General features: G+C 48.7%; 1 protein-coding gene across 1 annotated transcript; it reads left to right on the top strand.

Moving 5' to 3' along the window:
• Positions 1-30,561: 30,561 nt before the first annotated feature.
• LOC136302790 (zinc metalloproteinase-disintegrin-like NaMP) lies at positions 30,562-52,187 on the top strand. Its single transcript, XM_066206331.1, has 24 exons — positions 30,562-30,658; positions 33,321-33,421; positions 34,026-34,102; positions 35,899-35,977; positions 37,032-37,108; positions 37,535-37,730; positions 38,208-38,270; positions 38,899-38,970; positions 39,607-39,776; positions 40,363-40,447; positions 41,732-41,862; positions 42,537-42,714; positions 43,114-43,203; positions 44,184-44,379; positions 45,659-45,761; positions 46,231-46,387; positions 47,003-47,083; positions 47,561-47,639; positions 48,158-48,248; positions 48,574-48,673; positions 49,865-49,927; positions 50,180-50,257; positions 51,186-51,248; positions 51,330-52,187. Exons 1-24 carry the CDS (start codon positions 30,610-30,612, stop codon positions 51,360-51,362), a joined length of 2,412 nt encoding a protein of 803 aa, XP_066062428.1. The 5' UTR covers positions 30,562-30,609; the 3' UTR covers positions 51,363-52,187.
• Positions 52,188-70,704: the final 18,517 nt, after the last annotated feature.

Genomic DNA, 70,704 nt, shown 5'->3' with positions numbered 1-70,704 from the left:
CGTGGCCCATTCCCTTGGAACACATTTAATTACTCAGATTTTTTTAGTCAGTACCTGTGAAAACATCCTGCAGCTCAGCGAGGAAAGGCTGCAGGAGATGGAAATAAAAAAAGAGAGTGAGAGAATATCTCTCCCAGGCTTTGCTGTGATTTGATTTTAGGAATCAGCTGGGTTTCTTTAGAAATGGAGGGAAAAAAAAGGAGACAAAGAATCTATTTCAGCCCTTAGCTGTGATCCTGTGAGACGGATCAGGGTTGGAATTAATCCCAATAAACACCAGGCACAGCTCCCTGTGCACAGGTAAGGATGGGAAGAATCATCCCCAGTTCTCCAGGACACCAAATCCTCCCTCCAGAACCCCAGCAGAGATTCAAACAACACCTAAAAATGGAATTTAATGCCTGAAACTCCTGGAGCCACTGGGTGTCTGACACCAGCCGAGCCCAAGGCACCACAAACGAGCAAAAGACCCCAAAAAGGAGCAGAGATTTTCCCCAAATCCAGAGATTTGACCCCCCCACCGTTCCCAGAGGCTGTTCTGGTGCTGCCCGGGGTCAGAGGCAGATGAGTGCTTTGTTCTCCGGTGCTTTGGGGGTATTTTTAGACCCCCGGGCTCCTTTGAGTTGGAATTAAATGTCACTGGTAATGAGCTAAGAGGGAACGTCAGCTGTGGGGCAGCACATGAGCAACGCACACGTCGGGCCCTGGATGAACGGAAAGATTTCTCCTTTCTCAGGACCTGTTTTCTTGAAGGTTTTGGTGTTTTATTTGTTTTTTGAAATTTTTTATTTGTTTGGTTGGTTGGGGTTTTTTTTAGGTTTTCTTTGTGCTCCTGTTGCAGCAGAGGAGCTTCGAAACAGAAATGAATTTCGGGATTTTTCTTCTCCGCTCTCATTCCACTCCCCCAAGGAAGAAATAGATGTAAAAACCATCACAATAACTCCACACCAAAACCTCTTTTTATTAAAAAAAAAAAAAAAAAAACCAACAAAAAACCTCCAGTAAACGTTTTAAAAGCCCCAGAGCCGAACAGCTCCAAAATCCAATTTACAACTTCCCTTCCTCCCGGCCAAAGGAAGCGGGGAATCCTTTCAAAGCTCCATTTCACAGAAGATTTCAGCTCATCCCAGGACGAAGGACAGGAGGTGATTTGGACTGGAAATCTTCTCAGTTTTACGTCGTAGTTGCGTGGAGAAGTGATTTGTAAGAGGTGAAAAAACGGAGGAAGAGGATGTTAAAAATAGACATATTCATCCCCTGATCTGACCACATCCTTCCATAAGTCATTAATGCTGCTGGAAGAACTGCCAGGGAAGGAATTGCCGGAATATTTAAATATTGAAATTATAAAATAGTTCAAAATGTTCCGTTAATTAAAATGAAATATTTTAATATGTCAATATTTCAATACCGAAATTGATCAATTGTTTAGAATTGATTTATAACATTTAGAATTTCTTTATGACCCTTAAGTAATTGACATTACCAAGCTCTGGATAACAAACCCACGCTGGAAGCGCTGAGGATCTCAGAGGTGATTTAAATATTTTATCTCAAAGAATTTTAAACACAAAAAACGTCAATTTTAAACTGAAAAGAACTCAAAATTTTTCGAGATTTAAATTTTTAACTCAAAATAACAAATGATGAAGGTTTTTAAAGGCTCTGGCTGGGATTGGGAGCAGCCTCGGAGGGAAGGAGGATGCAGAGCAGGGCAGAGAACCCCAGAGAGGAGTTTGGACATTTATTCACATTTTTTGTGGACAAATCCATTCCCACATTTCCACGTGACCCATTCCACTGGAACACATTTAATTACTCAGATTTAAAAAATATTTTTATATATTTTTTATATTTTATTTATTGTTATATATATTCATATACAATTAATATATCTACTTATTAATTGTTATATATATTTATATAATTTAAAAATACATATTTTATTTATGGTTTTATATATCCATCTATAATTTATATAATATATTTTTATTTATTTTTATATATAATTTAGAAATACATATTTTATTTATAGTTTTATAGATTTATGCATAATTTATATAACATATTTTTATTTATTGTTATATGTATTTCGGTACAATTTTTTAATATCATTTTTTAAAGTCTAATCATTTTAGAAATGATCTTATTTTTAAAATAAGATCAGATACAGCAAGTACCTGTGAAAACACCCTGCACCTCAGCGAGGCTGCAGGAGATTTAACACAAACAGGAGAAGGAGGGAACATCTCCCAAACTTCATCCCAGCTCCACATCTCTGCCCTCAGCCAAAACCACTGAGATGGGATGAAGCTTTACAGCCACACCAACAAATGTTGGACAAATTTTAATGTGTTTTTTACTGTGTGTTTTATTGTGTTTTTTAACTCTTCGTTTTTTAATTTTGCTCCCCATCTCTCTTTGGGATCTGTGAGGAATCCCAGCGAGCAGAGCCCGCTCAGCTCGGGCTGTCTGGAGCTCTTTTCCTTGAAGATCTTCACCCAAAATTCCGTGTCAGGGAAGTTTCAGCCCTTCCTGAAGAGTCCCGAGCTGCCCTGAGGGTGGTTTCAGGGTGTCAGGAAAATTAATGTGTCCAATTATTAATTAATTTTTGTGTCCAAAAAGGATTCAGAGGAGTCCTTTGGCTTTATTCCAACAAAGGGAGAGGCCACGGGGCGTTTCCCTCTCAAATGTTGGAGGATTCAGCCTCCTGTTTATCCCAATTTCCCATCTCCCTCTCTCTTTCCCCACTGGCTGAGGCACTTGAGAGTTACAGACCGCCCCGAGTGCCCGAACCCTAAAATTCCCCTTTAACGCGCAACCCCCCCTTTAATTTTCAATTCTCAGGGAATTTCTGGGTTTTCCCCGTTGTTCCTTTCACCTTCCAATATCCAATTCCATTTATCAGCCCACCCACAGTTCCTTTGTAGAGGCAAATATCTCCTTTTCCATCCAGCCTTCGGTGGGATCCTTCCCGTCGTTTTTTTTTAATCTCTCAGTGCTGGTTTTACCCACCAGCAGACCCAGAATTTGTTTGTAAAGACAAAACTGCCATTCCTCTGGAGGGGAATTAATATTTTGGCCGTTTGGAGAGCAGGACATGCCCAGGGGGTTGAGGGGAAGTTGTTTAATTCCAGCCCACTTGGGCCGGTGTTTAATTGGGCCGGTGTTTAATTGGGGTGTTAACGCGGTGCTAAATGGTTGGGCCTAAACACATCCCAGAGGAGCACCAGGATCCCACAGGGATCTTTTCCCTGGATCCCGGAGCACCCAAATGGATCCCACAGGGATCTTTTCCCTGGATCCCACAGGGATCTTTTCCCTGGATCCCAGAGCATCCAAATGGATCCCACCAGGATCTTCTCCCTGGATCCCACAGGGATCCTTTCCCTGGATCCCAGAGCACCCGAATGGATCCCACAGGGATCTTTCCCCTGGGTTCCAGACACCCAAATGGATCCCACAGGGATCTTTTCCCTGGGTTCCAGACACCCAAATGGATCCCACTGGGATCTTTCCCCTGGGTTCCAGACACCCGAATGGATCCCACAGGGATCTTTCCCCTGGGTTCCAGACACCCGAATGGATCCCACAGGGATCTTTTCCCTGGGTTCCAGACACCCAAAAGGATCCCACAGGGATCTTTTCCCTGGATCCCACAGGGATCTTTTCCCTGGATCCCGGAGCACCCAAATGTGTTTGTTGGAGCTCCAGTTGCCCAGCAGAGCCCCCTGGGGAAGGGGAGGGCAGAGGACAGGCCTGGCACTCCCCGCTGCCCTTCTCAACCCAACTTCCAGCTTTTCTCTCCCCCACAGGGATCAAAAATAATCTCATCCTTTGGATATTGAGACCCTTTGAAAGGAGTAAAAGATTCATCGATTCCTTTTCCATGGATTTCGGCCTTCCGGGCCCGTGGGCCTTTGAAGGAGGGTCTGGTTTCAGAATTAGAGCTGGTTTTAATTCCATTGTGGGACCACACCTGGTGACACCTTCCTTTGAGGCTCTGCGCCCTGGAAGAGGCAGGATTAGCACTTCCCTATGGAATCTCCTGTGTCCAGCCCTGCAGGGTGAGATTCCACAGGCAAATCTGTGCTTTAAACGGGAAAAAGAAGCACGGGAATATTTATAAAACCTGCATTAGGTGGCTCGGATTCACAAAGATTGAAGAGAGACATTGAAACCTTGTGAGCACAAAGCTGTTGAGTAGAATCAGAGATTTAGAGAATCAGAGATTTAGAGAATCAGAGAATCCCAGAATCTGAGTTTTAGAGAATCAGAGAATCAGAGAATCAGAGAATCAGTGATTTAGAGAATCCCAGAATCAGAGTTTTAGAGAATCAAAGAATCAGAGGATCGCAGAATCTGAGTTTTAGAGAATCAGAGAATCAAAGAATCAGTGATTTAGAGAATCGTAGAATCACAGAATAACAGAATCAGAGTTTTAGAGAATCAGAGAATTAGAGAATCGGAGATTTAGAGAATCAGAGAGTCGCAGAATCCAAGAATCAGAAAATCCCCAAATCAGAGAATCAGAGAATCCCAGAATCCCGGAAAGGTTTGGGCTGGAAGGGACTTTAAAAACCATCCCATCCCTCCCCTGCCATGGTCAGGGACACTCTCCGCTGTCCCAGCCTGGCCTTGGACACTTCCAGCACTATAATAAACCTTATCCCACCGTTTCCAAACGAACTGGGGTTTGGGATGTGCCGCTGCTTTTGCAGAGCACGGTTTGCACAACTTCCAAACCCTCCTCAGCTTCAGGAAAGGAAACCATTCCTGAACACCCTCATTTTCCCTGAGAGAAGGTGGATTCGTGCAATCAGTACCAGCAGCCAGCCCTTGGCAACCGGGAGCGGCTTCAGATGATGTTAAAAAGCTCATTAATCTCATTCCTGGCAGGGCACAGAGCAATCCTGACTAAACACCCGTTTACTGTAAAGCCGGGCCTGCCCTAGGCCTAATCTAAAACCGATGGGCAGGATTATTTTTAGTTTGACCTTGGTATTTGGCTAAAAGGAATGCAAATGCCATGGCCGAAGGAGAAAGGGGAATAAAAAAGGGAGGCAGGAATTACAGCTGGGTGGAAAATGAAAGGCCAGCACTGACCCCTGCAATTAGGCACAGGCAGGTCATTGATCTTTAGCTGCTGATGGCACAAGAGGGACATTTTTGGCTGTCCCGAAGTGAAGTTTTAACTCAGGTAGTGCTCCAGCAGCCCAGATGGGTCACAGAAAACAAGGAAAAAAAAAAAATTCAAATATTAACTTGGAATTCCACCTGACCAACCCTTCAGTTTGTCCTTTTTAATGTGAGATTAGAGCCCTGCACGGGTCCCTGCCCGCCTGGATTCCTCTGGTAGTCTCAGCCTAGAAAACTCCGTGGAATCTGATAACCTTTAAGTTATAAAATTGAAAAATAAAAAAAGCTTTGATCTCTCACTAACATCCTGAGCTCACCACCCCCAGATTTCACCCAAACCAAGCATTTTTTCCCTTCATTTTAAAATGGCTCTCTCTTTTAAAATTGTTTTTTATTTATCTTTCCAGGGGAACTTAATAAAAACCAGGTTTTGTTGACGGAACGGAGCAGCTGGGGTGTGTAAACAAAGGAGATTCTTGTGTGAAAGTCAATTCTGTCTGGCTTCTAGGAATTCCACGGGGATAAAATTAGAAAGACCTGGACCCAACCTTGGGTTTGGAGGGGGGAAAAAAAAAAATCCTGCAGCCAGTGTTGGGAACCGCCAGCTCAGGATGGGAATTCCTGGATTCCTCAAGGATTATTTGCTCCCGGGGATAAAGAGGAAGAATTTAAATGATTTTACAGCCATACCTGAGCCTCCATAATTCACCCTGAGGACTCTGAACATCCCAATTAAACGAACTCCCTCCTTGTTAATTGCTCTAATTCTGATCCCTAATTAAAAGCATTTCGCTTTTCTGTGGCATCAGCTCTGCTGAGCACGAGGCAAAGCTCTTCTGCTGCTGCTGTACCTGAGCTCCGAGCACCTCCCACTTTTCCCAACCTTTTCCTTCGGTCTCTGCCCCTTCCCTTGGTTTCAATTTTACGGCTTTTGCCTTGGAAGAGCCCACGCGGCCTGGGATTGAGCTGAGATCCCTTTGGATTTGGTGATTCCGCTGGAGAAATGCTGATTTCCGGGAGCTGATGATGGGATATGGGAAAGAAATTCCTCCCTGGGAGGGTGGGGAGGGGCTGGGATGGAATTCCCAGAGGAGCTGTGGCTGCCCCTGGATCTCTGGAAGTGCCCAAGGCCAGGTTGGACACGGTTTGGAGCACCCTGGGATAAGGGAAGGTGTCCCTGGGTGGAGCTGGATGAATTTAAGGTCCTTTCCCACCCAAATCTGGGATTCCATGACCTCTCTGCACATCCTGGGATAGTGGGAGGTGCTCCTGAGCGGAGCTGAATGAATTTAAGATCCTTTCCCACCCAAATCTGGGATTCCATGACCTCTCTGCCCACCCTGAAACGTGAATTTATCCAGAAGATCTCTCCATTTCGCCCTCAACGTTCCATTCCTTATTCCTCCCAGGAATTCCTCTTCCAGGCTGGGAGCAGCACGGACACAACCTCCTGTTGTGTTTTAACAGAGCCCCTTCCAGAGATTCCCAATTAATTTGATTGGGGTTTAATCTCCAGATCCAGCTCTGGGTTGTCTCCTCCTTCCTCAATCCTCCCGCTTGGAATTTCCTCCAAGTCCCTCCAAATTTCAGCAGAGGTTTGGTTCTGGATCTGGAGATGTTGAGTTTGGCTGTTTCTTTGGCAAGGAGGAGGGGAAGGATTCCCAGACATGGATTTCTGCATCCCTCAGGCCCCAGCTGCCCCTCTGCTCCCTGATCCATCCCCTATCCACAGGCAGGAATTCCCAGACGTGGATTTCTGCATCCTTCAGGCCCCAGCTCCCTCTCTCCTCACTGATCCATCCCCTGTCCACAGGCAGGAATTCCCAGACGTGGATTTCTGCATCCCTCAGGCCCCTCTCTCCTCACTGATCCATCCCCTGTCCACAGGCAGGACGTTCCCTGCGAACAGGAATTAATTTAAATTATCATTTAAACCCGGTTTGTGTGGGAGCCACTCCCAGCCTCAGCAGGGACTCAGACGGACACTGGGGACGTCTCTAAACTCTTAATTCGACCAGGCATCGCCCCTCTGAGCCCTGAACTCGAGTCCTTCTCCATCCCAGTTCTCTCCCCTTTCATGGAAGTGATGCCACCTCACCACTGGGGCTGCCCAGGTTACATTTAGTGCCGGGCCATCCCCTCCACTGGCTGTTTGATCTCCATCCTCTCCTGTGCAGGAGGCCAGAGCTCTGCCCCGGCTCATTTCATAATTCTGAGTCCCAACTCCTTTCCTCTGGGGAAAAAATGCTTTTTTTTGCAATACCTATGTTGTAACTTTCTGGAGCCACATGCTTCCAATTTTCAGCGTGATTTTTCCAAAGCTCCTTGCACGTAACAACAAAAGTTCCTCATTTCTTTCCCTTTTTATCCTCCGTTTCATGCATCCTCTCTTTTGAGGCTTTGGGTCACCTTTTTATCTCACACCTCGGCCTGCAGTAGAAAAGCTTTTAGCTGTGGCCACGCACCGAAACCCCACAGAGAGAAATCCAACAATTAATTGGGGGGATTTAGGCAGAGCTCCTTCCTCTCCTCGCTGACTTCCCATTTTCCACCTCCTCCTCCTCCTCCCAACCCCAAGCCCTAAAGCAGAGGAGAGACTTCCGAAGAGCTTCACCAGCTTTAAATCAAAGAAAACAAAAAAGGGAGAAAACCAACCCCAATTTAGCCGCTGTCGCCGATTTTCTGAGTGACTTTGGCCCCGTTTTATTCCCTCTCTCCCAACAGATGATGGAGGAGGGGGGAGCAGAAGCTTCTCTGCCTCCCTCTCATCCCTGGAACCTCTGAGATTCCCAGGAGCAGAGCCCCTTTCAGCACGGGGATGGATCCCCCACTTCTGGAAGCACAAATCCCCCCATTTCCAGCCACTTCCCTTCCCCGTGTGGCTGCAGCTCAAATCTCTCCTTCAGCCGTGACCAGCTCAGGGCCAGTTCCTCGAGCTCTTGGGGACATTTTGCCATCGACCAAAAGTTGGCTTTGAAGCCCTTTGTCGTCCCCAGTTCTTCCATGGGGGTGTTCCATTAAAAAAAAACCTGGACACTGCGCTGCCCAAAATCCAAACCTGGGCCAGCCATGGTTTCACTGGGACAGCCTCAAACCCGATGCGAGGAGGGTTGAGCCTGGTTTTGTGCTCTAGAACTGCAATGAAAGTGTTATTTTTTAGGCCTGGACACACCTTGTTGTTCCTTAAACCGGGAAAAAAAGAGCCCGGTGTGGCTCCCCCAGCTGATGTCTTCTGGGATTCTGGCTCTGTAGAGTCAGGATAAAAATTCACCTTGGTCTTTTTGGTGCTTCCAGGACGTTCCCAGTCCCTCACGCAGCAGTGCAAGTGTTTGCTTTAGCTTCGGGAGGGGAGAGAGAATAAAATAAAATAAAATAAAATAAAATAAAATAAAATAAAATAAAATAAAATAAAATAAAATAAAATAAAATAAAATAAAATAAAATAAAATAAAATAAAATAAAATAAAATAAAATAATAATTAAAAAAAAGAATTTAAAAAAAAGGAGGGCAAACAAACCCCAGCAGGATGAAGCAAATGAATTACAGCAGATTCGAGCTGGCTTCAAATAACAAACATGACCCAGCTGGTAGGAAGAAGATTCCCTCTCCAATCTGTTTGTCCCTGAAAATCACGACAAGATGGAGATTCCTGGGCCTGGGATTTAACATAAAACCTGAGTCCAGCTAGTCCAGAGTTTAGGACGGGATTTAATTTAGGATGGGATTTCAGCACCGCTGGTTTGGGATGGGCTGGTGGGCAGGGACAGGGTCTGAGGGAACGGCTGGAGCTGGGACAGGGAGGGTCAGGCTGGATTTTGGGAAAGGTTGGGATTAGGGAAAGGCTGGATTTTGGGAACGGTTGGGATTAGGGAAAGGCTGGATTTTGGGAGAAGCTGGATTTTGGGAAAGGTTGGATTTTGGGAAAGGTTGGATTTTGGGAAAGGTTGGATTTTGGGAAAGGCTCTTCCCCCATTGGGTGCTGGCACTGCCCAGGCTGCCCAGGGAATTGGCACATTCCCAAATCTGTCCAGGAGAGCTTGGACAGCACTCCAGGGATGCCCAGGGTGGGATTTTGGGGTGTCTGTGCAGCATCAATGATCCCAGGGATCGCCCCCAGCTCAGGATTCTGCCATGAACGACACTGTATCCCATGAAATCCCGGCCCTGCTGCTCCCATATCCATCCTGCCCCTCACCCCCGAGCTGAGGGCAGAGCAGGAGGATCCTTCTGCTCCCGTCCAGGGGGATTGAATCCTTGGAATCCTCGGCCATGTGGGCTTTGCTGGATTAGAGCACGGACGCAGCCAGACCGGGCTTTTGGAGCACCATGACCTTTAGGGATGAAAAATAATAAGAGGAAAAAAAAAAAAAACCAAAAAACCCCCGCGAACCCTGACAAATTCATAACTCCAGCACAGGGGAAAGGAATGTATTCCTTGCACATACGAAAAAACATTGCCCAGGACACGTCTATTTTCTTTTCCATCTCGTGGCTGTTCTGAATTACGTACAGAATATTCCCTCCTTGTTTGTTCTGGTGAATTTTTGTGCGTGTGGGGGTACTTTGGCTGTCCCGAACGAGTTCATTATCGCCGATCAAATGGATGAAACATCCTTTGTTTCGTCTCCCCAGCATCCCGGGGATGTGCTCTGCTCCTGGGATGCTTTTTGCCCTTCTCCAGCATCATCCGTGAGAGGCACAATCCCATTTTCCATCCCCTTCAGGAAACACGGGCTTGGAATTAAATCCCACTGGCGTTACTCAGGGGGATGGGAGGTTCGAAATATTCCCTTAGGAAAGGGAAGGGTGAGATTTGCCAACTTCCATCTCCAGCCACCTCTTTAATGGTGACAACCAACAGGAACGGGTCGTGGTTATCCCCGCTGGATGGACTGTCCCTCGGTGTTATTGCTTTGGGATGCAGAAAAAAGGGAGCTGGGGAAGGTCCCTCCAGCCCGGCGCAAAAAGCAAATGTGTGCCCAAATGTGTGCCTGAGCGTGATCCCAAAGCGATGTCAGATGTCAGCAAGCAGCTCAAAAACTCACGGAATTCAGCAAATACCAAAAAAAAAAAGAAAAAAAAAAAAGAAAAAAAAAAGAAATAATGATGGATTTCTTTTAATATGGAAAAGTCGTGCCCAGCGTTTCCAGCGAAGCTGGAGATGAAGAAATCCCATGCTTCTGTGAAATATTATTTTTAAAAACGACAATAAAAGGGTTTATTTTTAGCCTGTTGAAAGCTTTCCCTGCTTTGTACTTTCCTCGTCCAGCAACAGCCACAAATCAAACTGAAGCTTTGTTTAGAGAGGAAAAAATAAAATAAAATAAAATAAAAGCAAGGCACGGGAGGAGGTTCCCAGATCCCGGGCTGCTTTCCCTGCCTCTGGCACAGGGACAGTGGGAGCTGTCAGATGGGGTTTAAGGTCCCTTCCCACCCAAACCATGCTGGGATTCCCTGTTCCATCATGTGATTGTGTAAAATATCCCAGGACGACCTTTAGTCCCTGAATTCTTCCAGGCGATCTCCAGGGTAAATCTGAATCCCTTCAATATGAAGCTCCACTGATGGGTTTAAGTCGTTTCCTCCTCCTTTTTCACCTCTGAGCATCCCATGAAGACGCCGAACACGAGGGTGATTTTCCTCTTGGCTGAGAACAAAGCATTTGGCTCCCTCCTGTGGGCTCGGGGGTTGTGAATTCCCAAAGCACCGACGAGACGCGGCAGGAACAGGAGTTAACCCTGAACCCACCACCGCTGGCAGAGCCCGGGGCTGGCTGGGATTTCCTGAGCTCCGGGGTTAGCGGGAATGCCGCAGGAACGAGCTCGTGGCACCGTGAGGACGAGGGGGATGTGCAGGAACGGAGCAAAGCACCGAAGTTTCATGGGATGGCACCAGCACTAAAGCCGGGCTCCCCTGCCCTGCTGACAGCACTGTCACAACCGGCAGGCAGAATTAACCCTGCTTTTCATGCGGAACGACCGAGACGTTTGATAAAAAGGCAATAAAAATGCAAATCTCTGAGCAGCGGCCTCCTGCAGCTCTCTTTGACGAGATCACCTTCCCCTCACTGAAGCCAGACCGGGGGAGGAGAGAACACAGAAAATACAAAATACAAAATACAAAATGAAACGCTCCTGCTCAGGGGTGGCAGACGCTGTTCGGGGACCTCAGCGCTCATTTATGGCGTTTTTAATTCCCCGCCTTTACCTGGCAGGTGAGGGAGCAGCGGGGGAAGAGCCCCGAGCGCAGCGCCCCTGAGCGGGCTCTGGATGGCAGCAACACACAGCGCACAGCTCCGGGCGGGGATTGCGGCCCCGCCGGGCCGGGGACAGCACGGGGACAACCTGGGACAGCACGGGGACAGCACGGGGACAACCTGGGACAGCACGGGGACAGCACGGGGACAACCTGGGACAGCACGGGGACAGGTACCGGGCACGGGGACAGCACGGGGACAACCTGGGGACAGCACGGGGACAGGTACCGGACATGGGGACAGCACGGGGACAACCTGGGACAGCACGGGGACAGGTACCGGGCACGGGGACAGCACGGGGACAACCTGGGGACAGCACGGGGACAGGTACCGGGCACGGGGACAGCACGGGGACAACCTGGGACAGCACGGGGACAGGTACCGGGCACGGGGACAGCACGGGGACAACCTGGGGACAGCACGGGGACAGGTACCGGGCATGGGGACAGCACGGGGACAGGTACCGGGCATGGGGACAGCACGGGGACAACCTGGGACAGCACGGGGACAACCTGGGACAGCACGGGGACAGCACGGGGACAACCTGGGACAGCACGGGGACAGGTACCGGGCACAGGGACAATCTGGGGACAACATGGGGACAACAGTGGGACAGGTATGGGCACGGGGACAACCTGGGGCCAACCTGGGGCCAACCTGGGGACAACATGGGGACAGGTACTGGGCACGGAGACCACATGGGAGCAACAGCGGGACAGGTATGGGCACAGGGACAGCCTGGGGACTGTGCTGGGACAGGTACGGGCACAGGGACAACCTGGGGACAGCACTGGGACAGGTACAGGCATGGGGACAAGGAGTAGACAACAATGGGAAGGTACCTGGCACAGGGACAACGTGGGGGCAGTGCTGGGACAGGTACAGGCATGGGGACAACACGTGCCCCCGGGCACCAGGGGACAACCTGGGGACAGCACGTGCATGAGGGGACAAGAACAGGACGGGTACCCGGTACAGGGACAGCCTGGGGACAAGGCCAGGACAGGGACCTGGCACGGGGACACCGAGGGGACACAGCTGTGCCCTGTCCCGGGCACAGCCCGGGCATTTCTGGCATTGAAGGGCCAACGGAGAGAGGAGGATTCACTTCGGTATTTCTCCTGCTCTTCCTGCTGGAAGACACCACCCCTCATTAATTAATCCATACCCTCATTAATTAATCCATACCCTCATTAATTAATCCATACCCTTAATAACTGATCCATACCCTCACTAATTGATCCATGCCCTCACTAATTGATCCATACCCTCATTAATTAGTCCATACAATATCCAAACCAGACCTTCCAGTGAGGGCAGCCTGCTCCCCTTCAGATCCGCCCCCCCAGGCACCCACAGACAAAAAAAGGCATTTTCAAGCCACCTCTAAAAGCACAAGCCCCAATCCTCACCCGTCCCCACCCACCAAAAAAACCTGAGCGCTGCCAGGGGATTGTTTCGGTTGGAAAAGACCTTTGAACTGCAATCACACGCCCATTGCTCAAAGGGGATTTTCTCTGCCCCGACATCCCCCGTTCCCTGAGGCAGCCGAGCCAAACCGTGGCGAAGGAATTATTTAATTTCCCACTTGGCTTCCACACCTTTCCCACGGCTGTTCCGAGGAGGGCTTCTGGCACGTGGGATTAGCAGGAACCAGCAGTTCCTGTCCAGCCCTCATCACCAGGTCATAAAAATCCAGTAAGAACTGAAATGACGGCGATGTCTCCAGCCCAGGATGCTCCATTACACTGGAACAGGGGCTGGATCCTGATCTCTGCCCTGCATTCCCGTTTATCTCTGATTTATGGGGCCCTGGCACAGCTTTCCCACGGGAGCTGCCCCTGGAGCCCTGGAAGTGTCCAAGGCCAGGCTGGACAGGGATTGGTGTGGGGGTTTTATCTTCTTTTTCTGTTAGAGCCGGGATTAAATGCCCGAGAGATGGTTTTCATGTTCGGACTCAGATGTTTATTAATTCTTATCCATGTTACAGTCCCACAAGTTGTGAGTTATAACTAACAAAGTGAAAATGGTTCTCTCTCTCTCTCTTTCCAAGGCCTTTTGAGGATAAATTGACCAATTATGAGATGACACCTGAATTATTTTTACTTTTAACCCAATAACCAACCACCCGTGGCCCACAATGAGGAATTTTCTACCCAATTACAAAATCCCACCCCGACCCAGGAAGGAGAAGGTGAAAAAGAAGAACTTTTCTGCACCCTAAATCCTCCATCTTCCTTTATACATATATCACTGTATTCTAAACCCTTAAACTCTGAGTTTTGCACCCTGTGACATCACACACTTCTATCCAAACCCCACACCCACAATCCCAGCGCTGTCACTCAATTTTGGGAGCTTTTCCATGGCCTCAGGTCAATGTAGTGTTTGCTGGGGGGGTTAGAGCCTGTCAGCACAGAGAGTCTGGAATTCTCCGTGCCCAGGGTGGGAATTCTCCGTGCCCAGGGTTCCAAGAGATTGGAGCACCCTGAGATGAGATTTAAGGTCCCTTCCAACACAAACCATTCCAGGAATCCAAGTTTTAATGCTTTAAGGCAAACCCACTCTCCACAAAACAATCTAAGTTTGAAAATCCAACATTCTCTGCTTCAGTTTTACACTTTTATTGGATGATCCAAACTTTGCCCTCGGGCAATGAATCCCTCCCTCAGTGCCTGAAATATCCCAGCGAGGAGGGACCTTAAATCCCCCCGGGTAAAGTGAAACTGGGAATTTGGGAAACGACTTCTGTGCCGTCAGCTGTCCCCAGTGATGTCACAGCCAGGGGCCATGAGCTCGGTGATGCCTTTTGGGGCTGCCTAGAAACAGACAGAATTAAGGGAATAAAGAGCAGTTTGTTTCTATTTATTGAAAGGTCTTCCAGACAGAATTAGTGAAAAAAAAAGCAGTTTATTTCTATTTATTGAAGGGCCTCCAGGTGCATTCAGGGCAGGCAAAGCCCCCCAGGGGCTGCACCCAAAAATGGACCATGGCTCACGGGTTGTCACACTTGGATCAGTTTGGTCCATTTGCACATTGGGGGTTCATCTCCCGATTACAGCTCCAGGTGATGAAGTCACTGACCCCAAGTTTGCTGCCCCCAACTCACTTTTGTTCCCATCCCTGGGGGCCTGGGGCAGTGAGGGGCCCTTGATTGCCAGGCCTGGGGAGGAATTGTTGTGTCTGCCCGAAACGGGGCAGCAGCAGCTCACAGTGTGTGTGGGGTTTGGAGTTCTGCACTGAAGAACTGCAGGGTGACAACGAGATGGAAAATAGAAAAACTAAAATCCTAAAGCATCATTCGGTGGCTCCGTGGTTTTTTTTTTTTTTTTTTAAAGGAACTGATTCTCTTCTCTCCAAACCCGAGGGCACAAATCTCCCTTGGATTGACTCATCACGACCTTCTGATGTGTGGGGGTTTTTACAGCTCGTTCTCAAAAGAAAAGAAAAGAAAGAAAGAAAAAAAAAAAAGCTTTGAAATAATCTCTCTTTCATCTCCTTTCCTCCCACATCCTTCCTCTCTCCCGACTGTTCTATTTTTAGCCGTCATTTCTCGGCGTTCCTGTTTTGTTCTCTCGGCCTTGCCATGGATCTGGTGTCAGAAAATTTGCAATGTTTAAGGGTGAGATGTGCATGAAATCTGCTCTTCTGGAAGCACCAGGAAAAACATGAATCAGGGGTTAAAAACTTGGCGTCCGTTGAAAATTACGGATCCAGTGGAGCACAATAACTTTTGTTCTCTCATCCTTGCAATGCCCAACACTCCTAAAGAGTGCTGTCAGAAAATCTGCAATATTTAAGGGTGAGATGTGCATGAAATCTGCTTTCCTGAAAGAGCCAAAAGAAATATGAATCAAGGGTTAAAAACCTGGCATTCGCTGAAAATTTCGGATTAAATTGGGCACAGTTACGCTGGCAAACAACAGCACTGGGATCTCCTGCATCCATACCAGCACAGATGAGTCGTCAGCAGCAGAATTTCTCACCCAAGGACAGGAGGATGACAAAAAAAAAAAAACCCACAACAAACCAAAACCAAAAAAAAAAAAGAGAATTAAATGTCCTGCACCTCTTTCCTGCCCCCCGCAGGAAAACGGGCAGCGCTGCCAGACACCCGAAATGAGGAAATCACAGACAATTGCCCAAGATGCAGGGGAGGGAGGGTGAAGTAAACAAGATTCTTCTCGTGACTTCAAAGGGAATTAAAGGAGCTTTTCAAGGCCAATTCCTGGGCGCCGCTCAGGAGGAACAGGGAGACGCCGCGGGCACACAGGTGTCCCTTGTTCTCTCCTGTGTTTTGAGTCCAAGATCTCCCTAATTAGGGTTTTTGTTGTTTAGGTTTTTTTTTTTTTTTTCCTTTCAAAGTCCTGTACCAGGGTTTAAAAGATGAGTGGAGCTTGCAGCTTCGGTCTTAAAAAAGGTGTTTTTTTACTGTCACAGCAGAAGATGGAGTCGAAGGAGAAGAACTTAAGGCGCCGCCCAAAATTCTCTATTTTGCTCTTATCTACTTCTATCCTAAAAACCTAAAACTACAAATTTTCACCTTGCGGCAAACTAAACTACGATCTAATTTAAATCTTTGTGGTTTTCAATTCATTCATAAGTGTTGGAAGTTGTTTTTTCAGGGGCTAAGGTCAAAGGCAATGCTTTCCTGGGGTCCCAGCCAGGGTCTCGAGGGTTTTTCCTTGCGCTCTGAACTCCAACAGTTCTCCTCTCCCCAAGGGATAATCCTGCCCAGGGACAGGGCCTGGAGGTGGCTCTGAGCCTGTGGGTGTGGGAATCGGAGCAGACAAACAGAGCTGAGGGCAGGAAGAAGCTTTCTCCTCGCACGAAGTCTTCCCGGGGATGTTTCGGACACAGTTCCTCCGCGGTTTTTCGGACTCAGCGCCTTCGGATGACGCAAATCTGGAGTCAGCGGCTTGTAACGGGCGAGGGGAATTAGTCAGCAATGCGAAACCTGGCTCGGCTCAGCCCTTCTCAGCAATAAATCCTTATCTGAAGGAGTCTTTAAAAACGTTTGGAGAGCGGAGGCCTGGCTGTGTTCAGTCTCTGTGACCATTCTCAGCCTCCGCTTTTCCTCTGTTTTGCCTTACACCGTAAACAAAGCCCTGCGTGAAAGGGAAGCTGGGGTCTGGAGTTGTCCAAAATATTTTCCAGGGTAGATTTCAGTCTTGCAAAACTTCCCTGAAGAGCTCGAGCCGCGCTGAAATCCTCAAATTACATTGATTTCTGAATTTTTAGCAGCGTGGTGTACTGAGGAGCCCGAAATGCCGCTGTCACCTCGGGGCAAGAGAAGGATGATGTGGCCTCTAAATCACTCCAAATTCTTCTAATTCCTCCCCCAGCTCAGTAAAACTTGGCTCATTCTCCTCGGCTTTTAGGCTCTGTATTCCCAGGGAGGCCGGTGAGTGATCCCTGCTGATCCTCACTCCCAAATCCCACCCTGGAATTCGATCCCAGCATCGTCCCCGCCACGTCCCCGCAGCTCTGGCATTGCTTGGCTCCTCTGCTTCCCACCTTGTAGAACAGAGCCATTAATATTCATGCGGCTTTTAAAACGGCTTGGCCGCCTTCCTGCAATTAATCATTTACTAAAGTGCTAATTGAGGCAGATCAGCCTGAGCGTTCTGGTGTCACAGGGAAAAATTTCAACGCCTCCAAAAAGTGCTTTAAAAGCCTGGTACCAAAGTCTCGCATTTGGAGTCTCCTGGGTAAAACGTGGAGTTTGATCCTCAGCTGCTTGTCCTTGGATGAAAAACATGGACTGGGGGGAGAAGAGTTCAGAAATGCTCACGGAAAGGATTAAATACACATTCCTGAGCAGAAGGAAAATGCCATTTATTCTATTTATGCCCCTTAGAAATGAGAGCTTGCCGGTTGAAAAGGACGAATCCCTTTCCTGTGTGCACCTCCAAGCACAGGCGCGCGTCCCTCTGTGTGTCCCCAAGGCGCCTCAGCTCTGCCAGGGTGGCACCAATGCACCAAAAATGTTGTAATTCGGATGTTTCCTCTCACAGAGTGACGACAAAAGCTCAGTTTGTGTGAGGAGCAGAGCAGAGTGTGAGTGGGGAGGGCAGGGAAGGCGCCTTTGTGTGTCCCTGCCGTGTGTGGGAACAAGGAATGCAAAGGAAACATTCAGGAAGTGCATCCCAACCCCCCAAAAATGGATTTTTAGGGACCTGCTGTTGCCATCTGGTTCTGAGGACGAGGCAGGGGCACAGGACACCAGACTGGGACAAAAATTCTTTAATGCTTCATCCCCTACAATGAGTCCACCTGTTCCCTGAAGTTTTGGGAGGATAAAATCCCAAGGTTCAGTTTATAAAGGGCGCAGAAGTGGGGGTTAAAGATTTTAACAACAAGAATGACAGATATTAACCTCCATGACCTCACCATTGCTTGGCAAAACTCTTCCAGGGAATTACGAATCCAAAGAAACAACAACGAGGTGGCAGAGAACTCGTGGCCCAAATTTTTTGGCCGACGCCGCTGCCGCGGCAATTTGATTTTCTGATTTTCTGGGCTGTGCTGAATAAATTTCTGATATTTCAAACGACGCCTCCCGAGGCTCAGGTTTGCTCTGGTTCAAACAGGGGCACACGTGGCAGCTGGGGACACGCTGCAAGCTGTGATCCATGGACGGGTTCATTTCCCATCGGACTCCTTCCGACAGGGCAATTTAGCGGATAAATTGCAAGACAAACAGAGCTGTTTGGAGAAGTCGTTATCTTGGCAGTTCTCTGAGTGACCTGGTGTAGTAGTTTCAAGGCAAAACAAATGAGAGGCTCCAAGTCAGAGATACAATTTAATAGGAAAAAAGAAAAAAGGAAAGAAAGTAAAATAAAATCAATGCAATAATACAAAAGACCACTGACAGAGTCAGAATACAACCTGAGCGTAGTGATGGAAGCAGTCCAGATGAGGTGGTCTTCCTGAAGCAGTGATCCTGTAGAAAAGTCTGGTAGCTCGGGTCCTCTGGGAATCCAGTGGGTAAGCGCCCCTCTGGTGTTCAGAGTCTCAGCTTATATCCAGGCTGGAATGCTTGGTTTCTCCCTCTGGGCGGAGCATCCCACAATGGGATGGTGAGTCATGTGATAAGGCCTGATGGGCCCATTAACAGGAGGTAGTCCAGGAGGGGGTTATCTGTGAGCTGTGTAGCAAAGGTGCTGATGGCCCATTAACAGAAGATAAGCCAGAGTGGAGGAGGCAGGGAGCACTGCCTCACCTGGTTTCAACAGTTCATGAAGATGGTGATAGAATATACTTCAACCCAGGACACCTGGCTGCCGATTTCCCTCTCATCAGAGCCTGGCTGCCACTCCAAGGGGGTTTTGTCAGGGAAAGCTGACCGTGGAAATGAGGTTTCTGGGATAACTCCAGGTCTGGTGAGCTCGACAGGCACTGTTGTCACTGGTGTCACTGGTGTCACTGGTGCAGGGCCTGCTCTGATGCCTCCAGTTTTAATTCCATGTATTTCATGTTCTGCGTTGCCCAGGGGGGCAGCTCTGAGCTCACAGTCAGTGTCACTCAGCTCTGCACAGAGCAGGGACACAAAACAAATCCTTCTCCTGCTGCACACCAAGGACAACGTTCAGGCCCAACAGCACAAACAAGGGTGGGCTGGAGGGGGGGACAAGGAGGATGGGACCTCACAGCCTGGAGCTGGAACTGGACAATTAAACCCCGAAATGCAAATGGACCAAAACTTATCAAAGTGTGACCATTTGTCCATTTTCTGTCCATTTTGTGACCATTTTGGGCCCACCTTGGGTGTAGCCCTGGCCAGGCTCTTGTCCTGCCCAAGGTGTACCCCAAAGGCCTTTCAATAAATCTCTGCTTTATTCTCCAGCTCTGCCCAGTCTCTGTCCCAGCTCAGCCTCCCCAAGGCATCAGCTCATGGGCAGGAATGGCCTCACAGGTCACTGAGGGCTGCAGTGTTCCCTGGAATGCCAAATCCAGCTGCACAAGGTCAAAAATTAGGGAAAAATGATCAATAGTGCCCAACCTGCCCCCATCTGAGGTGAAGATCAGTCCAGGCTGGAGCTTGGACCGCCCTGGGACAGTGGGAGATGTCCCTGCCCATGGCAGAGGTGACACTGGATGGGCTTTGAGGTCCCTTCCAGCCCAAACCATCCCAGGTTTGGAATCTTCTAGGAGATGATGGGACGAGGAGAAGCAGCCCCCAGCTGTGCCAGGGGGAGCTCAGGTTGGATATCAGGAAAAAAATCTCTTCACTGAGGAGGGGTTAAGGCTGCTCCAGGGTGCTCACCAGACGGAATCACCAAAACGATTCCATGACATCTCTGCCCTAATCCAGGATTCCAGGACGTTTCTGCCCTAAGTGGCATAAAAAAGGACCCGGAGCAGCTGATGTCACTGCCGGGATGGATGTTCCTGCCGTGTCTGTGGGATGAGCCGCCGCGGGGTCACTCTCCCGACGTTTTCTCACACCCCTCACACAAAAGCTTTTGTTGGGATTTTCCAGCTCTGGGCGCAGATGCTGAGCGCAGACAGCGCCTGGCATTGTTCACTCCAGCTCCGAGGAGAGGCTTTTCCTTTCCTCAGGATAAAGGTGGGGGTGCCAGGGCAGGAGATTACTCAGAACATGACCGGTGACAACCAACAAAAAGCTCATTATGTGAGGTTAAAGGGAAAAGTTGAACCCCGGGCTCTTCCCCTTCTGTGTCCCTGCTGGTCAGGGGGAAATGACGGAGAAATCGACTCTGAATTCAGGTTTATTCACCATCCCCTGGAGGCAGGAATGTCCTGAGGGCTCTGGATTGATCCAGTCTGCTCTCTGCTGCCAGATTTTGCGCTGAGGGGTGTCGCTTTTGATTAGGAAACAACACACAGGCTTCCGATCTCCGGACGAGAGAGAGCGTTGGAACCCCAGAGGTGAAAATTTCAGGTTTTCTGGGCTGAGGGGTGCTGACCCTCGGGCAGGCACCGCATTTGACTTGAGGCCTTGGGACAGGCTCCTGAGATTGGGTGACAGCACCGGGGTTGTGGGTGTGTGGTTGGGATAGAACTGTGTGGTCTCACAGGGTGAAAAACGCAGGTTTGGGGTTTTGGTACATAGTAATGTGTGTGGGCCAAGATGGAGGATTCAGGGCGTTGTCTGAGTTTTCTTCTTCACCACCTTCTTCCTTCTTCTTCACGGGTTTGGGTGATTTTCTCTAATTGCAAATCCCATCAGTTTTCCCAAATATGGGTATAAATCACCCAGGACATCCATCTTTCCCACCATCCCTTGGCTTTTCCCACTCCAGCTCCATCCTGGCCCCTCCTCAGGGCTGGCTCAGATCCAGCCCCTTTTCCACCACGACCAAAGTCCAGTTCCTGGGGCCTGGGTCCACTCTGAGCTCGGCCACAGCAATTCCCTCAGAGGATCCCAGAGCCACATCCCAGTTTCCAAGGAATTGCCATAAAACCTCCCGACCCGTGACTGCAAGATCTCCTGAACGTTGACAGCCACGATGGTTAAACACACAGAGGAATTTCTGACACTGCTCCATCACCTGCAGGAAATTTTACAAGTGTTTTTTTCTTTTTTTTCCTTTTAAAATGCAATTAAAATTTTTTAAAAAAACAATTAAATGCAATATAAATATAAAATAAAGTGCCAAATAAAGCAAAGCCTATACTGGGGAATAAAGTCCTGGGAGTTATTTATGTATTAGAGAGTAAGAAGCCATTGCAATGCAAGAAAACAGAATTTCCTCTGATATTTTTCTACTTTTATTCATGCACTTATTGGACTCACCCTGGAATCTTTCATGGAATTGGCTGCCTATAACGTGAATAAACAATATAAAAATTTTATTCTTTTTTTTTTTTCTTGTCCTTAAAAGTTACAGGGCTCACTTAGTGAGTACTTGGGCAGCTGCATTTGCAAACATCTTATTCCTTAATATTTTCTTCTCCTGAATTCTGTTTTACCACTCCATGGCACCAGTAAATGTGGAGATTCAGCAAAATCAACTTTTCTTGGAGCATTCTGGCGCCTTTTAGCCCAGGACTGCCCAAGGCCAAAATGCTCAGAAGTAAACCAAAATTTTTTTTTTTTTCCCAAAAATTTGCCTGAAGTTCTATGAAATTTAAAATAATAAAAAAATCTGGACGAAGATTTATAACTTAAAAAGCTTCCAAGGTTACCGTGCCCTTCTCACGTTTTTATGGTTGAAAACAAGAAGAAAAAAAACCCCCAAACCCCACATTAATTTTCCTATGAATCAGATCCGAGCTCAGAAACATCTCCTTGATTTATTTTAAGAAAGGAGCTTGGAAATGTTTAACCCAGAACGGCCAGAGGCACAAAGGTAGAGATTGCCTGGGGTATTTGCTCAGGGGTTTAATCCTCTCAGGGACGTTCTCCTCCTCTCTTATCAACACAGACACACCAGGAAGGCTCCAAATGTTGGCTCTGGATTCCAACGAAATGAAGATTCAGGTGAGGAGCCACAGGGTCAAGTTCCCAGCAGAATTTCAGGGCGTTTTTTTTTTTTTTTTTCCAGGGTTTTACAGTTTCTATGGTTGCTTTTGATTCTCTGGTTTCTTTCGAAATTTCATTCTGTTCTTCTGTGCAAGTCAAAGCCCACTGAATCACGGAATTGCTGAGGCTGGAAAAGGGAAAGAGCTTTCAGATCACATCCCCCAGTGCCACATCCACACGTTTCTGGAACTTTTCCAGGGAGTGGGGACTCCATCCCAGGGCTTTCCAACCCTTTGCAGAAAGAAATTTCCCCTAATATCCAATCCAAGCCTCTCCTGGGGCAACTTGAGGCCATCTCCTCTCATCCTGACACCGTGTCCTGGAAAAGAGCCTGATCCCCCCCTGGCTCCACTCCATTCTTCTGGAATGTTCTCCAGAATCCTTCCCCTGAGGGTGGCGATGCCAACAGGACCAGTTCACAGGCTGGATGTGAAAAATGGGCTTTGAGGACGTGAGAAATTCATCCTCGGCAGCAGGAAACCCTTAAAAAGCTCAGGTTAGGGGCGGTGCCGCCGGGAGTTGGTAGCACCGAGGGAGCAAGTGTCCAAAAAGTGTCCAAAAAGTGTCTAAAACTCAAGCAAAGTTTGCAAAGGGTGGGATTTGGTTGAAGGTTGGATTTGATGATCTTGGAGGTCTTTCCCGACCTTTTTGATGTGATTCAAAGTTCCAAACCCAGCAGAGCCTCTGCCGTTCCTCCTTCAGAATTCAAATTCAAACCCATCCCAGCTTTGGGCTGGAAGCGGCAGGAAAGGAATTCCTGAGCTCTTCTCTCTGCTTTTTCTTAATGTTTTTATGGCTGTGTTTGCCCGGGATTAGCAAACACCCCAAGACCTCTGCCGCTGTTTGCCGAGCCAAGCGATTGCTGGCAGCACCTTCATGCAGAGCAGGGATTTGGGAATCTCCCCTGCTGCTGTCAGAGCCTCAAACAAACTGAGCTGAGGGAAAGTGGTGGCTTTACAAAGCCACAGCCACGAGCCGGAATAAAACAAGGAAAGACCACGACAGCACCACTGAGCTTGGAATTGCTGCCATGGAGCACATGGAGTATCTCCCGCGGAGCTGTTGGAGTGAAATTCCTGCCTTCTCTGTGAAATCCTCCAGCAGCTCTGCCCTGTGAAAATGGTGGTCGTTGTTTTCTCCCATTGAACAGCAATAAAAACCCCCAAAAAACAGGAAAAAAATGGGTTTGCAGCTCAGAAGGAGCCAGATCATAAATGTGGTATATCCTGTAAAACGGACCAAATTCAATTAAATGCTTCTGGAAGTTTGTTTTACTCCATTTAATGTTCAGAATTTGGCCTTCTGCAGGTAATAACTGGGGAGGAGGTTTTCTTTGGATTGTCCCTCTGCACACTTGGGCTGGCTCTCAGCACAGGCACTCTTTGGGCAGGCTGGTTAAAAACTGCTCCTGTACCCACAGCACTTTAAAGAACTCTTTGCTTTGCCTCCAATTAAAATACTCCAACGGGCCAAAAGTCACAGGGAAAGCAGGAAAAGCTGGTAAATGTATTTTGGCTGAACGACATCCATTAAATCCTGGCTTTGTGCCAGCTTAGAAAGCAAAATAAGGGGAAGCTGGGAAGGTTTTGATTCCCTGACAGGCCAGGCCAGTGGAATAACCTCCTGCTCCTCTCTGGACACGTGGCTGTGGAGAGGAACCACAGGATTTTGCCACCTGCCAGTCCCCAGCCCCCAAAGTGTCCCCTCAGGGCTGGCTCCTGTCACCTGCAGCCCTCCCACGTCTCCTGTCATGGAGCCACAACCCAGCCACCACAGGGCAGGGGCAGCTTCTCCTCCCAGCACCTGATTCCTTCATGCCCCTTTGCCAGTTCCACAGAATCACAGGATCAGATTCACAGAATCACCGGGTTGGAAGAGACCTTTTAGATCATCGATCATCCAATCCCTTCTTAAACGCATCCAGGGATGGCGACTCCACCACCTCTCTGGGCAGATAATTCCAGTGCTCTATCCCTTTTTCAATAAAATACTTTTTCCTAACATCCAACCTGAATTTCCCTTGCTGGTGCTGTTTCACGAGGGAAAATCCGGCCGCAGGAAAATCCACCTGCTGCAGCAGGAGGTGCAGCCCGGAGCAGGATGGAACCAGAAGGTTCCCAGCGCCTGGGAATTGCAGCCTGCTCCCCATCATATGACAGGAACATTCCTCAGACAGATGAAACTCGAGAGCTCTGCTGTTTGTCTCGAAGTCTCGCTGTTTTCTGGCTGATTTGGATCTGGAAATATTCCATCCTCTGGCCAGGGGCTTATCTGATGGAAGACAACAGTGCGTGGAGTGAGCAAACAGGGCTGAGCTTGGCCTTTGTTCCCTCTGCGGTGCCCGGGGCCTGTCCTGCTCCCAGGGCACAGGGAGGTGGCCCAGGAACGTGAGCCGCACGAAACCAGTTCTGATCACAAGGGGAGGGATCAATTTTTGGGGGTGTTTGGAGTCCTGGAGCTGTCCCTGCAGAACTGACCCCTCCACGGCCAAATCACTGGGCTCTGCTCTCATTACTCGTCTAGTCCAGCCACAGACTATTTGCAGTTCCTTCCTTCCTTCCTTCCTTCCTTCCTTCCTTCCTTCCTTCCTTCCTTCCTTCCTTCCTTCCTTCCTTTCTTCCTTCCTTCCTTCCTTCCTTCCTTCCTTCCTTCCTTCCTTCCTTCCTTCCTTCCTTCCTTCCTTCCTTCCTTCCTTCCTTCCTTCCTTCCTTCCTTCCTTCCTTCCTTCCTTCCTTCCTTCCTTCCTTCCTTCCTTCCTTCCTTCCTTCCTTCCTTCCTTCCTTCCTTCCTTCCTTCCTTCCTTCCCTCCTTCCTTCCCTCCCTCCTTCCCTCCCTCCTTCCCTCCCTCCTTCCCTCCTTCCCTCCTTCCCTCCTTCCCTCCTTCCCTCCTTCCCTCCTTCCCTCCTTCCTTCCTTCCTTCCCCAAGGACAGCTTCCACCATCCCAGGGTGCTCCAAGCCCTGTCCAGCCTGGCTTTTGACACTTCCAGGGATGGTGCAGCCGCTGATTCTCTGGGAAAGCTGTTCCCAAAATCTCACAGGATTTTGGCGTCAGAGAATCCCCCAGGGCCACTCAGGAGCTGTCCCACCCCACCATGGACACCTGGACCTGTAGGGTTGTCTTCCTCAAGCACCTCAAGCAGAGCCTGGCTGGTGGCTCTCTGTCCACACTGGGGGACTTTGATCACTGATTTTGGTCACCGATTTTGGTCACCGATTTTGGTCACAGATTTTGGTGACCGATTTTGGTGACCGATTTTGGTCACTGATTTTGGTCACCGATTTTGGTCACAGATTTTGGTCACCGATTTTGATCACCGATTTTGGTCACCGATTTTGGTCACCGATTTTGGTCACTGATTTTGATCACCGATTTTGGTGACCGATTTTGGTCACCGATTTTGGTCACCGATTTTGGTGACCGATTTTGGTCACTGATGAAAAGCCCGGTGCTGCAGAGGGAGCCGAGGCTGGACAGTCGCTCCTTTGTTCCTGCCCCGGCCGGGATGACTCAGTGAAGTGATCTCTGTTTGCTCTTGGTGCGTGGGAAGAGCGGAGCCCATCAGGAGAGACTGAGACAGATGATCCAGGTGAGAGGGTTCTGCTTCCCCTTTCTTGTTTGCCAGGACAAAAACCACCGCGTGCCCTTGGCTGCTCTCCCCGAATTCCTGTGAGGGACCGGAGAGGAGCTCAGGGGCCTGACTGAGGCAGGAGGGGAAAAAAGCAGCTGCAAGACCTTCCATGGTGACTGTGTGGTCCTCCTCAATTTGTCCAAAGCCGGGACACATGGGAAATGTGAGGGTGGAATGGGGAGAGGACGGGCAGAATCGTGGAATAATTTGGGTTGGAGTGACATTAAAGCCCATCCAGTGCCACTGCACTGTCCCAGGGCGCTCCAAGCCCCGTCCAGCCTGGCCACATTCCCCTCATGGAGGCCGAGGGTTGGATCCACTCAGGTGAGGCCTCACCTGCAGAGCTGCCCCAGCACAACAAGGACCTGGAGGTCTTGGAAAGAGCCCAGAGGAGGCTCCAGGATGATCCCAGGGATGGAGCAGCTCTGCTGGGAGGAAAGGCTGGCACGGCTGGGGTGGTCCAGCCTGGAGAGGAGAAGCTTCGGGGCGGCCTCATCGTGGCCTAACCGTAGGGGCCTACAGGAGGAGGAGACGCTGCTGACAAGGCAGGAGAAGGGGAGATGACTTCAAGCTGATAGAAAGTAGGTTTAGATGGGATGTTTGGAAGAAATTCCTCCCTGTGAGGGTGGGAAGGGGCTGGGATGGAAGTCCCAGAGGAGTCGTGGCTGCTCCATCCCTGGCAGTGCCCAAGGCCAGACTGGATCCGTCTGGGACAGTGGGAGCTGTCCCTGCCCATAGCAGGGGTGACACTGGATGGGATTTAAGTTCCCTTCCAACCCAAACCATTCCAGGATTTTATGAAATGATGTTTAAAATCCCTCTCACTCCAGGCCATTCCACGATTCTGGGTCTGCCCATGCCCCTCCGAGCTCCGAGAGCGGAGCCCTGGTGCGTGGCCAGCAGAGCCCTGGTGGATCCCGGCCAGCAGAGGCTTGTGCTCAGCCCCACGTAGGAGCAGGCAGAATTCCCTGTCCCTGGGAAAAAGGGAGCCAACCCTCACGTAGGACCAGGGTAAACAACACCAAAAGCAACACCTGCAAAAGAAAAAAAAAAAAGCAAAAAAAAAAAAATCTCCTTAATTCACAATGATGTGCTTTGTCACTCGTGCCGTGGAGAACATTAAACAGCTCGGACGTGTGCACACAATTACACAACACGGGCCAAGGCCAGAAACGGGGCCGCAGGTGTGTTCTGAGGAGAATTAACCTTCAAAAAAAAATCACTTTAATCAAGTTAAGAACTTACAAGAACTTCGTGGCTCTTGAGAAATGCACGGCAAGGTCCCGTGCCTTCAGTTAACTCCCTGCAGGCTGCAGGGGCTGGAGCTGCACACCCTGGGGCAGGATAATTAAGCAAAACGAAGCTAATGAAGGGGGAAGATGAAGTAACTGATTTTTCGCCCCACATTTCAAAGAAAAGGGAAGGAAGGAAGGAAGGAAGCCACACGCTCGTAACACCAAATATGTCTATGAGCTTCTCTGGTCAAAAAAGTGCAGCCGGGACGTAAAATATTTGTGATGAGGTTTCATTAGTCAGGATCAGATCACAGACTGTGACCTGATTAAATACACAGCAAAAAAAAACCCCAACCAATTCAGCTGGCGCTTACTGAGGTGGTTTCAATCATCATTTCAGTGAGAAAATATTATATTTACTTTACATTAAAGCCTGGTAGTACAAACAAAGCCAGTGCTGCACTTAAGCTGAGGAGCAGGTAATGAGCAGCTGGAAGGGACTTTTCCAAACATTCAGGTCTAAAGCAACCATTGGATCATTTCCTTCAACAAAACCCCAGAAAGTAAAAATATTGAGGGCTGGTAGCTGAGGAAAAGGAGGATTATTCACTTTGGGGATGTGTGAGACGACAGAGGGGAGCACAAGGAAAAGCTTTATGTGAAGAAGAGGGTTTAATGAGGAACGGAGCTTATCCAAGAGCGGATCCAAGGTCCTGGAAGGGCACAGAAAGCGTTCTGTTGACTCCAGTGGGTTTTGGATCATTCTGGAAGGGGAGAGGAAGGGCTGGGGCTCCAGGGAGAGGCAGGTTGTGGGGACACTGGAATGCAGCTGGGAGCAGATGGGGGAAGACAAGGGGAGAGAAGGGCTGGAACACGGAGGGGAAGCCGAGTGTTTTTATTTCTATTATTTTTTATTTCTACTATTTTTTATTTCTATTATTCCTGATAAAAACAACCTGCAGGAGGGCTGGGGCTGGAGCCTGGGAGAGGGGAATGGGGCAGGAGGAAGGCAGGTGACGGAGCAGTGAGGCCACGGAGCCGTGGCTGCTGGGCAATCCCACAGCCCTTCCCCGGCCCCCAGAGGAACAGGGTGTGGGGCTGGGGCAGAGCTGCTGAGCTGGGCCCCGGCGGATGGGGCAGCAGGACTAGGGATGGAACCAGGAGTGGAACTGGGAACAGAACCAGGAATGGAACCAGGAATGGAACCAGGATCAGAACCAGGATCAGAACCAGGAATGGAACCAGGAATGGAACCAGGATCAGAACCAGACCGAGAATGAGGATCAGAACCAGGAATGGAACCAGGAATGGAACCAGGAATGGAACCAGGATCAGAACCAGGAACAGAACCAGGAATGGAACCAGGAATGGAATCAGGAACAGAACCAGGCCGAGAACGAGGATCAGAACCAGGAATGGAACCAGGAATGGAACCAGGATCAGAACTAGGAATGGAAACAGGAATGGAACCAGGAATGGAACCAGGATCAGAACCAGGCACAGAATCGGGCACAGAGCCAGGATCAGAACCAGGCACAGAACCATGAACAGAACCAGGCCCAAACCTGGCCCTCAGCTCTGTCTCAGGGCTTCAGGGTGAACATGGGTCTCCTGGAGGAGACTTTGTTTACTCCTGAAAATCCCTGTTTGCTGCTTCAGGACCTTTCCAGTCCTGTCTCAGCATGAGCTTTAGGACAAGGCAGAAGCGAAGAAGTGATTCAAACTTGGATTTTTCCTGAACTCTGCCAAGTGCTTCACATACAACTCTCCTTTTGCTTTCAATCCAGGCAGGACTTGTGCAGATCCTCGGTGTCGGGGTGAAATTCACCCTTTGCTTCTTCTTCCTTTTGATTGCTCAGGGAGAACCTGAGTTTAAAACACCAATATTCATTTACCAAGAGTTGAGACAAACTTGCCATTCAATTTTACCCCCCTAGGAACACGAAAATTGCTCACTTCAACTTTGCCCAGTTATTTAGTGGACTCAAAAAAAAAAAAAAAATCCCAAGGCAGCTGAGACCTCAGGAACTGCTCTGTGAGCACCTCCAGGGGGAAGAAGCCACGATCAGATTATTCCGGAATCGCTGGAGCGAGGGCAGGAACATCAAAAGCTTCTCCAGGCACCGAAGGAAATTACATCCCATTCCCTTTCAAGTCTCCCCAAGACCTTCATCACCTGCCATTCCCTCCTTCCTGCCAGCCCTTTGTTGGGATGGAGCTCTCCCTTCCATCCTGCTGGAAAACAGGATTATTAACAGCGTTGACTCTGGAGATGGGGAGGGTCACACATCATTTTCACCTGCGTCATGCACAGAGAATGAGCTGAGATCAATGCTTGGCCAGCAGCCACTTGTTTTTAAAACCAGTTGTTCAGTTATTTCTCTTAATTCTTTATTCTTTTCTTTTTTTTTTTTTTTTTGGTGAGGCGAGGGTGCAGTCCAAGAATGCCCAGCTTATTTTTATTCATAGAACGTTTAAAATGCTGACTTGTCCACCCCTCATCTCCACAGAATTTAAAAGGCACCAACTTAAATTTAATGACACGGCTCCTGTCTGATTTTGAGCAACTCGGACGAGCAGCTGGGCGGGGAGATGTCCAAACCCTTCCCGAATTCTTTCCCTGGAGGCCTCTTTCCTAACCTGGGATGGCAACGGGAGTTGAAATATTTGGCTGAAGTGTCCCAAACGAACGGCTGCCAAAAATTGTTATCAATTAGCACCATCCTACACTTAATAAAAGCCCAAACCCATCTGTTTGCAGCTCCCAATCTGTCCCAGAACGTCTGGAGATCCAGCAGGAATCTGAGGGGAAAGTTTGGCTTAAAAATGTTCAGAAAATCAGAACTTTTCAACAGAGAAGCAGTTACTTAGTGATGCTTCTATGAGAAGGGCAATGGCAGTAAAATTCCCCTGTAGATTTATACAGATCTATTTACTCATTTATAAATTACCATAAATTATGAATACCTAATTACTGTATTGCTGACACTGCCATATTTGAATATTAACTCATACCCAGATGATTCATTCCAGTTCTCTGTAACCCCAGTTTTAACCCATGAAAAGTTCACCTTCTCTAGAGCAGCTCAGTGTTGACACCAGCAGCCTGAGCAATTTTAATTACTCCCTTATTACAGCTAAATGAGTCGGTGGGGTCATCTTCTGGCGGAGGATTTTGGGATATTATTGGACAGAGCTCACCTGGATCATTCACTGCTCTGCCTCCTTTATTTAATCACCCGAGCCCGGAGCAAACATTACTAACAGGGCTGTCAGGGCAGCAAAGGCTCTGCTCAGTGTTTATTCTCTCAGTGATTCACTGAGCGGATTCAGGGGTAAACACCCAGAATTAAAGCACAGCTTCACCCCCAGCCCTGCTGACCCATTTTACCCTAAACTTCCCGGGAGCTCTCCCATTCCTTGACATTCTGCTGGTTTTATTCCAGCTTTTATCAGCCAGGCCACATGGATAGATGGAATTAGGAGCAGCCCGATCATTCTGTAAATCAATGACAGCTCTAATCTCCACATTTATTGATTTGTCGATTTTTTGCTTTATTGATTTATCGATTTATTGATGCAATTCATTCTCTTTTCCCATGTTTTCAGGGAAGCGATCCCAAAGCAGGACCGATCCCCATCCCGATGTTTGGGGCACGACCCGAGCAGCAGGAACTCCCCTCGCTGTAACTCTCTGTGACTTGGGTGTTGTGCAACACCTTGAGCAAACACTTCCTCCTGCAGGAGCAGGAATAAAGCTGAACCCGTCGCTGCCTCTCGCTCAGAGCAGCTCCCGGGCAGGGCCACGCTGGGAACGCCACATTCCCACCCCACGGAGCCTTGGCCGCCCCACAGCATGAAAATCCTCCTCGTTTCTGCTCTCCTCCTGCATTTCCTCCATCAAGGTACTGCGCTTTTTGGTTTTGTTTTAGCCCTTTAGCTGGTTTTGCTATGGATAAGGCTGTATGGATTTTTAATCATTAACTGGTAGATAATAGGGAGGAAGAGCGAGTTAAAGCCATCGGGAAATGGAGTTTGGGATATCCGGGATTTTTCTGTTCAAAGGGATTTGAACAGAAAATAATTCTATATTCTATAAAGCAACTATATATTCTATATATTCTAACTATATATTCTATATACAACTATAACTCTGTTGTTAGAGCAGGGTTTAGTTGTTTGAAAAGTGGCCGTAAATTTCTTAAAGACCCACGACTGGTTGGTTTTGTAGAGCCACTGAAGCAATATTTACCCTGCAAGTGAGAGGCCAATTTACCCAATCACACCAATCTATCAACGTTTCGGTCATTAAAAAAACCAGATTTCTGCATGAATTCAATCACAACATTGCCTGATTTAAAGTATTCCATTACAACACTACCTGATTCAAAGTGTTGAATTTATCTGCATGATACTTCAGGTTATATTCAAGTGGCTCCACCTGAGCAGACCCCACTTTTTTTTTTTTTTTCCTCCCACAATTTCTTTCAATTCCTGTCATCAGGGAATGGAACTTTTCAGGGTTTGGCCCGCACAAACATGCACAGGACCTATATCCATAATTAAACATATAGTTAGCATTCAGGCACAAATCTATAATTTGTATCTTTGCACTAAATCTCTAAAAATGTGCACACCATTAAGGTGTTATCTTTTTTTCCCCTTGACAAAACCACAGCTTCGTTGTCAATAAAATCCCCCCCAATGATTTTTTTTTTTTTTTTTTGCTGGTTGAGGCCCTTGGTAAAGCACACAATTATTTGTTCCTCATTACAAATTGTTGTACGAGGCCCAAGAAATTCCTTCTCCTCCTTCAAAACGCCAGACAAAGCCCGAAGGCAACAAAGACAATGCACTGATTAAAAAAAAAAAAACCAAAACAACTCCCTCGAAGTAAGGATTCATTCCAAACAAAACCAAACCAGTTTTCCTCGAGATTCTGTCTGGATCAGACTGCAGGGGAGGGATGAGTTTAGTCCTGAGCCGCCCTTTAAACCTCGCCTTAACTTGAACTCCCTGGCCTGGAGTTGCACGCAGGGCGTGGAGAGATAAAAGTGGGGATCTCTGTTCCCAGAGGCCTGAAATGTTCCTGGGATTGCAACACGAGGACACACTTGAGGCCTGTGGAGTGAAATGTGAAAAAGCAGCAGATTTATTTCTTTTTTTTTGAGAAAATAAAGATAATTAACTGCTTAAAAAAACCCCCATAAACCACCGTTGTGAGTGGCGGTAGTAAAGTTACACCTGGTAGCAGCTCCCAGCACGTGCTGGGTGTAAGAGCTCAGCTGACACAGGATCCCCCTGCAGCACTAAATCAACATCTTTATCAAGATACAACCAGCTCTGCTCGGCAATTGCTTTTGGAAAGGCTTGAATCAAATAAATCAGTGGTGTAAGAATGGATCTGTTTGTTTTGCTGCGACAATTTGCACGAGGATGTGCTCTCCTGTTCCAGAGAGAAAATTACAGTAATTGGAGGCCTCTCTCCTGGAAAAACCTGGCCCTGGGGCAGGAATTACCATGGGAGGTGCGCTGGTGCTTTGTTTTTGTGGGGTTTCTTTGACTTTCTGGACAGTTTAGGATTTTTTTTTTTGATCATTGTTAGTTTATTTTTTAAATACAGGCCCCCAAGAATTCACCAATCCAGATGAAATTCCCTTTTTGTAGGGGATTAAAGAGTTCAGGGGTATCTAAAACCGGCTGTTTTAGACACCAACACATCCCTTTTCCCACCCTGTTTTCCCAAAAGCTGGCCCCCAGCTGCCAGGATGAGCCCCAGGGTGTGCCCACCCCTGCAGGGCAGACCCCAAATTCACTTTGCTCCGCATTTGCTGAGCTTCAGAGCAGAAAACAAAAAGAAATTCCTTTCATCAGCCTTGCATTTCCTTCCCCCAGCTCTTTACAGACCTTGAGAGACCACTCAAAAAGGGTTCTGGGAGTTAAGGAACCTCCTGGATTCATTGTACCTTCAGCATTTTCCTCATTTCTTGCCTATCCCCCATTATTTTTTTTACCTGGCTGTGTCCAAATGCCTCCCCCGCCCTTCTGCTGTCCCTCCTTCAACCCAATTCAAGGGGTAAAAATTGCAATTATTTATTACCACCCTCTCCTAAAGTTCTGCCCCAATTATTTCCCTACCAAAGGCTCCCAAAGCAGAAATCTTGTTTTAAACCTGGCGTTGTGTACGTTCCGTTTGCTGATGCAGGGGCAGCCTGGGCCTGTCTGCCACGTGATAAAGGTTTGGAGATCTCTCATTCCACAAATCCATTAATTCTTGTCAGAGGGGAAAAAGCTGCACTGGCATGGCTGGGCTGGCCTGTCGGGACTTGAGCTGCTCAGAGTTCTTCAGGGGAAGAAGCACAAAGGGAGTTGCAGGAAATGTTTGGACACCTGGAAGCAGCCAGGGAGGGGCAGCTCCTCCAAAACCCAGGATGGGAAAACCTTCTGGTCACGGGATGGAGGCAAAGCAGGGGAGCAGGAGGCGCTGCAAGAACCCGAAAGAATCACCTGGCCAGCCATGAGAATGGGTGTTTCACAAAATAAAATTGCGTTTTCCTCAATCCCCAGGGAGCAGCAGAGGGAAGTTCTCTGGGGCAGAGCAGTATGAAATCGTTTATCCGCAGAAACTGCACGCGGTGCGCAGGAGAGCTGCAGGAACCAGCTCAGAGGTAGGAAAGGAGATCGTTCCTTGGGGGGTGATTCTGGGAGGATGGGGAAGGATTTCTGGAGCGAAAACACCCTCGGGTTTCAAGGGAAGGAGAATTTGGACAAACATTTGCTCTTCCAAAAGAAAAAATGTGGAGAAGCGACGCGGTGCTGGGTGAAGAGGAGCTGAGGAACCCCTCAGGCCACCCGAGGCTCTTCTGAACTTGTGCCTCTGAAAAGATGTGGGCTTTGATACTACTCAACCTTAATTAATAACCTGGTTTTAATAATTCATTAATGACCTGAGTTTTCATAACCTGTGGACGCTTTAATTTGGATCAAATGAAACCAATAATCGAGTCTGTGCAATTCCAGAGGGCGTTCTGGGAGTGCCTGACCCCAAACATCCCCTCAGCACGCAGGATTTCGGAGGTAGAAATGAATTTGCCAAGTCAAACTTGCTCCTCTAATTAAAACCCCCTCAAAGACAGCGACCTCCTGCTTATCCTGCTGCTGCCAGCATCCTTGTTTTTGGTGGGGAGAGGAGGAAAAGAGCGCGGCTGGGGTTCCAACAGCACCGCTGGTGAGGCCAGGAGCGTTTCTTCTGACACTGAAATCTGTTTGCAGAGCAAATACGACGACGCGGTGAAGTACGGGATCAGAGCCAGCGGGGAGGAAGTGGTGCTGCAGCTCCGAAAAAATCGGTGGGTTCAGCTCAGCTCTCTGGGCCTGATGTTTCTAAATATAAAAAAAAAATTATCCTTCTAGCAGCTGTTAATTTTTTCCCAAGGAAAAAAATTCTAAAGGACGTTTCTTCTTAAAAGCAATCTCGGCAAACAACTCTCCTTTCCTCAAAACGATTTTTCTCCGGGTGGTGTTTTGCTGTTTCTCTGGTTTAACCAGTGGAATTAAAGAGGTTTCTATTCACCAGTCATGTTAAATCTGTATCAGAACACCTGATAAAAGGTAGCAAAAATTAGACAATGAAGTTTTTTTTTTTTCTATGCTCTTTGACTTCTGAAATATTTAGACTCTCGTTTTTGTTTTGTGTCTTACAACGACACAGCTCTGCCCTTATTCCTCTCTGGGAGCCACTGCAGGGTGGTCAGGGTGCCAAACCCCGGGAGTTGGAGCCCAAAAAGGAAAGAAAATTTGAGCCCAATGGCAAGGAAAAAAAAAAAAAAGAAAAAAGAAGAGAGAAAGAATCACGTCATTGTTTTGGGAATGTGGAATAAGTTCTCGGGGTGAGACATTTCCATGATGGAGGGACTTCCCCTCCTGCTACCTCTGCCCCCCCCCATTTCTTTCCTAAATTGTTAAACCCAATGCATATTCAATAGTTTTCTATTATTTCACGAGTTTTCTGTGGCCAGGAAGAGCCTGTGGGTTATAGAACTGTAGCCTGGGGGGACAGGACAAGGGGGATGGTTTTAAACTGAGCAGAGGGAGGGTTTAAATGAGAGATTCGGAAGAAATTCCTCCCTGTGAGGGTGGGGAGGGGCTGGGATGGAATTCCCAGAGGAGCTGGGGCTGCTCCTGGATCCCTGGAAATGCCCAAGGCCAGGTTGGGATGGTGGAAGATGTCCCAGCCTGTGGATCCGGAAGAGTTCCATGGGAGAGGTCCCTTCCCACGCAAACCATTCCACGATTCTGGGACAGACTCGACGATCCTGCACGTGTTTTCCAACCTTAATCATTCTGTGGTTCTATATTGATATATCCCTGTGTTATAGACAGATGGAGAGATAGATAAATAATAAACAGATAGATAGACAGATAAATAGGTATATAGATATATAAATAAATAGATATATAGATTAACTGATACAGATATTTACTTAAGCGCTACTTCTCTTGGACCAGGAGTAACCAAATATAAACCTGGCCTTGATAAAATCTTCCTGGAAATTGGAAGTCTGGCTCCAGCAGGGCATTAACACACGCTCCAGCAGGTCTGGGTTCATGGGTGAATTTCCAGAGGCTGTGCAAATACAGTGGTGCCATAATCAATTCGTGTTAAATACAGGCTGTAATTAACTGCTTTAATCTAATCCAAATATTTGGAGTGGGGGGGGGGTGGGGAATGGTGTTGTGCTAAATCCTGTGCTTGGAAGAGAAATGGGATTGTGGCAGGGGAAGAGCTGCCCAAACAGGAGTCACTGCAGATGTGCTGATTTCAGGAAGATGCAAAAAGGGCCAAAAAAAAAAAAAAAAAAAAAAGAAAAAAAAAATTCAATATAAAATTATATATTTTCATCCAGGTCTTCCAGGGGATGAGGTCATCCCGGGCTTTAATTGCTTTCTCCTTTTAGGAAAGCCTCTTTGTCTGAGTCAGGATTTACGAACAAGCAGAATTCCCCCTCCCCGCAGCTTTTTTGCTTCCTGAGTTTCCCCGATACTAAGAATAACCTGAGTAATTGTTTGAATTCCCCACATGCTCCGCGTGCTGTGTCATCACCTCAATTCCCTCGGAATAACGGCTGTGCTTGGCTCCCGGCAGGGATCTCCTGGCTGCGGATTACTCCGAAACTCTTTATTCTGCAGACGGCCGACAAATAACAACAACTCCTCACATCAAGGTAATAGAGGAACAGGAAAACTATTTTCTTTTTTTCCTGAACAGGAAAATAATTTTTCCCTCTTGCTTCCAGTCTTGGGGTCCACGTGAGATTCATGGATTTGTGAAATGATGGGAGAAATGAGAAAGGAAAGGTTTGAAATCCAGGTTTGACGCCATTTAGGGTGGCTCTGAAGGGACAGAGAACACAGGAAGATGTTTTTTCCCTCTTGCTTCCAGTCTTGAGGTCCACGTGAGATTTATGGATTTGTGAAATAATAGGAGAAATGAGAAAGGAAAGGTTTGAAATCCCGGTTTGAAGCCATTTAGGGTGGCTCTGAAGGGACAGAGAACACGGGAAGATGTTTTTTCCCTCTTGCTTCCAGTCTTGAGGTCCACGTGAGATTCATGGATTTGTGAAATGATGGGAGAAATGAGAAAGGAAAGGTTTGAAATCCCGGTTTGAAGCCATTTAGGGTGGCTCTGAAGGACGGGGAAGTTGGGATTGGTCACTTGTGCCTGTTGGGAATCGGCTCCAGTGTTTGGCTCCCAGGAAGGCACCACCTCAGCGGCTGCTGAACAACTTCTGGGTCGAATTCCAGCCTTTTGCCGGGAGCCGGGGCCATCCCAAAGCTTTCAACTTCCCGATTTTTCCGTGTAGACTTTGCTCCTCCTGCCCGGCCCCGTGAGCTGATTCCTGCCCCGATCCCGGGGAGATCCTGTGGCTGATAAAGCCCCATTTCCTCCCGGATCACGTTTCCAGCCACGCTCTGGGCACCTGAGCCCGGCCGCCTCCTCTGAGCCCTGACAAATCACTCGTGCACCTGCAGACAAAGCAGGATTTGCTGCAGAAAGGGATTTTTTAATTCGCTGTGCGCCCATCTGTGAGTCCACAGCAAACATGGAAGTGGCCACGAACATTTAAAATTCCTTTTGAGCGTCTCCTAATGGGAAACTTCCTCAAGCAGTGCAGTTTATTGTAACTTGTAGATAGTTTTATTTGTTTTCTGGAATCCCTGGACGCAGTGGAGTCCATGGACACCCCAACCTGACCCCGGGATTTTTGTTCCCACCAGGATCACTGTTACTACGGAGGCCACGTGGAGGGGGACGCCGAGTCTGTGGCGAGCATCAGCACCTGCACAGGGCTGAGGTGAGACGGCCTTGGGCCCCAAGAGCAGAATTCTGGGATAAATGTCCCAACAGGAAAGAATCAGGATGGAAAGGAGTCGTGGGAACTTTTTTTATTCAGGCTTTGGAAACTTGTTTCTCAAAGGAAAACAAAGGGAGAAGGGAGAAAAATAGTGACTCTTAGATCCTTAAAATATTTCAGTTTTTTGCCTCAAATCGGGATGAAAACACCTTTGAATTTCCCACGGGAACGAAAACCCACTTTTCAACCGCTTCTGTCAGCACAACCCCCCCCAGAATTTAAATCAAATTAATTCCTAACCCAGTTTCTCTTTGGCTGAGACCCCCCAAACCTTCCCATTGACTCGGTCATTAATTAATTTCTGCTCCCAAAGTGTTGCACGCTGCCTCGAGACAAAACCTCACATTCCAACCCATTTTTTTTTAGTGGCTATTTTGAGACCCGTGGCCAGAAGTTCCTCATCGAGCCCCTGGGAGCCTCGGACGGGGACAAGCACGTGGTTTATAAATACGAGGCCCTGAAACAGGAGCCCATCAAAACCTGTGGGCTGGTCAACAACTCCTGGGAGCAGGACTCCGGTGACCCCATCAATGACATCTTCAAATCCAGCAACAGCCCAGAGGTAAGGGCATGGCTGTGCCATCCAAAAAACAAAAACAAAACCAAAAACAAGCAAAAAAAAAAAAAACACACACAAAAAAAGGGAATTTGTGGCCATTGGAGAACTCTAAAATAGCACAAATCCCACTGGGTCTGGTGGCACCTCCACTAAGGAGCTGTTTAAACACAGAGAAATGGGATCAGATCTTAAAAACCTGCGCAAAACCTTCCAGATCTGAGGCTTCAGCCGAGTTAAGCCCTCCTGCCTTGATTAACAGGCGCCCAGTGCACCTTTAACACCTAAATACCCATTAATATCTATTTTACCTTCCATATCTGAATAAAAATTTAAATCTCCAGTCTGCCTCTTATCATTTAAACCCTTCTGAATGACCTGGCCAAAGAAATTCCCCCCAGCAATTAATAAACAGCTTTGAAACTGCAGAGGTTGGGATTGGAAAAGCTCTTAAAAGTGATTTAAAATAAATGATTCCTTTAGATGAGATCCTACCTGAAAGCGAGGAAGTACCTGGAGCTCTACGTCGTTGCAGACAAGGCTTTGGTGAGTTCTGGATTTATTATTTCGTGTTTGATCAGCTCCACAGGAGTTTTCCGGGGTATCCCAACTCGTATCCCTGGGCTCCTACAAGAGCTACGAGGTTACTCTGAGCCTGGATGAGAAATGGGATTTCTAAAGGAGATTTAATGTCAAATTCCTACCTGGAGATGACAAGAATTCAGAAAAGGCCTTGCAGTGCTTGTCTCTGTTGGAATATCCTGAATTGGAAGGGGATATCCTGAATTGGAAGGGAAAATCCTGAATTGGAAGGGAATATCCTGATTTGGAAGGGAATATCCTGATTTGGAAGGGATAATTCTGAGCTGGAAAGGAGTATCCTGAATTGGAAGGGAATATCCTGAGCTGGAAGGGACCCACAAGGATCATTGAGCCCAACTCCTTCTCTCCACCCCACAAAGAAATTCACATTTTGGAAAGGGCTGATATTGAAAGCCAGCATCTGATAAAATCCGACATCAAACATAATTTTTTAGATAAAATATGGTTTTATATAAAATATGATTTTTTATACCTGGCATGGTTTGCAAACCGATGTACTGTGGGATATTTATTTCCTGATAAATCCCCTTTCCCCTCTCCTCCTCCTGACACGCTGTGTTTGCCTTTTCAGTACAAGAAATACGACGAAGATGTTAAAAATATAAGACAAAGGATATTTGGAATAGTCAACTACATCAACACGGTGAGAGCAAACGAGTGGCAGGGAAATCCAAGTGTTTTGAAATTTTTTTCTATTGAAAGTCATTGAAATCCAAATTATTTAATATTTTTTTTTTCTATTGGAAACCATGGAAATCCAAGTGATTTATAAATTCTTTCTATTGTAAACATCATAAATTTTCATTATTACACGTAGGAATGAATGAAAACTCGACTTCGTGGTAATTTATTCTCCTGTTCTTTGCCTTCAGACATGAGATTTTCAATGAGAATTATTTCTACTCCTCCTTTAATTATTTATGCTCGTAATTTAATTATTTCTGCCAAGACTTCAAGATATTTTCTAATCACTTCTCAAATGAGTGATTGTGTCAAAAATCATAAATTGATTCTTATTGTCTTTGGCAAGCCAAATTTCTTCCAAAATTGCTGGAATTCTCAAGTATTTTAACCCCATTTTAAAGGTGTTTGAAATGTGGTGGGAAATCAGATTTCCTGGTTTATTTGGTGAGACTTTCTTGGAATTCCGAGCTCGGAGAGGCTTTGTGAGGTCTGGAGCGGATATTGGAGTGGAAAAGTGACCCAAGTACCAGGACAAGGCTTGTTTCATTTTTATTAGTTTTTAATTGACTAATTATAAATTAATTGTGCGCTGCAGGTGTACAAAGCCATCAGCACCCACGTGGCCCTGGTGGGGCTGGAGGTGTGGACGGATGGGGACAAGTGTCCCCTGAGCAGGAACGCGGGATTCACCCTGGACGCCTTCTCCAAATGGCGCCAGACGGAGCTGCTCCCCAGGAAACGCAACGACAACGCCCAGCTCATCACGTGGGTCCTTCCCTTCCCTTCCCTTCCCTTCCCTTCCCTTCCCTTCCCTTCCCTTCCCTTCCCTTCCCTTCCCTTTCCCTTCCCTTCCCTTCCCTTCCCTTCCCTTCCCTTCCCTTCCCTTCCCTTCCCTTCCCTTCCCTTCCCTTCCCTTCCCTTCCCTTCCCTTCCCTTCCTTCCCTTCCCTTCCCTTCCCTTCCCTTCCCTTCCCTTCCCTTCCCTTCCCTTCCCTTCCCTTCCCTTCCCTTCCCTTCCCTTCCCTTCCCTTCCCTTCCCTTCCCTTCCCTTCCCTTCCCTTCCCTTCCCTTCCCTTCCCTTCCCTTCCCTTCCCTTCCCTTCCCTTCCCTTCCCTTCCCTTCCCTTCCCTTTTTTTTTTGGGGGGGGGGTGTGTTGGTTTTTTTGGGGTTTGTTTGTGGTTTTTTTTTTTTTTCCTTTTTGATTTGCAGGGATCTTCAAATTAAATATTTTATTAGATGTGAGATTCCATCCAGAGCTAGGGGGTGAAACCTCCAACCTGGTTTGGAAAAGACCCCCGAGTTCAGAGCCCCGTCCTGGATCTCACTTTGTGCCTTTTTGTGCTTCCTTCCAGAGGCCTGGACTTCGAGGGCACCACGATTGGGTTGGCCTTCCTCAAATCCATTTGCAGTGATTTATACTCTGCAGGTATTATTCAGGTCTGATTCATTTTTTATTTCATTTTTTAAAGGCTTTCCTGTGTTTTTGTTTTTGTTTTTTTTTTTTTTCACTCTGCCAGTGAAGAACCTCTGTGAATAACATTGGGTTTAGGGCACTTTCAGTTCTCTGGTTCATTATTAGACTGTGAAAATTCCCAGTCAGAGCCCTGGAAGTGTCCAAGGACCAGGTTTGGAGGAACCTGGGATAGGGGAAGGTGTCCCTGCCCTGGAACTGGATGGGATTTCAGGTCCTCTCCAACCCAAACCATTCTGGGATTTTATCTTCAATGAAGTGCAGGGGGTGAAGAAAGCAAACACGTGATGTCCACACCTCCATGGTGTCTATTTTATAAACATTGCACTAAATAATCGAATATAACCCAAATAGACGCACAGATGGACTGAGCACCACGTGGCCCCTCGTGCATCACGAGGACAATTCCACTTGAAGAAAATTGTCTTTTGTTTTTGCTTTTCTCTGTTATTGCTGCTTGTTCTAAAGCACACCTGGGCTGGAATTTTAGATTTTCTGCGCTGACAGGCACTGACCCCCCAAACAAACACTGCATTGACCTGAGGCCGCGGAAAAGGCTCCCAAAATTGAGTGACTGCGCTGGGATTGTGGGTGTGGGGTTTGGATAGAAGTGTGTGATGTCACAGGGTGCAAAACTCAGAGTTTAAGGGTTTAGAATACAGTGAATATATATAAAAAAGCAAGATGGGGGATTTAGGGTGCAGAAAAGTTCTTCTTTTTCACCTTCTCCTTCCTGGGTCTGGATGGGTTTTTGTAATTGGGTAGAAAAATCCACATTGTGGGCCACGGGTGGTTGGTTATTGGGTTAAAAGTAAAAATAATTCAGGTGTCATCTCACAACTGGACAATTTGTGCTTAAAAGACCTTGGAAAGGGTCTTTCGATTTCTTTGGCAAGTCAAATTTCTCCCAAGATTGCTGGAGTTTCCAAATATTTTAACCCCCTTTTAAAGGTGTTTGAAACGTGGAGGGAAATCAGATTTCCTGGTTTATTTGGTGAGACTTTCTCAGAATCCCGAGCTCGGAAAAGTTTTGTGAGGTCTGGAGTGGATAAGAGTTAGAGAGAGAGACATTTTCTACTCTGTTAGCAAGAACTCACAGCTTGTGAGACTGTAACATGGAGAAGAATTCATAAACATCAGAGTCCAGACACAAAATCCATCTCCTGAGCATTTAATCCCGGCTCTGACTAAAAAGAAGATAAAAACCCCACACAGCTGGAAATAACAGAGATCTCTCCTTGACCCCCCAGGACCACAACAGGAACCAGATTGCAGTGGCAGCCACCATGGCCCACGAGATGGGGCACAACCTGGGCATGAGCCACGACACCAAGGCGTGCTCGTGCAGCGACAACATCTGCATCATGACTGACACTGTCAGGTGGGCTGAAAACACGGCTGGGAACGGCGCTTGGACAAGCTGGCGGCTTCCAAACTGGGCCAGGGGGGTTTTGGCCAGTCAGTTTATTCCATTCAGATTATTAAAAACCAAAATATTTTAAAAAAATGGATGTGAATCCCAGGCCGTTGTCAGATATTCCCCCACAAAAACCCAACCCAAAACTACTTTAGTCCCTGTATATTTAAAAAAAGGTTTACGCCCAAGAGTTGTGGGGACAAACTGGGGCAGTGGTTTTAATCCAGTGAGATTATTCCATTTAAATTATTTTTTTAAAAAAAATTATAAAAGGGTGAAAATCCCAGGCCATTGTCAGATACTCCCAGACAGAAACCCCACAAAAAACCCAACCCAAAACTGCTTTGTATATTTAGAAAAATGTTAACACCCAAGAGTTGTGGGGACAAACCGGAGCAGTGGTTTTTTTGTCCACTGAGATTATTCCATTCAAATTACTAAAAAAAAAAAAATTAAAAAATGGATAAAAATCCCAGAAACCCCACAAAAAAAACCCAACCCAAAACTAGTTTGTATCTTTCGAAAAACGTTTACACCCAAGAGCTGTGGGCTCAGCCCCCTGTTCCAACCCTCTCTCGAAGGGTGTTTCTCCTCCTTGCCCGTGCCAACCACAAACCCTCCCGTTTTCCCCGCCACAGCTCCGTGATTCCCAAGGAGTTCAGCTCCTGCAGCCTGCAGAGCTTCGAGAAGTTCATGCTGGCTGACATGCCCCGGTGCCTGACCAACATCCCAGAGCTCAGCAGCATCGTGGCCCCCCCGTCCTGCGGCAACGGATTCGTGGAGAAGGGGGAGGAATGTGACTGTGGCACCCCTGAGGTACCTGGCAAAGACAGAATCCTCGGGAAAAGTTAAAAAGGGCTTTGGACATCAGCTGATCTTTGTCAGTCCCAGAGATCAGATCTTGCTCAAGCAGAAATTGTGAAATTGTGGTCGTCAAACTGCTGAGCTGGGGTGGCTGGGGACGTGCTGGGAAAGATGAAGCCCTGGTGTGTCAGGAGGGGGGTGACAGAGGAACTGAGAGTGGGACAAAGCCACCCCCAGGGCTCAGCCCAAAACCCCGAGTTCCCTGCAGGGCTTCCACATCCAAACCTTCCACGGGGCTTTTAGGGAAGGTGCTTCCCAACAAAGCCAAGGGCAGGTCCCAGATTTCCATCCCAGCCAGGGCCAGAGGTTTGGTGTCCCTGTCCCCAGCCCTGACTGCTGCCTCTGTCCCAGGAGTGCACAAACGAGTGCTGCGACGCCGAGAGCTGCAAGCTGAGCTCGGGAGCTGCCTGTGCACACGGGGAGTGCTGTGAGAACTGCCAGGTGAGGGCTTCCCTTCCCTTCCCTTCCCTTCCCTTCCCTCCCTTCCCTTCCCTCTCCCTTCCCTTCCCTTCCCTTCCCTTCCCTTCCTTCCCTTCCCTTCCCTTCCCTTCCCTTCCCTTCCCTTCCCTTCATCCCTTCCCTTCCCTTCCTTCCCTTCCCTTCCTCTTCCCTTCCTTCCCTTCCCTTCCCTTCCCTTCCCTTCCCTTCCCTTCCCTTCCCTTCCTTCCCTTCCCTTCCCTTCCCTTCCCTTCCCTTCCCTTCCCTTCCCTTCCTTCCCTTCCCTTCCCTTCCCTTCCATCTTCCCTTCCCTTCCCTTCCCTTCCCTTCCCTTCCCTTCCCTTCCCTTCCCTCCTCCTTCCCTTCCCTTCCCTTCCCGTGTTTAACAGCACTGACAAGGGCGCTGTCATGGAATCATGGAATGTCCTGGGCTGGAAGGGACATGTGGGATCACTGATCCAGCTCCTGGCCCTGCACACACACCCCAAAATCCCACCCTGGGCATCCCTGGAGTGGTGTCCAAAGGCTCCTGGGGCTCTGGCAGATTTGGGAACGTGCCCATTTCCCTGGGCAGCCTGGGCAGTGCCAGCACCCAGTGGGGGAAGAGCCTTTCCCAAAATCCAGCCTTTCCCTAATCCCAACCTTTCCCAAAACCCAACCTTTCCCTGCTCTCCAGCCTGACCCTCCCCGAGCTCCAGCCGTTCCCTCAGTCCCTGTCCCTGCTCACCATCCCACCCCAAAACCACCACCCAGGAGACACGAGCCCTTTCTTGGCCTGGCCGTTTTCTCCTGGCAATAAAAGCCGTGGCACGGGAGTCAAAACCCCGTGAGGTGACACATCCAGCGCGGCGTGAGACACGGCTCTCGCTCCTCACACAGCCTGTGCAGCGAGAGGAGATTGCCCGCCTCCTGTTTTCCCCCCTGCGCTGGGGTTTTTGGAGGGGCTGGGTGCTGAGTGTGGCGTTTTCTCCCCCCCGTGTCAGTACAAGAAGTCGGGCTCGGTGTGCCGGGCGGTGAAGCACGACTGTGACCTGGCGGAGATGTGCACGGGCCGCTCCTCCAGCTGCCCCCAGGATCGCTTCAGGGTCAACGGGCACCCCTGCAACTTTGGGGAGGGCTATTGCTACATGGGCACCTGCCCCACCCGGGACAGCCAGTGCAAAGCTACCTTCGGGCCAGGTGAGTGCCCTGGGCCAGCAGGAAAATCGCCTTGCTGTGCTCACAGCGGAGAGAGAAGGGAATTCTGCATCTCCAAATCCTCAGATCCGTTTAAAATCCCAGCCGCTCAAAGCATTTTTAGGGTCGGAGTCACCCGATCCTAAACTGCACAAACGTTCCTCAGCAGCCAGGGAATCCTCCACAAGGCATCGGGAGCACAGCTCAGTAGGTGGAGTTTGAGCCAAGGGGGATTTCAGGTGTAAACACGATTTAAATGAGGAGTAACTTGGTGCCTGTGAGGGTCCCTGCATGGCAGAGATGTGCTGGCTCTTGTATTTGTAAGAACCCAGAGGAATGATTTTATTTCTCATTAATGAATGAAACCATCCTAATTAAAAGAAAATCCCAGCCTCTAATATTCACCATCTCAGCATTTGAGCCCCCTGCCCGGCTGCTGTGAGGGTGTGAAATCCATTTTCACTCCGGTGACACAACTGCAGGGTGCTGCCTGCACCAGCACTGGGCCAGGACAATGTAAAATGTGAAACGCAAAATGCAAATGTACCTCAGGAGCAGCCCGTTCATAAAAATTACATAGCATAATTAATGCTGATTTGTTGCACAATTAATGCTAATAATATTTCCCACTGTCAGTGGTGGTGACTCGTGAGCACGGGGTGCTCTGTGCTTCCAGAGAAATGGGAAGTGGGGAGCGCATTCCTCTTTTGCAGAACGAGTCTGAGGCAGCTGGGATGGAGCTGGGGAAGTGGTTTGGGCCAGATGGGAAGAGGAAATGTCTCCTTCCAACCAACAGCCAAATTCGGCACGTCTGGTGCTGCTGAAACAGCATTGCCTAAAACTGGGGAATGGTTTGGGCTGAAATGGAACTTAAATCACATCCAGTGACATCTTCAAGTGCCCCAGGGCGCTCCAGCCTGGCCTTGGGCACTGCCAGGGATCCAGGGGCAGCCACAGCTGCTCTGGGAATTCCAGCCCAGCCCCTCCCCACCCTCTCAGGGAGGAATTTCTCCCCAATATCCCATCGAAATCTCCCCTTTCCCAGTGGGAAGCCATTCCCTGTGTCCCGTCCCTCCATCCCTTGTCCCCAGCCCCTCTCCAGGCCCTGCCAGGGGCTCTGAGCTCTCCCTGGAGCTTTTCCCTGCTCCAGGCTGAAGTTCCAGCAAGCCACGGGCACTCGGCTGGGAAAAGCCATTTCCTGGGCAAAGGAAGGAGGTGGGATATTCCCAGTTTTCCCCAGGAAGAGCTCCCAAACTCATCCCGGTGCCTTTTCCCCCCGCAGAGGCCACGGATGGAGCAGCCTCCTGCTACCACATGAACGAGAGGGGGACGTACTTCGGGTACTGCAGGAAGGAGCAGGGCACTCACCTCCCCTGCAGGAAAAAGTGAGCCCTGGGGGGTGGAATGCGCTGGGATTTGGGAAGAGGGGAAATTCCTGCTCAAATCGGGAGACAGAAGCCAGGAACACCCGATTTTAGTGCCACAGCCCCGTGTTCCTTCTGGTTTTGTCTATAAACTGTGGGGGATGATTTCTAAGGCAAGTGGTTTTAAATCCTGAGGTGAGAGAGCAAAGGTGCGCACAGAGATCTGTGCAGGGCTGCTGGGGAGGACGAGTGTGTGGGTGTGCAGGGAACTCCAGGGATTTTTTGGGAATTTGAAGCTCAGAAGTGAAGGAAAAGCAGTTAAATGCTCATTTCTGTGAAGGAATTGGTTTTGAGGAACCCCGTCACCTGCTCAAACCCAGCTGCCCCAACCAGCATTCCCTGGGAATTCAGGCTGCAGGAGAGACCAGCCCAGCTCAGAGGGGTTTTCTGGGCCGTGTCCTTGGGGTGACAGCTCCTGTTCTCCTTCCAGGGACAGAATGTGTGGGAAACTCTACTGCTCTGGAGGGAGGGAGATGCCCCGGGAGGGGAGCCTGCTGACCTTCAGCTCCTGCAAGGGCAGCTTCCCCAGGAATGGGGAGGTGGACCCGGGGATGATCCTGGACGGAACCAAGTGTGGCAATGGCATGGTGAGCGCTGAATAACTTCTGCCTTTATCCTCCCCCCTCTTCCAGTCTCGTTCGTGTAGTTCTCTCTCATTTCAGTCTTATTTATGTCATTCTCTCTTGTTTTCAGTCTTGTTCATATAGTTCTCTCTCATTTCAGTCTTATTTATATAATTCCCTCGTTTTCAGTCCTGTTGATATAGTTTTCGCTTATTTCAGTCTTGTTAATATAATTCTGTCTTGTACAAGGAAGATTTTTAACAGGGAGGACTGAGAGGACCCCAAACTTCTGCTGATCTGTTTTTTCCCCAACTTTTTATCCCAAACCGGCAGCAAAGCGAGCAGGGATTGGGCCCATTCCCAACTCCTCGGGCTTGGCTGCTGCCTCATTCCCATTACTGCCACCAAGATGTGTGGCAGCAGGAGCACAGCTTGGTGTGAGGGGTTAGGAGATCATTCATTATTAATTAAACGTTTAATTACTTCCATCACGGGTGTCCCTCATCACTGGCTGCTGCTTCCAGTCACTCCCCTGAATATTTCTGCCTGGAAGGGAGGGATGAGGGATTGGAGTGAGGAGCAGTGATCCGCCTCTCCTGGAAGCTCCAAATGAATCCCTGTGGTTTTCTCTCCCTGCAGGTGTGCAGCCACGGGGAGTGTGTCCAGGCTGAGGATGTCTTCAGATCCACCAACTGCTCTGCCAAGTGCTCTGGCCACGCTGTAAGGCGCCAGCATTTGATGTTATTCACTTTAAAACCCCGAGAAAATGATGCAGATCAGCCTCAGGCCTCCTTGCTGATGGTGTTTAACTCCTTTATACCAATCTGTCAAATTTGGGGAGGCAGAAACTTTAAACATTTTTATGAAAACACATCTCACCTGATGTAACATCGATATTTTTGCCCAGGAGATGGACACAGCCCCTGAGCCATGGTATCACAGCTCTTCTCTTTCAGGTTTATTTTGGTTTGGGGAAGAGAATTCTGCTCGTGTTTGACCATTCAGAGTTACAGATAAATAGATTAACTCTCAGGACTGCCCTTCAACACCCCAAACTTCTCATATTTGTGCTAAATTTTAGCCCAAATAAACTGAGAGATTAAAAAAAAACCTCCTCAGCATCCTCACCCAGAAACTTGGTGAGCCCTGAAGTGGCTGGTGTCCCCAGCTGAGGGTGTCCCCGCTTTGTGTCCCCAGGTGTGTGACCACGAGCTGCAGTGCCAGTGTGAGGAGGGCTGGGCACCCCCCAACTGTGACAGCTCCTCAGCCCTCACCAGTAAGTGACACACGGCTTGGGAACTCCTTCTGTCCCTGTCCTCTGTGATTTCCTGGTGTTTTAGGAACTGTTTCTGTCCCTGCCCTCAGTGATTCCCAGGTTTTAGGAACTCTTTCTTTCCCTGTCCTCAGTGATTCTCTGGTTTTAGGAACTGTTTCTGTCTCTGCCCTGTGGTTCCCTGATATTCAAGGATTGCCTCAGTGATTCCCTGATGTTTCAGGACTGTTTCCCTGATGTTTTAGGAACTGTTTCTGCCCCTGCCCTCAGTGATTCCCAGGTTTTAGGAACTCTTTCTGTCCCTGCCCTCAGTGATTCCCAGGTTTTAGGAACTCTTTCTGTCCCTGCCCTCAGTGATTCCCAGGTTTTAGGAACTCTTTCTTTCCCTGTCCTCAGTGATTCCCAGGTTTCAGGACCTGTTTCTGTCCCTGCCCTCGATGATCCCCTGCCGTTTAAGGATTGTTTCCCTGATGTTCAAACGCCGTTTCCCCGGTGTTCAAGGCTGTTTCTGTCCCTCCCAGGCATCGCCGTGGCCGCAGGGGTGCTGGCCGTCCTGGCTGTCACCGCGGCTGCAGCCGTGCTGCTCACCCGCTTCCGAGGCTTCCACAAGAGGTAAAAATCCTTCCCACGTCCACCCAAAACCCACAGAGCAAAGCCGGGAAATCCCTGCAGAGCTGTAAGCAGGGTTTGCAATGGGGACGGCGGGAATCACACTCGGGGAAGGGAGGAAGATGGTCCATGAGATTTCCAGAAATCCCACAGTTGGGAGGGTATGGAAGAGTTGAAGTGGAGCTCTGATAAATCTTTTCTCATCCCAAATGAGTGAAGGGAAGAAAGAAATCCAGGACATGGGGACAAAACACCAGCAGGGCTTCAGCTGTGAGGTTTTCCCTTCAGTTTCTACCTAAAACTGACCACGCTGTGAAATCTCTGACAGCCACCAGCCCAGGAGGGGACCCGGAGCCACCAACCAGGTGTTCGTGGATCAGGAGCAGAGCTGCAGGGAACAGCCTGTGCTGGTGCCACCTGCCCAGAAGGTGAGAGCAGGGACGGCTGGGGACTGTCCCCGGGGCTCAAACCATCAGCCAGGGGGGCTGCACTTCCATGGGATCCCCAAAATGCTGAGGGGACAGCGCTGGGGATCCCGGCACGAGATTCCCAAAATGCTGAGGGGACAGCGCTGGGGATCCCAGCACGAGATTCCCAAAATGCTGAGGGGACAGCGCTGGGGATCCCGGCACGAGATTCCCAAAATGCTGAGGGGACAGCGCTGGGGATCCCGGCACGAGATTCCCAAAATGCTGAGGGGACAGCGCTGGGGATCCCGGCACGAGATTCCCAAAATGCTGAGGGGACAGCGCTGGGGATCCCAGCACGAGATTCCCAAAATGCTGAGGGGACAGCGCTGAGGATCCCAGCACGAGATCCCCAAAATGCTGACGGGACAGCGCTGGGGATCCCGGCACGAGATTCCCAAAATGCTGAGGGGACAGCGCTGGGGATCCCGGCACGAGATTCCCAAAATGCTGAGGGGACAGCGCTGGGGATCCCGGCACGAGATTCCCAAAATGCTGAGGGGACAGCGCTGGGGATCCCAGCACGAGATTCCCAAAATGCTGAGGGGACAGCGCTGGGGATCCCAGCACGAGATTCCCAAAATGCTGAGGGGACAGCGCTGGGGATCCCGGCACGAGATTCCCAAAATGCTGAGGGGACAGCGCTGGGGATCCCGGCACGAGATTCCCAAAATGCTGAGGGGACAGCGCTGGGGATCCCGGCACGAGATTCCCAAAATGCTGAGGGGACAGCGCTGGGGATCCCGGCACGAGATTCCCAAAATGCTGAGGGGACAGCGCTGAGGATCCCAGCACGAGATCCCCAAAATGCTGACGGGACAGCGCTGGGGATCCCGGCACGAGATTCCCAAAATGCTGAGGGGACAGCGCTGGGGATCCCGGCACGAGATTCCCAAAATGCTGAGGGAACAGCGCTGGGGTTCCCGGCACGAGATTCCCAGATTTTGAAGGCACAGCGCTGGGAATCCCAGCACATTCCCAGATTTTGAAGGCACAGCGCTGGGAATGCCGGCACGGGGAGAGCTCTGCGTCCCCGCGGGACACCCGGGGATGAGGATGTGAGATAAGGATGTGAGATAAGGAGCTGAGATAAGGATGTGAGATAAGGAGCTGAGATTAGGGCTCCACCCCACTTGTGTTATCTGCCCGCAGGTGATCGATAAGAAAGTTCTCCCTGTGCCTCCACCTCAGGAGAACAAACCCCAGCGCCCGAGTGTGAGTATTTTTGGGAATGTCCCGCTTCCCTGCTGGACTTGGCGAACACCACAACCCCCCCTGGAGACCCCTGGGCACAATCTGATCCCAGAGGGACATCCCTGAGCTCCAGAGCGGGCTGTGTGCTCTCAGACAGAATTCCTGCACCCTCCCAGCCCCTTAGAGCAATTTTATACCTGCACCTTCCCAAGGAACACTTGGATGCACACACAGAGGGGTGAAATCTTTTATATTCTGTTTTTTTTTTTCCAGCCTGCCCTGAGGCCCAAAGGTCCCCCACCTCCCGTTCCTGCCACCAAACCCGGCTCTTCCCACCCGGAGCAGAAGTTTGTGAGTACAACCCTGCAGCTTCCTGCATCCCCATCAGAGTCCGATCCGTATTTGCAGCTTCCGACTGTGATTTAAAGTAGAAAATTTAAAATCCCAGCCGTTCAAAGCGCGGATTTTTAGGGTCGGAGTCACCCGATCCTAAACTGCACAAACGTTCCTCAGCAGCCAGGGAATCCTCCACAAGGCATCGGGAGCACAGCTCAGTAGGTGGAGTAAGAACCCAGAGGAATTGGTTTTATTTCTCATTAATAAATGAAATATTCCTAATTAAAAGAGGATACCAGCCTCTAATATTCACCATCTCAGCATTTGAGCCCCCTGCCCGGCTGCTGTGAGGGTGTGAAATCCATTTTCACTCCGGTGACACAACTGCAGGGTGCTGCCTGCACCAGCACTGGGCCAGGACAATGTAAAATGTGAAACGCAAAATTTGAAATATAAAACATGAGGCATAAAATTTAAAATATTAAATAGGAAGTATAAAATAGAAAGTATAAAGTATAAAATGTGAAGTATAAAATAGAAAGCAAAAAGTGTAAAGTATAAAGTATAAAATATAAAAATATGAAGTATAAATATAAAATTTAAAATATTAAGTATAAAATTTTAAAAATAAAAAATTATAAAATGTAAAATAATATAAAATTAAAAGTATAAAATTTAAAATATAAAATATCCCCATGTATCAAATATAAACCACATTTAAATCCCACCGTGTGAGCTTGGATATCGATAGTGAAATATTGGGAATAGCTCAGTGTCTTCTGGAGCAGACCTGGAGCCCTTGCATTTGTATTCTGCTGCCCCCTTGCACAGGGACAGCTGGGAATTCCTGGGATTCCCCAGCAGGATGAGGGCGGCTGTGGCTGGGGAGGTTCTCCAGCTGCTCCCACACCCCCAGTGACATTTAAACCTCATTTTCTTCCAGGCTCCTGAGAGAAAAGCTCCTCCTGTGCCCCTTCCCAAAGGCAAACCCCCACCTCCAGCCCAGGTAATTCGGCTGGGAATACCAATTCCCTGGGGAGGGAATTCCCGGGAACTGCTGGCGTTGAGCTGCTCCTTCTCCCCGCAGGCTCTGAAGCCCCCCATGAACCCCAGGGTGTGAGGCTGCCCCAGCACAGCTGGCTGAGACACCTGAAGGTTCCAGGGACGATTTATCAACCTCAAATCCTCCACTTTTGGCCAAAGCATCCCAGACCATCTCCCTGTCCTCCTCAAGAGCTGCCTGGAAAGATTTGGGGTTTCCGGCAGCCGGGAGCTCGGGCGGTGACAAAGGAAGCAGAGCAGTCACCACTTGCACTGAGGTGTAAACTGGGAGTAAGTCACCAAAGCTGCTGAGCAGTCCCAGCACTGTGGGATGGGGCTGCTGCTCCTGTGGGACCAGAGAAACTGGGGCTGCCGCAGGTTTGGGAATTGAAAACTTGGGGGGTTTTTTTGGGTTTTTTTGGCTCCGTTTCTAGGTATTTTTCCAGCCCCCTCTGCCCTCAGCAACACAAAGATTTCTCCTCCACGTGCGAGTCCTGGAGAAAAACAAACCCCAACCCTGGGGAGAGAAGTTGTGTCCTCAGGGTCTGAGCTGGACATGGAATAATTAATTAGCAGGACGCACTGGGAATGGTTCTGCGAAGGGTTTTTTTGGGACTGGATTCTCTCCACAATCCTTAAATTCCCCGTTGGGAATGCCATTCCCTGCAATACACAGGGATGTGATGGAATTTGAGTCCTCGGTGTGAGGAGTGAGGTGGTGTTGGATGAGGATGGATGGAGCTTCCTTCCTCTTCGGATAATTGCTGCTTTATTTGAGCCAAGAACAGATTGGAATCTCCACCTGGGTTTGACTGGGGTGTCAAAATCCAGAAGTTGTTTTTTACGAGCTGTAATTAATGTATTTCACAGCGATTTCTGTATTAAAGTTCTGTCCGAACAGGAAGTAATTGTTGTGTCCTTTAAAACCCATCACGAAGCATCAGGAAACCCAGGGTGAAGTGGGGTCATTCCTGACATTGCCAGAGCCCTAAAACTCCCAATTTACAGGAAAAAATAAAAGATAATTCCCAGGTGTCTGAGACCTGCCAAGTCAGCCAGGAAAGCTGAATTCCATTTATAATGAGGCTGGACAGGATGTTCCATCACAGCTTTTCTGCCTCCTCCAAAACTATTTCTTCCCGATTTCCGACCTTTGGGAGCACTCCAGAATTTTCCAAGGATAACGAGATTTGGAGCAAAGCTGGAGAATTGTGGGTTTTTTTTTTTCTTAATTCCCTTCTGGGATTCAGCTCCAAACCGGGAGCCTGGGCTGCCTTTTCCTGCAGGAAACCAAATCCTGACCTGCTCAAACCTGAACTCCTCCAGTTCCCAGCCCTAAGCAGAGGAGCGAGATCAAAAATCCTCCTTCAGAGTGACCAGGAGTAGAAATTCAGACGAATAAAATCCTATTTTATCTATAATTTAGATTTTGTTTTTAATATCTGATTTATTCCCACCCCAGAGCAGGTTGTGATTTCCAGCCCCTCCTGCCGCGGGACAGCCGCGGTTACTCCGTGTGTAGCTACAACCTCTCGTTGTGTTGTACAAACGTGACATCTGCTGCTCAAACGCCTCCACTGCAGGAGGGGAAAAAAAAAATCCCCAAATCACCTGGAATTTGCTGTGGGCTGGACCTTTCCCTGCTCTCAGCCCCCTCAAAAAGCCATTTATTGCTGGACGGTTTTTTTGGTACGAGTGAATATTCCACTCCTCCTTCTCGTCACTGCACGGGAAAACAAAAAAATGTCTTTTTTTTTTCCTGTTTATTTTCAACCTCTGAATTCACAGAATCCCAGAATCCTGGGATGGTTTGGGTTGGAAGGGACCTGAAGGATCATCCAATTCCAACCCCAACACCTCCCACTGTCCCAGTTTGCTCTCAACGCGTCCAGCCTGGCCTTGGGCACTTCCAGGGATGGGGAATCCACAACCACTCCCATTTCCCACCCTTCTTCATCCCACTTTTCCCTCCATCTCCACCTGAGGGTGATGCCACCACCACCTTTTCTCTCTCGGCACCCCAAACCCAACCTTCTCCCTGAAGGGTTTGGTTTTTTTTTTGTTTTAGGGAGTTCTGGAAATTCCCGACCATCCCGACGGAGCCGAATTGCTCCGGAATTCCTCTCCCACCCCGGGAATCGTCCGGTTTGCTGTGCAGATTCCGTGCCGGCCGTTAGAGGGCAATGGGATGTGGGGAAGGAAAGCGGGCTGTGACCGGGGACGGGGACAGGGACGGGGACACGTCGGATCTGCCGACACGGAGGCACCAGAGCAGATAACATCAGTAACAATAACAGCGAGGATCATGGAATATCCTGGGTTGGAAAGGACCCACCAGCATCACCAACCAACCCCTGGCCAGCACAGACCCCCCCAGGAATCCCACCCTGTGCTGAGACGTGAACCTCAGCCGCTTCAATTTCAGTAATAACGGCTGAGAAGTGCCATTAATCACCCTTTTAATGAGAATTTCCCCAAGCATGGCAAGGCTGGATGCTTCTAAGCCTCCTCTGGGGCCGAGCAAACAGGGTCCCTGCTCCCCTCAGCAAAGTGGCAGAGATTAACAGGCTGCTCCTGACACCAGATCCATAAATAATTCCACAAAAAGCCTGGCCCCGGCCTTTAGAAGGTCTCAGGACAAAAAAAAAAAAAATAAAAGAGTGGAGGCTGAGATATTGATGGATGTGTCTGCAGGAGCCATTAGGGAAGGGAAAGTGGTTTCCGCGAAGTTGGGCCGAGCCTGGGTCACGCCCTGGCAGGGCAGAGCTGAGTGTTCGGCCCCAGGTGAGAGGAGAAAGGATAAACCCTGCAGGAGAGTGAGCCCAGGAAGGATTTTGGGACGACAGGCGGCTCTGCAAAATGCTGTTTATTGTATCGAAGGTGTCACAGCAGTCCTGGGTGACAGAGCCAGGCCTAAAGCTGCCAGCCACAGCTTAGGCCGAGCCTAAAGCCACTTTATCTCTTTGTCACAATTCACTGACGCTGTTTTACACCACAACGACACAGACTCCGAGATTCAGAGGGCTGAAAGTGACTCCTTCATTTCTGGGATGTGTCTCCCTTTTATACTATTTCACACAGACCAATTGGATTGGTGACACAAAGACAAACCTCGTCACTCACATTGGTCAGAGCAGAGGGACGGCAAGAAGAAGTCCCTCCTAGGGAAAGGAATGAATGACAAAGTCACAGTTCCAAAAACATTTCTCCTGTTTCCAGAAAATTCCCTGGGAAACGAATTTCAGAAAACCGAAACACCTCAGGCATGAACCAGGGCTACAGTTTTCTTTACTGAGGATCTTAATTAATAAAAACCAACCAGCACCACACACCACGCCTTTACCGATACCTCCAGCCTATCATCGCTACCATCATTACCAGATTATGGTACAGTTTAGGCCTAAAGTTGTTTTTCTGTTTTCTTGCAGTGGAAAACCCTTAGCCCTTTTTTCCACTTGGTAAAAACACGGGTTTTCTTTGTCTATAGTACCTTCTGCTTTTCTTGAGACCTCTTTCTGCTTGCTAAAAACATCTTTTTTTTTTTTTGTCTGTGGTCAACATGTCCTTTGCTCCAGCCACAAAAGCTCCATCCAGCTCGATTTAACCTTTGCCTTCTTAGTTCTCCAGTAACAACTGGCTCAGCAATCCTTAATTTAGACACCTTTTATCCTTCTATATCAAAACCTGCTCCTATCTCTATTCCACTCTCAGGTTCCATGAATGCTAAACATTCCTGTCGGTGAAACTTTCCTGTAAACTTTCATCTTTTCCGACAGAATCCCACACAATCCCGGCAGGAATTTGGAATTGGAGGCAAAAGCTGCTCCTCCAAGCAGGGAAAAAAAAAGCCAAAAAAGCCTGAAGGAATTTCCCGGGCAGAAGACATGAGGACAGAGCTCAGGTGTGTTTGCTTGGGGCTGCAGCCACCCAAAACAACTTTTTTACAGCTGTTCTTACGCGGGGACAGGGATGAGCTGCTCCAGGGCCAGGATCTATTTTTGCCTGTCCTGGAGTGCCCCGCAGTAAATGTGTTTTCCATGTTCCATTTTGCATCCCAGGATCCCAGCGGTGGGAAAGTGCTGCTGAGAATTCCTGAACGTGCTCCCTAAATCAGGTCACCCTAATTTATCATCATCATCATCATCATCATCAGGGCGTGGTGGGGCTTCAGAGCGTGATTTGACAGAGAGAATTAAAAAATCCTGGGGTGGGGTGTCCCAGTGAGAGAATTTAAAAGTGAGTTTTAAAACTCTCCGTAGTGTCATCTGGCACAAACAGCAGCTGCAAAATGGCAGCAAGCAGATTGTGAGGAAGAAGAAAAATCACCCCAAATTCTCCCATTTTCCAATTTGAAAAAGATTCACATCCTCTTGTCCTCTGCACCTTTCATAACCTTTTAATCCGCTTCCTTTTGAACACACTTTCCTTCCTCACAATATACCTTTCCAAAATTGATGGGACTTCAGAGCATGAGATGATTTCACAGAGAATTAAAAAAAAATAAAGTTTATTTTTTAATTCTTTGTGGTTTTGGGTTTTTTTTGTTGTTTTCGTTTTTGTTTTTTTTTTTTTTTAATTTGAGTATTACATTGGTGGGGTCTCCCAATGAAGTCCTGGGACAGGACACGATTCTTTTCAGGACATGATTCCCCTCAGGACAATTCCCTTCAGGACACGATTCCGTCCCTTCAGGACACATTTTCCCTCCCCAAACACACCTGGGAACAGCAGGAACCCTCCCCTGCCCAGGGGACACTGCCTGCCCACACCTCTCACCCAATCTCTGGGATTGATTTTTGACCAGCCCTGAAGTGATCCCTGCAAAGGAAAACCCAGAACGTGCTCCAAGAACAGCTCCAAGGACCCTGCAGAGCCCAGCCCCAAAAAAGGAAGAAAAAGAGAGAGAATTAGAAAACCACCGAGGCTGGAAAACCCTCCAAACCCATCCAGCCATCCCCAGCAGTGCCCAAGTGCCACATCCATGGGATTTAAATCCCTCCAGGAACGCGACTCTACTTCTGGGGCAGGACAAACCTCCCCACCATGATTTTCCCCCTAAAACCTGGCACGAGCGGCACAATTTGGGGCCTTTTCCTCCGGTTTTGCTGCTCGTGAGAAGAGGATCCTCAGTGGGATCCTCAGCCCAGCCCGGGATTGCTGCTGATTTCACCGGGCTGTGAATTTTTCATGCTGGAATCAGCTGCAGGATGGAAGAGAATCCTGAAATATTCATGACCCACTGCAGAGCGCCGGCAGCCAGAGAGCTGCAAATGAGGACACGGAACCTCAGGCAGCCCCTGAGTAATTCCCCTCCTCTTTTTTGGCCAAAATACGCTGGGTTAAAAATGGAGAAAAAACACTGGCTTGAAGGTTTTGGGGTGCCCAGTGGTTTTTGGGTGAGCTGAACCTTCCAGGCTGGCACTGGAGCTTTTGAGCCACGATTTATCCCGTGCTAAAAGTAGTTTTATTCCTGATTTTCATTCCCGTGGGTCTGGGCAGGACAAAGCCCGCAGGTAAAGGGAAGGGAAGGGGATTTAATGGCGCGTTTATCACGAAATCTCAGCGTCCATCCGGACACCGCCAAGCAGCAGCCAGACTTCCCTCCGTCGCCGATAAAACCTGACCCAAAACTCTTTAGATTTAACCTGAGTGGGGACAGGAATGAGCAGAGCTCGGGTTCTCAGCAGCACCAGGGGTTTGGTTTCCCCGGAACGATCGCATTTCCCACCGATCCCTTATTCACATCCCATTTCCTTGCCTTAAAAGCTGCCGCGACCCCGCGTTTGGAGTTTCCTTCATCACTGCCATCGTTAGAAACGAGAGTGGGGCCTCCTCATGGCTAATTTAAAACGCGCCGGGTAGAGCAGACGTCTGTGAAAGATACTCCAAATTACGCCCAAGTGGAAAAAAGGGAGGAGGGGAAAAAAAAATAATGCTGCTTTTAGGGCCAAATGGAGCCAGTTTGGGACCTGGATTGAACCATTTTTGGGGCCAAACTGAGCTTGTTCAGGCCCCCAGCTGAGCTGATTTTAGGGCCAAACCACGCCAGTTTGGGGCCCTGATTGAGCCATTTTGGGGCCATTTTGGGACTTGGATGGAGCCAGTTTTGGGGCCAAACGGAGCCAGTTCAGGTCCCTAGTTGAGCTGATTTTAGGGCCAAACCACGCCAGTTTGGGGCCCTGATTGAGCCATTTTTGGGGCCATTTTGGGACCTGGATGGAGCCAGTTTTGGGGCCAAACTGAGCCAGTTCAGGTCCCCAAATGAATCACTTTTTGGGGCCAAACTGAGCCACTTTGGAGCCCTGATGGAGCCGTTTCCATCTCCTGCCCATCTGCAGAGCTCCCCACGGCACAGAGGAGGAGGAGGAGGAGGAGGAGGAGGAGGAGAAAAGCTTCAATATCGGTTTAAAAAATTCATGGGCCTTCCTGCACCCGAAATAAACCCTTCAGGAAGTGCTGCTGAGGGTGAGGGGAGGTGGAATATCCAGACACTGATGAAATTCTGCCTCGTGTCCTATCAGGGAAGGCAGGATGGGATTTTTGGGTTGATTTGGGGTTTTTCTTTTGCCGGGATGAGTTTTGACAGGTTCAGCAAATTCCTTCCTACAAATCCCACCTCAGGAGCTGCAGCCACGGCAGGGAGTGGGAGGTTCAGAGGAAAAGCTGAAGGGTTTGGAGCACCCTGAGTCCCAAAATGGGGTGGGAGGTGGCAGCTCTGTTGTCACCGTGGGTTTGGGGAGGCAGAGCGCGGTGGTTTTACGTTTGCCGAATTTTGGTTATCAGCTGGGAGATGGGATTTTGGGAGAAAAAGGCGAAACAGGCACAACTTAAAAGTAAAAACAGATGGAACCACGCAGAGCCAGCGCTGCTCGTGTCCCTGAGCTGTGGCTGTCACTGGGGGCACCTCCCGACCCCCAGCCGGGCTCTGCTCTGAAAATCCCCAGCAGCTGGTCCCCACTGCAGCTGACCTGACCCACATTCCTGCCTGGAAAGGGCTGGAGCCCCTCTGGGTGCTGGGAGATCTGGGACTGGTCACCTGGAGCAGGGAAAGGCTCCAGGGAGAGCTCAGAGCCCCTGGCAGGGCCTGGAGAGGGGCCGGGGCCAAGGGATGGAGGGACGGGACACAGGGAATGGCTTCCCGCTGGGAAAAGGGGAGATTGGGGTGGGATTTTGGGAAGGAATTCCTGGCTGGGAGGGTGGGGAGAGGCTGGGATGGAATTCCCAGATTTGCTGTGGCTGCCTCTGGATCCCTGGGAGTGTCCAAGGCCAGATTGGAGCAGCCTGGGACAGTGGGAGGTGTCCCTGCCATGGCAGGGGTGGCTCTGGACGGGATTTACGTTCCCTTCCAACCCAAAGCATTTCAAGATTCTGTGAAACTTGGAAAGCAGAAGCCAAACCAGTGATTTTTAAGGTTCCTCCCAACACAAACCATCCCATCAATCCCATCCCATCCACTCCCATCTCATCCATCCCATCCATCCCACCCAATCCCATCAATCCCATCCCACCCCACCCCATCCCAGCTGGAGCCAGGGGCAATAATTCCGTGGATTTATGTGCCCTTCACCATTCCTGTTTGTCCCCCCAGCCTGTTTTCTATTTTTACTGCACCGCTAAAATCCCATTTTCTGCCCGAGCCCGTGCGGAGCTGCCTGATGGCCAATAAATACAATCCCACTTAACGGGATGGGCAGCACACCAAACCCCAAAGCTTTTATTTTCATTAAGCATCGTTAGCAGTGGCATGTCTTTTATCAAAGCTGCCTCTGATACTCCACTTTATTAAAGAGTCCATCAGCCCCAGACTGCTTAATTCAATCTGCAAGGACAGACTGGGAATTTGTATCCAACCCCTGAGCAGGTGGGGACAGAACCTCCTGAAAAACAAAAATCTATCCCTCCCTTCTTGGGAAAGGAACTTGAAAGGACACGAAGAGGAATTAATAATTCAAAGCGTGTGGGGATTTTTTTTTTTTTTTTTTGGTGAACAATAAAAAGAAATGTCCTATTTGAGCTGCAAAACAAAATGTGAAAGTCCTACAAAACCCAAATCAAAGGAGTCGGGATGAATCAGAATATTGATGATGGGATTTAATCGTTTAGGTGGTTTTTGAACGCCTGAGCTCAGCCAGGAGGGTTCGGTTTGGGAAAGCGGCACCCAGCAACAGGCACAGGCCAGGCCCACTGGGATTTCTCGGGGAGTCATGGAAATATGGGAATTTAAAGGGTTTATTTGCTTTAAAGCAAACCCAGGTTTGGAGGGTTTAAAATGAGGACAGGAAAGGAGCGAATTTGGGATTTTACGTGAATTTGGGACTGTGTGGGAATTTGGGATTGTGCATAAATTTGGGGTTGTACATGAATTTGGGGTCGTGTGTGGAATTGGGACTGTGTATGAATTTGGGATTGTATGGGAATTTGAGACTGTGGAAATTTGGGATTGTGTGAATTTGGGATTGCACATGAACTGGGGTTGGACATGAATTTGGGATTGCACACAAACTGTGTGTGAATTAGGGGTAGTACCTGAATTTCAGGACAGTCAGTGAGTCTGGGCAGGGGCAGGGCAGGCTCTGGCTGTTCTCCCGGCTGGATTCGGATTTATTCCCCTTACCCTTTGTGCCATCCCTGCCCCTGGCCAGGCAGAAGTGCCGAGCTGGGCACTGCCTGGTGTTGTGTTCCCCTGCACAGGAGGAGTTTTTCCATCAGCTCAGCTGTTCTGGGAATTGCTGACCCGCAGCGGGGCCCTGTGTGACCTCTGCAGCCATCCTTGCAAAAATCCCCGAGGGAAAAGGGGGAATTTCTGTACCGGCAGCTCCTGGGGAAGAGAAATCCTGGGAACGTTTGTGGAGATGCTTTAAAATGCCTAAAATCCACCCAAAAGATGCAGTGAGGGGAAGGGGAAGGGGAAAGGGGAAGGGGAAGGGGAAGGGGAAAGGGGAAAGGGGAAAGGGGAAAGGGGAAAGGGGAAAGGGGAAAGGGGAAAGGGGAAAGGGGAAAGGGGAAAGGGGAAAGGGGAAAGGGGAAAGGGGAAAGGGAAGGGAAGGGAAGGGAAGGGAAGGGAAGGGAAGGGAAGGGAAGGGAAGGGAAGGGAAGGGAAGGGAAGGGAAGGGAAGGGAAGGGAAGGGAAGGGAAGGGAAGGGAAGGGAAGGGAAGGGAAGGGAAGGGAAGGGAAGGGAAGGGAAGGGAAGGGAAGGGAAGGGAAGGGAAGGGAAGGGAAGGGAAGGGAAAAGGAAGGGAAAGGGAAGGGAAGGGAAGGGAAAAGGAAGGGAAAAGGAAGGGAAAAGGAAGGGAAGATATTGGGAGCTGATCATGTCCTCAGGCACTGGTAAATATTGTGAGTTCCGTAACGATTTTATTGTTCCTGTATTTAAATTAAAACACAACGAGGAGCCCTTTGGATCTGCAGCGAGGGGAGCCTGCAGAGGGAAATCCCGGGAAAACGAAGCTGAGTTTCCCCATCTGACCCAGGCCGGGAATTATCCCCAGAGGAGGGAATGATCCTCCCCTGCAGGGAGTCAGCCCCGGGCGCTTCAAACACGGCTCAGAGGGGCCCCGGTGGTGACCTCTCCTCGTCAGGACTGGCTCAGCTCACGGGGATAAATCGCTGCTGATGGCCGGGGGATGGCCGAGCCTGAGCCCAGCTCCTCCCGGCTCGTTCCACACATTATCCACACTGGGAATCATCCCCAGGAACAGCCTGTGCAGGGCTGGAGCCTCCCAGGGTCAAACCAGCTCCATCGTTCCCGATTGTCCCTGACAGCCCCCCAGAATCCCATTTTTAAAATTATAGATTTAATTACTCCAATCCAGGTCTGAGAGCCTGTGCAAGGCAGGATCCTTGCGGCCACAGCCCAGCATCAAAGCAGAATCCATCATTCCTGACTGTCTGTGAGCCCCCAAAATCCCACTGTTTAAATTATTTACTGAATTATTCCAGTCCAGGTCAGAGAGCCTGTGCAGGGTGAGATCCTCCCAAACACAGCCCAGTCTCAAAGCAGCAGCTCCGTCGTTCCTGAATGTCTCCCACCCCAAAAGCCCTGTTGGTTTTTTTATTGAATTGTTTCAGTCCAGGTCAGAGAGCCTGTGCAGGGCTGGATCCTCCCAGGGTCGAACAGCAGCAGCTCCATCGTTCCCGATTGCCTCTGACCCTCCAAAATCCCACTGTTTAAACTGTAGATTTCATTATTCCAATCTAGATCTGAGAGCCTGTGCAGGGCTGGAGCCTCCCAAACACAACCCAGCGTCAACCATTTCTTCTTTGCATAAAATTCAGGATTGAAGGTGAAACCTTCGATTATTCCACAAGGTTTATTATTATCATCACTATTATTATTACTGTCCCCTATTATCACTTAAGAAACGAGAATTAGATTCAAATAACCAATACATTCTTTAAGATGATTTTCTTTCCAAGGCACACAGGGGGAAGGATTCAGGATTTCAAGGCAATCTTGTCCTTCCTACAAGAAAAAAAAAAACCAACATTTTCAATGTGACCTCCAGGCACGCTCCTCTCCTGCTCGCCTCGGGACCTGCTTTATTTTCAGAATAAAAAGGCTGACTCCGCAGAAAGCTCTGCTGGAACGTGCCCAGAGGGAATTGGAGATTACACCGGGACAGCTGAAACGTCCCGCTGCCAAGACAGGCAATTAAGAAAAACCAACAGGAAAAAAAAATTGAAAAAAAAAATTAAATAAAGGAGGCGTGGAGGGGGGAAAAGCATCATCCAGAAACTTCATGTCAAGGTTAAAAAATCATGGCAGGATTAAATGGAAGCGCACTCCAATTACCTCCCGGGAAAATTAAATTTATGGCGCTTGATTCCGGAGGAGATGGATGAAGAAAAAAAAAAAAAATCAGCCGGGCGAAGGCAGCAGGAATGTTCTGCCCTGATATTTGCTTTGTTTGCCGCAATCATCAAAGGCGTGTGATGACACTGAGCCGACGGAGGAAAACGTTTCCCAAAATTCCCAGTGAACAGAGCCCGTTAATTGGCAGCGATTTGGCTGCAAACCTCGCCCAGGCACAGCCACAGAGACACCGGAGCCTGGTGGAAACGCCACCTGCGGGGTGGGAGCGGGCTGGGACTGCCTCCCTCCTTTCCACTTACTTGGTTTCTTAAATTATTATTTTATTCATTTTTATTTTTATTTTTATTTTTATTTTTTATTTATTTTTATTTTTTAATTTTTATTTCTATTTCTATTCTTATTTTTTATGATGCTGCATAGCTCCTGCACATATAGTACATAACATTATAAATAATATTAAGTGTTTATATTATATATTATTAAGTATATATATTTTATATAAATATATTTAATATATATTTACATATATTAAGTTTGGTTGGGTTTTGGGGTTTTTTGTTTGTTTTGGGGTTTTTTTTTGGTTTTTTGGGGTTTTTTTGGGTTTGTTTTGGGGTTTGTTTTGTTTTGTTTTTGTGGCCAGAGGTGTGAGCGAATCCTGAATAAAATACCAATCAGGGATCCCCCCTCCACTGAATTTTCTTCACTCTGCACGGCAGCCGAATCCTTGCTACAACTCATTGCGCTGCAACTCCAGCTGTTCCTTCAATTATTGACATCCTTAATGGCATTTAGAGACAACATTTTAATTAGGAGTCAGCCACCAACGGGCAAATATTAATTCTGAAACACACACAGAAGTGCTCTAAAGTTCATGAATCAGCCGTGTGATAAATGGCAGAAATGGGAATGGGCTTCAGCATTTAGAGCTGAGATTGGGATGGTTTTTTGGCTTTTTGTCCTGGTGTCTCCCTGGGCACCCCAAGAGCCCTTTCCTGACTCCAGACACCCGCCCACAGCTTTATTTTTTCATTAGATCATTTTCTTTTCATTTCATTTCATTTCATTCCATTATTTTTTTAGAAACCCTTCCCTCTCATTAAAAACTCCTTATCTCGATTAAAACTCCTGATCTTGCATTAAAACTCTTCCCACTGACACTCGGATTTCACAGAATCCAGTGAAGGCTGGAAAAAAAACCCCAAGACCAAACCCAACCTTTGCCCAAAATCCCTTTTTTTTTGAACCAGACCAGAGCCCTGAGCGCCACATCCAGAGGCTCCTTGAACAAATCCACTGAAAAAAATAAAATAAAATAAAATAAAATAAAATAAAATAAAATAAAATAAAATAAAATAAAAAAATGAGGGACTGAAAAGGTGAGAAATTCCCATTTATCGCCCACTTAGCGCCTGCCAGCGCTCAATGGGTTTGTGATTCCCGAGGAATCGCCCCTGCTCTCCATGGAAATCATCCAGGGGTTTGCGATTCCCGAGGAATCGCCCCTGCTCTCCATGGAAATCATCCAGGGGTTTGCGATTCCCGAGGAATCGCCCCTGCTCTCCATGGAAATCATCCAGGGGTTTGTGATTCCTGAGGAATCGCCCCTGCTCTCCATGAAAATTAACTGGGGCTGCTCCTGATCGATGCTCACCACAAACCTTCACGCGTGTTACAGGAAACCCAAAATTCACCTTGATGTTGGCCCAACCTGACTCTGAATTAAAGCTTCTTTATTCCATTTTTTTTTTTAAAAATTCATTTCAAGCTCTTTTCTCAAGCAAAGGCGCAACCATGAACTGGGTGCGCTGCAAAATTAAATAATCTGGTTTAGTTGTGGGGCAAACTCACCCCAGGCCTGAGAGCCCCAGGATTCCTATTTGAATTAAAAAAAAAAAACAAAACAAACTATTTTACAATTATATTCAAAGCTTTTACTTCCCCCCCTTAAACCATAATCAGAAAAAAAAAAAAAAAAAAAAGGAGGTAGAAGGTTTGGAATAATTTCCGACTGATTTACGCCCTGGAGTTCCAGCTCCACGGGCTTGGGATAATTAATCCATGTCCTGGAGTCCTGCTAACGAGAGCTGCCACAGCAACCTGAGTGAGAAAAATGGGAACAAATCAGTCGGGAGGGAAAAAAATCATAAATTCAGCTGCTAAGGGAGGCTGGGGGTTGCACAGGGAGTTCTGACAATCCAGAGGAATCGTTCCCAGCCCTCATCCAAAGTCAGAGAGGATTTGGGAATCCTTCCAAAGGCCGCATCCAAGGATGGGTTGGGAATGTTCAGCCTGGAGAGGAGGAACTTGGAGGTGACACAATTGTGGCCTGAGGGAGGGACAGGAAATGTGGAGAGAGACTTTGGGCATGGGATGGAGGGCCAGGAGAAGGGAGAACGGGGTTAAAGGGCGGGGTTAGGTGGGATTTTGGGCAGGAATTCCTGGCTGGGAGAGGCTGGGCTGGAATTCCCAGAGGAGCTGTGGCTGCCCCTGGATCCCTGGCAGTGCCCAAGGCCAGGCTGGAGCAGCCTGGGACAGTGGGAGGTGTCCCTGCCCATGGCAGGGGTGACAGTGGATGGGAGTTAAATTCCCTTCCCACCCCAACCACCCTGGAATTTGATGACTATTTTATTTTGATGCGTTGTTTTTCCTTCTGATCTTTACTTTAACCCGTTTCCCATCAATCCACCCGAGTGCCACCGTGGGCACAGAGAAGTCTGTGAGCTGGGATGGGGTTTGGGGGTCAGAACCACGTAATCCTGCCCAGTCACTTTGTTCATGTTGATATCTGACAAGCATCAAACTGAAATCTCCAGCCCAGACAACCCCAGATCTCCCCAGACTTTGGCTGAGCCTCTCAGACTGAAAATTTATTTAGTGCAGAACGGAGCTGGGGTTGATTTGCCTCCCACGTGACAGGCGAAGGCCTGGGAGTGACAGCGGCTGGGAGATGGTTTGGTCCTGCCCTTGAATCCACCATGCAGAGGCCAAGTTTTACATCCACTCTTTCATTTTCACTCCCAGCCCCTTCCAAGCCCTGCAGTGATGAAATCAGAGTGTGACGCAACCACAATTTAATGTCACATTTTCCTCCCCTGGAGGTTTTTTTTTTTTTTTTTTTTTCTTCTGCTTTGTGTTAATCCTGGCCTCGTTTTCAAAGCAATTTCAGAAGTTTTGAGCTACCAGGGGCTCAGGCCAGAGAGGGAGAAAAAGAAATATTCTTCCAAATTGATTCATTTTCAGCTCTGAAGATGCAAATGGGCCTCGCACTCAAAGTCTTCTCGGTTGCAATAAAAACATAAAGACCTCAACTCGGCCACGGAGGGACGGAGCAGGAGCAGCCCCAGCCGGGTGCTGGTGATGCCTCCAGTTTTAATTCCATGTATTTCGTGTTCTGCGCTGCCCAGGGGTGCAGCTCTGAGCTCACAGTCAGTGTCACTCAGCTCTGCACACAGCAGGGACACAAAACAAATCCTTCTCCTGCTGCACACCAAGGACAACGTTCAGGCCCAACAGCACAAACAAGGGTGGGCTGGAGGGGGGGACAAGAAGGATGGGACCTCACAGCCTGGAGCTGGAACTGGACAATTGAACCCCAATGTGCAAATGGACCAAAACTTACCAAAGTGTGAGACCTCGTGACCGTTTGTCCATTTTGTGACCATTTTGTGTCCACCTTGGGTGTAGCCCTGGCCAGGCTCTTGTCCTGCCCAAGGTTTACCCTTAAAATCCTTTTAATAAATATTTACTTCATTCTCCAGCTCTGTCCAGTCTCTGTCCCAGCTCAGCCTCCCCAAGGCATCACTGTCAGCCCCTCCCCACCCTGCAGGGTTTTGGGAATCCATCCCCTGGGAATATCAGGAATATTCCAGGCGTGGCCTGGGCTCTCTCCACACCTTCCAGGTGGTGTGAAGGATGTCTGGGGCACCTTGGAGAGCTCTGAGCACAGCCCAGCTCCCTCCTGCAGTGCTGGGCAGCTTTTAATTGAATTTCCTGACCTCTGAGCCAAAGAAAGAACAGTCCCGTGGATTCCAGGCTCTTTTTCATTTTTTTAAATTTTTTTTTTTTAAATGGAAAACTGCTCGTGTTAAACAGCTCTTGAAAGAAAAGGGTTCAGCTGCGGAGCTGTGATGGTTCTGGGGGCTGAGTTGATGCTTTTGGAGCTGAATTGATGTTCTTGGGGCTGAATTGATGCTTCTGGGGCTGAGTTGATGCTCCTGGAGCTGGTTTGATGTTCTTGGGGTTGGTTTGATGTTCTTGGGGCTGGTTTGATACTTCTGGAACTCATTTGATGCTCCTGGGGCTGGGTTGATGTTCCTGGGGCTGGGTTGATGCTCCTGGGGCTGGGTTGATGCTCCTGGGGCTGGGTTGATGTTCTTGGGGCTGGGTTGATGCTCCTGGGGCTGGGTTGATGCTCCTGGGGCTGGGTTGATGTTCCTGGGGCTGGGTTGATGCTCCTGGGGCTGGGTTGATGCTCCTGGGGCTGGGTTGATGCTCCTGGGGCTGGGTTGATGTTCCTGGGGCTGGGTTGATGCTCCTGGGGCTGGGTTGATGTTCCTGGGGCTGGGTTGATGTTCCTGGAGCTGGGTTGATGTTCTTGGGGCTGGTTTGATACTTCTGGAACTCATTTGATGCTCCTGGGGCTGGGTTGATGTTCTTGGGGCTGGGTTGATGCTCCTGGGGTTGGGTTGATGCTCCTGGGGCTGAATTGATGCTCCTGGGGCTGGGTTGATGTTCTTGGGGCTGGTTTGATGTTCCTGGGGCTGGGTTGATGTTCCTGGGGCTGGGTTGATGTTCTTGGGGCTGGTTTGATGCTCCTGGGGCTGGTTTGATGTTCCTGGGGCTGGGTTGATGTTCCTGGGGCTGGGTTGATGTTCCTGGGGCTGGGTTGATGCTCCTGGGGCTGGTTTGATGTTCCTGGGGCTGGGTTGATGTTCCTGGGGCTGGGTTGATGCTCCTGGGGCTGGGTTGATGTTCTTGGGGCTGGGTTGATGTTCCTGGGGCTGGGTTGATGCTCCTGGGGCTGGGTTGATGCTCCTGGGGCTGGGTTGATGTTCCTGGGGCTGGGTTGATGCTCCTGGGGCTGGGTTGATGTTCCTGGGGCTGGTTTGATGCTCCTGGGGCTGGGTTGATGCTCCTGGGGCTGGGTTGATGCTCCTGGTGCTGGGTTGATGTTCCTGGGGCTGGGTTGATGCTCCTGGGGCTGGGTTGATGCTCCTGGGGCTGGGTTGATGTTCCTGGGGCTGGTTTGATGTTCCTGGGGCTGGGTTGATACTTCTGGAACTCATTTGATGCTCCTGGGGCTGGTTTGATGTTCCTGGGGCTGGGTTGATGTTCCTGGGGCTGGGTTGATGTTCCTGGGGCTGGGTTGATGTTCCTGGGGCTGGTTTGATGCTCCTGGAGCTCATTTGATGCTCCTGGGGTAGGTTTGATGTTTTTGGGGCTGAGTTGATGCTCCTTTATTCCCAGGGAAGCATCCAGAGGCTGCTGGAGCTCGGGAAGGGACGCTGGGATCAGCCCCGTGCCTGGAACTCCTCAGTGCTGGGATAATCACAGCTGCAGCTCAATAATTGGGAGAAAGTTACTAATTAATGCCCTAATCAGGTGCTTAGCGTTGTGTCTGTCCATGGAGCGCCTTTTTGGGCAGATTCAGTCCTTTAAGGGCACAAATTTCTTTGTATTCCCACAAAAAAAAAAAAAAGGGGGGGGGCTTGAATTAATGAGGATTCAGGAGGTAGGAATGGAAAAAAAAAGAATTAAAAGTAAAATTAAATAAATTAGGAAAGCAAACACAAAGAGTTCCCAGCACGGCTCAAAGCTCCAGGTGAGCCCAGGCACTTTGTTCTAATTGCAACCATAAACTGGGTGCTGCAGAATTAAATCATCTGTTTTTATTGTGGGGCAAACTCACCCCAGGCCTGAGAGCCCCAGGATTCCTATTTGAATTTAAAAAAACACCACAAAAACCACAAAACCCCCCTTTTTTACAATGAAATTCAAAGCTTTCACTTCCTCCCCCTTAAACGACAATCAGAAAATAAAAGGAGGTAGAAGGTTTGGAATAATTTCCAGCTGATCTTCACTTTCCGCCTTTCTCAGGTCACACTGCGATTTCCAGAAGAGGGAAAAAAAAAAAACCCCAAAAAAACCCAACCCAAAACCAAGACACCAAAAATCAGTTTATCTCATTTACAGACACAGAGCGACTTTATAATATTTGTGTTCTCACAGCAGCGAATTTTTATGGCCTTTAAAAGAACATTTAATCATCTTTTTTTTTTTTTTTTTTTTTTCACCCTGCCCTTGCACAGAGCTCTGTGTTCCAGGAGAGGCTTCAGAACCTCAGAGTTATGTCCCAATTCGCTTCCGAAATGTCATTTTTGCTGCATTGGAGCGCTGGAAGGGATTCAAACCAGGGAAATAAGGCAGGGAAGCACTCAGAGGCATCTCCAGGAGGAAAATAAAGCTGCAGGTTTTGTTTTTGCCCCTCCCAGACGGAATGTTCCGCCCGCGGGGAGTTAATGGGACTCAGCAGGGGACAAAGGTCCCTCTGGGTGTGTCCCCTGCGGGTGACACCGGGGCCGTGGCCTTTGATTGACAAATCCTCCCCCCGTGAAAAGAAAAAACCAAAACTGTTCGCTTTTTGCTAAAAATTAAATAATAATAATAATAATAATAATAATAATAGCTTAATAATAAAAAGAAGGCAATAAGAGGCATAAAAAAGCAAAATACAGATGTCCACCCAAGGCACAGCTGACAAAGGATCTTTCCTTTAAAAACCAGAGGTGATTGAACGGTCATAAATTTCATACGGGATTTGAACATTCCTTTTGATTTCAGGTGTTTCTGCTCAATTGGAACTTTTCACCCCCACCACTATTAAAGTTTTTCGTGGCTCCACAAAGTCGCAAATTCCCTTGATAACGGGGGCAATAATAGAAATAATTAGTAATAAAACTATTATTAATAAAAATAAAATAATAAATAGTAATAAATTCTTCCTTTTGGAGCCCTTGGTGTCCCTGCTGTTATCTCTGTTCACACAGGGTGATGTGAAGAATTTCTTATTTGTCTCCCCCATTTCTTGAGCTGCTCCAGATGTCACTAAAGAGCATCTTACACCACGTAGTTTCTATTTTAATATCCTGCCAGAGTCTAAAAATACATTGATCACACTATTAGTAAAAAAAAAAATATTATTATAGAGGAACTTTCTAACATAACACGCATAGTATTCATTTTAATATTTGCAAAAAGCCAATCGTATAACTTGTGTTTATAACACCCCCGTGGGTGGGATTTATTCCTGTGGGCGGGATTTATTCCTGTGGGTGGGTGGGATTTATCCCTGTGGGTGGGATTTATCCCTGTGGGTGGGATTTATCCCTGTGGGCGGGATTTATTCCTGTGGGTGAGGTTTATTCCTGTGGGTGGGGTTTATTCCTGTGGCTGGGGTTTATTCCTGTGGGTGGGGTTTATTCCTGTGGGTGGGATTTATTCCTGTGGGCGGGATTTATTCCTGTGGGTGGGATTTGTTCCTGTGGGCGGGATTTATTCCTGTGGGCGGGATTTGTTCCTGTGGGTGGGATTTGTTCCTGTGGGCGGGATTTATTCCTGTGGGCGGGATTTATTCCTGTGGGTGAGGTTTATTCCTGTGGGTGGGATTTGTTCCTGTGGGCGGGATTTATTCCTGTGGGTGGGGTTTATTCCTGTGGGTGGGGTTTATTCCTGTGGGTGGGGTTTATTCCTGTGGGTGGGGTTTATCCCAGTGGGTGGGATTCATCCCTGTGGGTGGGATTTATTCCCATGCGTGGATTTTATCCCTGTGGACAGGATTTATCCCTGTGGGTTTGATTTATTCCTGTGGGTTCGATTTATCCCTCTGGGTGGGATTTTTTCCCATGGGTGGGATTTTTTCCCATGGGTGGGATTTATCCCTGTGCAAAACCTTCCCCTGCAGCTTTGACAACACCCCGAGGGGTGAATTTCCCACCCTGTCCCAAGGCAGAGTGTGGGAAATTCAGGTCAATTCCAGGGAATTTTACCCAATGTGTAATTGGGGCCAGAGCTGGAGTTCAGCTTCACCCCAGGACACATCAGCAGGAATTCCAGCGGGATCAGAATAATTGGAGTGCTGTAAAAATAGCACAAGGAGGCAGGAGACAGCCCCACAGGAAACTGGAGAATTCAGATTATATCCTAATACACAGGGCTGGGAGGAAGGGAAAAGGAAAATGTGGGCAGGGCCTGCTCGGCAGAGAGAGACAGAATCGGGATTGGGGCGGATTTGGGGATTTGGGAAAGTCCTGTGCTGGGAGGAGCCCAGCAGGGCTGGAGCTGGCGGGGAACCCCAGGAGGAGGAGGAGCCCCAAAACTCTGGGCCTGGCCCCGTTGCGCTGCCGAAAATTCTGACTGTCCTCTTTGTTCTTCCTCTCTGGACCATCATCATCGTCATCATCCTCAGTTCCCACCTCCCTGAGTTATCAGCTTTGTTCTTCCTCTCTGGACCATCATCATCGTCATCATCCTCAGTTCCCACCTCCCTGAGTTATCAGCTTTGTTCTTCCTCTCTGGACCATCCTCATCATCATCGTCATCATCGTCATC

The sequence above is a fragment of the Chamaea fasciata genome, unplaced genomic scaffold (genome assembly GCF_029207755.1).
Source record: "Chamaea fasciata isolate MVZ Bird 193981 ecotype frontalis unplaced genomic scaffold, bChaFas1.0.hap1 SCAF_30, whole genome shotgun sequence".
NCBI classification, from domain to species: Eukaryota; Metazoa; Chordata; class Aves; order Passeriformes; family Sylviidae; genus Chamaea; species Chamaea fasciata.
The sequence above is the reverse complement of the archived record's forward strand: the minus strand, read 5'-3'. Positions and strand labels throughout refer to the sequence as shown.

Excerpts from the sequence above, each read along its gene's own strand:
- LOC136302790 (XM_066206331.1), top strand. The coding sequence starts at position 30,610 with ATGAAAATCCTCCTCGTTTCTGCTCTCCTCCTGCATTTCCTCCATCAA. Across the intron at positions 37,731-38,207 it reads AATCCAGCAACAGCCCAGAG|ATGAGATCCTACCTGAAAGC; the intron begins GTAAGGGCATGG and ends TGATTCCTTTAG. Across the intron at positions 42,715-43,113 it reads GTGACTGTGGCACCCCTGAG|GAGTGCACAAACGAGTGCTG; the intron begins GTACCTGGCAAA and ends CCTCTGTCCCAG.